Source organism: Phaseolus vulgaris, chromosome 2, assembly GCF_051622355.1.
Source record: "Phaseolus vulgaris cultivar YP4 chromosome 2, ASM5162235v1, whole genome shotgun sequence".
In the NCBI taxonomy this organism is placed as follows: domain Eukaryota; kingdom Viridiplantae; phylum Streptophyta; class Magnoliopsida; order Fabales; family Fabaceae; genus Phaseolus; species Phaseolus vulgaris.
In genome coordinates, this window is record NC_143499.1 from 29,904,736 (window position 1) to 29,976,824 (window position 72,089).

Below are 72,089 nucleotides of genomic sequence, written 5' to 3' on the forward strand. Positions count from 1 at the left end.
TGCATTAGTTTTTTTTTTTAGGATCTTGCATTTAGGGTAGACACTTTAATTGCTACTTTTTGATTTTTTAATATTGAAAGCAATTCAGGGAAGACTCTGGCTAGGAAAGACTTGGTTTCTAAGTTTGTCCACTTGTGACTCACCTCTCTTTCCTGGGAGTTTACTTGGTTTTCTTTTCAATTTAAACAAAAAAAAGAGTTTGCTCTAAGGCGTCTAATAGCTGTTGGTGTCCATAATATACATCCCCTGTTTTCAATTCTAAAATGGAACAGAAATTAGCTGAAGAAATTTACAATTATGATATTTATTATGAGCCATATTTGCAGCAACGTTCACAGTTTTATGAGCAGCCTCAACAACAATGTGAACCATATTTTCAACAACCTCAGCATTTTAATCCATATTGTCAGCCGTCATATGAGCTACCTCAACAGCAACCATATTATCAGCAATATTATTTTGATGAAAGTGAAACACCTTTTCAACCATTTTTTCAAACTGATAATATTACTCATAATCTTGAAGAGCCATCTTTAGAGGAGCTGGTGAGACAATTAATGGTAAATACAATGAAATCTCAGCAAAGCATAGATGCTACTCTATCAAAGTTAGAAGAGAAAGTTGGTCAATTGACTAGACAATTTGAAGATATTTCTAAGCAAAGTTTGAATTCACATCAAGATCCTAATTTAGATATAGAAAATCTTTCCAACTTTGATACATGTTATACTTGTGATCCTGATATATGTGTTGAGATTAATTCTACCATGCCTCCAGTTTCCATTTCATTTGCAGGAATAAAACCTTATCCAGACACTCCCAAAGTGCATATGACTGCTGAAGACACAAAGGATTTTGATGATACATGTGCAACATGTTCTGTGATGACCAAATGCATATCCTCTGATGATATAATTTGCAGTGCAGACACTGTTGATTTGCAGGTTGTTAGGATCTATGAACCATTACCAACTAATGTCCAACCTCCACTGATGGAAGAAAAATCATTGCTTAATCAAGAGGCATTAGACTCTATGACACATGCAGGTCTTAATAAAGAAGTTGTTGATGCTGCTATACTTGCCGAATCTACTGAAAAAGATTGCGCACTAGAAAATGGCTCTAACATAGTTTTGGAGGTAATACAAGAAGAGGAAGAACAGGTGTTACCCATCGTTCAAGTAGACACTGATAGTGGAGAAGAAGATGATATTATTCTTCCATCCTTAAAGCTTCATAGAGTACAACCTCCACTATTTAAGGTGAAACCCATATCACTCATTCCATCATCTTCACTGGCTACACCTTCTATCATAATTGGAACGTTTGAAAGCAGCCTTTACCAGCCACCACCACCTCCTAACTTAGATTTCATTCCATCTCCCACCCCAACTAGACTGTCTACCCTAGCTAGACTGTCTAGCCTTAGATCACTACCCTTAGACGATCCCCAAACAGCTAACCATATCAGATCGTCTATGATGAATAAATTTTTGTCTTCCATCTATACTCTAGAAAGTACCATCATCCATTCATGGAAGAAACTGTACCATTTCACACGCCCTCCAGACCTACCCCAGTTCCATCCACTATTTCAAGGCTTCTTCATCATAATATTTTTGTTACATAGTTTACCAAGGTACTTCATGCTTTGGTTAGATGCTCCAGCTAATAGTGTTTCTACACCACTGTGGATGAAGAGTCTTGGCTTATACTGTAGAGGGGATGGTTGAAACAGCTGCAACTGCCACTTCCCTCAAGCTGAATGAGGGAGTACTTCTTCTCTCACTTTTATTATACACATTTATTTGTTGATTTTACATTAAGGACAATGTATGATTTAAGTGTGGGGGAGGAGAATGATAGTTTAGGATTTATCTTTTGTTGATTTGTTTTTGTGTTTTTTGTTTTTCTTTTATTTATTTGAATTTATTTTTGTTTTTTTTAAAAATAAATAAGTTCTTTAGGATTGACTAATGGCTGACATGTTGTATAATTCTTGAAAATCTTGGTTTCTTGATATTTTTTGTTTGGATTTTCTTAAAAATTGATAAATGAGTTGGTTATGAGAAATTTTGGGTTGAATCTTTTGATAGAATGTCCCTAGTGAGTTTTGAGCCTTAATTGATATATCATTTAATATTCTTTTTAGTGTGTTTTCACTCATGTTTGCTTATACTCTAGAACTTAGCTTGATTCTTTGTTTTACAATTGTGATTTACGTGCATGAATTGATATGATAGAGACGTTCTTTGTTTAAATTAATCCACTGGCCATATTAGCCTACCTTTATGATAATCCATTTGTTAGCCCTTTGAGCCTATAGCCTTTTTCTTATTTTTAACCCTCATTACAAGCCTCAAAACAGAAAAACCATGTTTGTCCCTACCTTAGAAGATGAAGGAGCTTTGAAATCATTTGGGAATAGGTTTTTGAATAAGTGTGGGGGTGTATCTCATTTTCATAGTTTACCTCTTCAGTTTTTTTTTTTTTAAAAATGGATATAAAAAAAATGGATAGAGAAAAAAAAGAATACAACAAGAAAAAGAAAAATAAGAGTGAATCCTCTAATACATTGGATTGACTGTCTATTATATGAAAAAAAAATTATATCTTGAAATAAAAAGAGGAGTTGAATTGTTATAATACTTACACTTGTTTTTAGACCTATGCTCTATTGTTCCTTTGTTTTTCTATGGTTTTTAAGCCTATTTTCCCACTTTTACCTACCTTTACCTTAGCCTCATTACATCCCTTATGAAGACCTCTTGATCTTTGATTGCATGTTTTTTTCGATTGTTATGAATATTAGAGTCTTGCTAAGCATATGGTAGTGTTTGTCTGCATGGGTGTTGAGTGTAAATACAAACCCTACTAAACACTTGAGAGTTGGAGAGTGTCTAGTGAAGTTCTGTCAATTTTGATTCAACCTTCGATTTTAATTACATGCTTGTATATTAAAATATAGGAATTTTCATTCACATTTTTCTTGATTCCTTGATTTCTTGAAATTATATCATATTTGTCATTATGCATTCTTAGAATTTGCTATTTGTTATTTGCACTGTTTTTCTTTTCTTTTTAAACCTTAGAGTGTTTTGCCCGGGAGTGCAAAAGGATAAGTGTGGGAGTATTTGATGAGCATATATTTATTCACACTCATTAGTCTTATTCATAGATTATTGGACTATAATAATAAATAAATCCATTGTTTTAATTAATATTCTTATAATTGGGTTTATTTGGGCCTTAACTATTATTATTGTTAATTTTGTGTTTTTAGAGTAAATTATCCGGAGGAAGCATCTACCTTTGTGAATGGGCCAAATATGCAAAAGTCCAAGTTGCTTCTTGAACCAAAACAGAAAACAAATTTTGAGGAGAAGAAAGAGAAAATAAAATCTACAATATCTCAGAAACAAAAATGGAAGCAAATCTTCTGCAAAATACAAGAATTCTGGAAAGATGGAAACTTGGAAACGGTTAACAAAATATAAACTACAATATTCTCTCAAGATCCTTGGAGCAGAAAAGCCTATAAAAGGACACAAGCATCAAGGAGAAAGGAGGGATCTTCATAGGGTTTTCTTAGTTTATTTTCTTCTTAGTAATTCTTTTGTTTTGCCTCCGCATGGAAGGCTAAACCTTTTTGGTTGATTCTTTTGTAATTTCCCATTGAGTTCTGAGGTTTTGTTCCAATAAAAGTTTCGATTTTTAATTCTCTATAGCAGTTGTTTTTATTGTCTAATCTCCTGGAAAACTAGTTTTTGTGAGAGGTTGTACTTGAACGCATGATTGAGAGTCTTCCTTATCTTAAACTTTGGTTTCTTAGTTAGTTCGCATTGTTCTAATTAATTTCTTGGGCGCATGATTCAAGGGAGAGGAGGTAAGCATTCCCATGGAGTATACGCATGGAACAAAGTGGGTATTGATTAAACTAGTAGACGCATGCTTTATTAGTGAGTTTCAGTTGAATCAGATCGGCGCATGTTCAATCTGGTTTAGCTCTGTTGGAGGATTGAGAAAAGATTAATCTTTAGAGAACCTGTGAAGAATTCAATGGTGGAAGAACTTGGGATCAACCACTTTTTATTTGCTATTTTAATCTCTTTTATATTTTTTGCACAACTATCTCAAACCCCCTTTTCATCTTTATTGTTATTGCTAACTTTTATTACTTGCAGATAGATTTTAAACCCTGATAAACTGATTTTACTATTGGTTCGTTGGGAGACGACTTGGGGACATTTGTCCACAATTATACTATCATCTCTCTAGTGTTAGACAAGTCTACGCTAGAATCATATTAATTTGACAGCAAAACGACAGCTATCAAATTTAGTCGGCCGAGAGGGAGTTGGCTCAGAGTGAAGCCGTCGAGGCGAGGCGGCAGCTTGAGGCTGAGAAGAGGAGGGCGGCTACTAAGGTCGCCCAGTTGAAGAAGTGGGTCGACGAGAAGCTTGCAGAGTCGGCCGCTGAGGTACTTGCCCTTCAGACTGCTAAGGCCAAAGTCGAAGCTGAACTCGACGAGAATTATGACGAGGTCGAGGAGTTATTGAAGCAGTGTTTTGAAAGAGTCGTGCGTCAAGCGCATGTGCTATATGGAGGGCCGCCATCTACTGGGGAGTTCGACCTTGATAGTGAAGTTTATCAGGGTCGGATCATGCCGAGTGCCGAAGTGGCGGCCTTGACTGCTCGAGGGGCTGAACCGGCCGGGACCGAAGGATGGGAGCCCGAGGTTCAGGGTAGGGAGGCTGAGGCCGAGGAGGTTGAGTGTGTTGAAGTGCAGGATTAGGCTTATACCTTTGGCCGGGTTGTGGCTTTTTCCTTCTTTTGATATCCTCCTAGGCCGAGGCGTGGCCTTCTTATCTTAGTTTTTTGATGTATCGCCCAGTCTTTATGTTTGTTAATATATCGTCCATCTTTCCTTTTATCAGTTTGGCATGAAATTTGACAAGTTAAACAATCGGTCTCCCATTGATTCGGGCAGTCGGCCATAATTGCGAACGCTAAATTTGAGCAAGTAAAATATGGGCGATCGGCCATTTAATTGCGAACGTTAAATTCGGGCATTCGGCCTTAATTTGCGATGTTAATCGAGCAAGTTTGGTTGGCGATTGGCCGGCACTTGCGATGTTAATCGAGCAAGTGGGCGATCGGTTGGCCGGCACTTGCGATGTTAATCGAGCAAGTGGGCGTTCGGTCACTACTTGCGATGTTAATCGAGCAAGTGGGCGTTCGGTCACTACTTGCGATGTTAATCGAGCAAGTTTGGTTGGCGATTGGCCGGCACTTGCGATGTTAATCGAGCAAGTGTAGGTGGCGGTCGGCCATTGCTTGTTCGGTAGAATATTTCCAGCACTTTGATGAAAATGCCTCGGTAAAACCTCCCTGGTTGGGTGAGGAAAGAGTGCGTGATTTTATTGATTTTAGCTGTAATAGAACTTGAGGTGCGTGGTATTCCACGTCCTCGGTATATTTTTTCCTGAAAGCCATTCTAGATGATAGGCTCCTCCTTGTGCGACTTCTCGGACTCGGAAAGGCCCCTCCTAGTATGAGTCTCTACACCTCGGACGACGCCGTCTTGTGCCGAGTGTTCCCCACATCCTTGAAGGGTGCAACCCTTAGTTGGTTCACCAAGCTCTCAGGTAGGTGAACAGTAATAAATGACATACCTTACTCCTTGGAATGCGTGCTATTTATATTATTCTAATGGGCCTACCTTGTTGGGCCCGTTTATCGAGGTGGATACCGCTTAGGGTTGCATTACCTAATTCTTGATGATGGATTAGCTTTGCTGATCTTGGTTTGAGCGTTAATTGTAATGGGGTTCGGCCATCGACCAGATTCTCATGGTGAGGGTCGGCCATCGGCCAAATACCTGTGGTCTTCGACCGTCTCAGTTAAGTCTTCTAAGGTCTCGGTCTCTCGGCCAAGTCTCCAAAGGCCTTGGCCTCTCGGTCTCTCGGCCAAATCTCTAAAGGCCTTGGCCTCTCGGTCGCTCGGCCAAGTTTCTAAAGGTCTTGACCTCTCGGTCTCTCGGCTAAGTTGACTGGACATCGGGCAGCCAGGCGGGTTCCAGCCTCGCCCAATACCGGTACAATATATATATAACATTTTGAATCTAAATTAAGAAAATCACATTTTCATAAATAAGAGCTGCCAACTTGAATATTAACACAGGAGACAACTTCTTTAATCTTAACGTTATTCAAGATCCTCCAAAATCAACTTTTATTTGAAGGTATATGAAAAGGTAAAAAAATAATATATTATTTATTAAATAATGGATTGATAGAAACAACAGTCCACTTAAAATCCCAAATTTTATTTAATTATCTTTGATTTTTTAAGACATAAGCTTGATAAATGCTATGATTCAAAAAAATTTGAACCACTAATTAAATTTTTGTTTTTAGTATTTATTTATTTATATATTAATATAATTAATTATTTTGAATGTAAAGATAAAAAAAATATTTAAGAATAACATTGATATAATTAAAATAACACTGAATATTTTATTATTAAAGTATATATAAATAAAAAAAATTGTTATTCAAGATCTATTTCAATATAATCACAATCTCTTTGAAAGTTATTTTTTTTCTCTTTTATTTTTACTTTAAGATTCTACTACTTCCTTCATGAAACTAACGATCAGAGGTCATCAATAGACTTTTGACACTAAAGCAAAATTATGAATTTTAGTTAGAATAAGTTCATTTTTGCTCTTTTTTCTTTCGAGTCACTTTTGGTTTTAGTATTTGTATGAGTTTTGTTTGCATGTGGTGGTTATAGTTGTAGAATTAGTCTCTCTTAGTTCAGATTCCTAATGATATGTTTAGATAATTAATCAGGACTTTATGATGTAGGTCAAGCTATATTTGTTTTGTCTTTAGGAGTTAGAGCTCTTTGTGAGCATACTTACTTCTACAATCAAGTAAGGAAAACTAGTTTTACTTTTCAATAGAATCTTATGTTAGAAAATCTGGATGTGAAGGTGACGTGGTCACAAGTTTTAAATTTTCTTACGAAGTTTGTTGTCAATTAAATTATAGTGTTTTGATTGAAATTAAATGAGAAAGTATAGAGATGATAGATTTGGTAGATAACATGTTAATGGTGATGGGAATAAATGCTTAAAAGTGTTTGAATTGTAGTGTGAATAAATTGAAGTATATGCATTGATGAATGTTAGTTGTTTGAATTTGAATTTAAATGAATCTAGTTTAAAAATCATGAATTTATAGTTATATAGGTTGATATAGGAGTTTAATAAGAGTGTCAGTCCATCTCTAATCAAGGTAATATCATTCTGATTTTATATGTTTTATAAAATACAAGTTTGAGTATTGGTTTTGAGATGAAATTTTGAAAAATCTCAGTTTTATGAATTTTTATTCTAATAGTTTTGCTCAAGTGAAAAATTCTCGCTCAAGTTAGAATATGATAATACAATTACCTTTTTTCGGGTTCATTTTCGCTCAAACAGGAGGATTCTCGCTTAAACAAAATGGAGTGAAATTTTGGGTTGCTCTAGGTCTATTTTCTCTCAAACGAGGGGATTCTCGTTCAAGTGAGGCCAAATTTCACTTAAACTAAACAAAACTTCTTTTCGTTTTTTGTTTGTTTAGCTATTGTACAATGGTTTTGTGTGTGCTAATTTTAATGAATATTTATTCATATATTTACAAGTTAAATATTTGACCTTTCATGAATGTATGACGTGTAAAATGATTGGTGAATCAAGCGAAAATGTGATCAAGATCTAGTATTTTTAGGAAAGAAAATACTGTGTCGAGATTGTTAGGAGAGTGTATTGCTTTTGTGAGACTATATGAAATGGACGATCTTGACTCTACTAGTATATTGAAATCATATAGATAAAGAGTATTAGGTAATGAGGGTCGAATGAGGTTCATATGACTGAGTTTGAGATTTGAAAGAACTGAATAAGAGCAAATCATGTGGATTTACCTGTGTCATATGAGGACGAATTTCTTAAATGGGAGATTGTGTTGTGATAAGAACATGATAATATGATAGGTGCGGGTCTTTGAGTCTAATTTTAATATACTGGTTTTTCAAAAGTAAAGTCAAGTTGTCTATATGTTGGTGTTAGTAGATTTCTTGCATGACTGATGTGAAACCTGAGATCATTGTAGACACTTGGCTATATAGTACCGTGTGAATTAAGGATGTATAATGATGATTGATATGCTTGTAATTACACTCTTTTAAATTCAAAGTTTTATTAAAATTTTTAAAAATGTTAATTTACCCTAATTTCTATTTTGTGTTGGTTTTAAAATTTGTGATGATCATATATGTTATACGAGAGTTTAAATTAATCTTGAAAGAGTTTTTTTTTTTGATATTTTATTTTGCTATATATGTATATATTTTAAATTTCATATATATATATATATTTATTGTATGTAACTAGAAAGAGGTTAATCTAAATATCTTTTAAAATTAGCATTTTCATAAAATCATATTTCTCTTAAATACTTTTAGTTATGTTTCCGACTTTTTTATTTTTTTTATTGTGATAAAAATGTCATGCAACTTTTATTAAATAAATTAATATGTTAAATGATCAATTATTTTCTTTAATTTTTAGAAAACTTGTGTAAAAGTCCCAAAATAATTTATTTATAGACCAATTTTTTTAATCATTTATAGAATTATATCATGATTTATAAACAAGAAAAACTTCTCTAATAGAAAATATTTTTTAAGATTAACTTTTAGAAAAGTTAATTCGTAAATTCAACATAAATCTTTTCTTAATTTAACTGATAAGGGTCAGTTACTTAAATCATTTAATTAAAATATCATGAAGGTAACTCTTCTAAAATTATACTTTAAGTAATTATCCATTTTCATTAATAATATACAAATAATTAATTTAATTCATAATTATATAATTAAGATTTATATTAATGATTTAATTAATATGATAAATAGAGTGTACAAGTATTTGCATAATTTAATACAATAAGAAGAAAAATTACACTCTTACAACAAAAAATTTAATTTTATTAGTTTTATTTAACTAGCACATGTTTGGTTTTTAATAACTATGATGTGTTTATTAATAAAAAATTAACATTAAATGTAATTAACCTTTAATTTTTATACTAAGATTAGATTTTTTTTTAATTGTATTAAAGATGAGATAAATCAATATTTTTTTTTGTATAAATCAATAATTAAGAATTAAATATGTTTTTTTTTCTATAATTTTACACGAAAATGGTTTTCATTCCTAGTTCAAACTTTATATATCTTGGATATTTGTAGTAAGTAAACTATTGAGATAATTTTAACTGATTTCTTTACTACAAATATTCGGGAGGTATAAATAGAGATGAAAACCAATTTTACGTATTTAACCCTTTAATTTAAAGAAAATGTAGCTAATTCTTATAAAATATAAAATATACATTAAATATCTATCCATTTTCATTAATTAAAATATACAAACAGTTAATTTAATTCATAATTATGTAATTACCGTTTATATTAATTATTTAATTAATTGAATCGTGCAAACATGTATCTAATAAAGTGATTTAGAAATTAGTAAAACTTGATATATTTTTTAATCAATTACTTCAATACACAAACTAAACTTTAACTAAACCAATTACCACCTTGGTGTAGTAACTGCCTCTCACATTACTCCAACACATTCTATTTTAAATTGTTAATTGTCACCAAATATTGAATTACAATCGTTAAATAAAACATTCAAAATATACTAATATATCTATTTAGTCAAATTAGAATTATAAATATTAAAATTATTTAAACAACATAAGTAAAAAAAGGTAACTTTTTTAACAATCCATTCAACATAATTTGGCTATTAAACACTTATTTTTTTCATACCGAATTCCCTTAATGAAATTTAATCCTCTGAAAAATCTTTTGTAAATTTCATACCGAATTCCCTTAATGAATTTCAGAAACTTTATTTACGAATGAGCTCAGAGTGTCAAATAAGCATTAATAACAACATTCATCATTCACTAGTAGACCTAATGCCCATATTTACAACATGACCAGTAAATGTTTTGGGCAATAACCCTTTTGGTAAAGGGTCAGCAATCATAAGATCAGTGTTAATATGTTCTATTGACACTCTATGTTTCTGAACTTCTTCTTTAACGACAAAGTATTTCAATTCCATATGTTTAGCACCTTTGGAATACTTGTCGTTTTTAGAAAAGAAGACGGCTACGGAGTTATCACAATAAATTCTCAGCGGCTTGGCAATACTGTCAACAATTCCAAGTCCTGAAACAAAATTCTGCAACCAATTAGCCTGAACTGTGGCCTCAAAGCATGCCACAAATTCAGCCTCCATGGTGGATGCAAAAATGACTGTCTGCTTCGTACTTTTCCATGAAATCGCTCCTCCGGCTAAAAGATACACATAACCAAATGTAGACTTTCCTGTATCCACGCAGCCAACAAAATCTGAATCTGTATATCCAATCACCTCAAGATGATTAGATCTTTTATAAGTAAGCATGTGATCCTTCGTTCCTTGCAAGTATCTTAAAACTTTCTTTGCAGCTTTTCAATGATCCAATCCTGGATTACTCTGGTATCTACCTAGCATACCAACTGCAAAACTAATATCTAGTCATGTACAAGTTTGAACATACATTAAACTCCCAACAATAGATGCACAAGGTATATTCTCCATCTGTTTCCGTTCCAAATCATTCTTTGGACATTGGATGAGACTAAATTTGTCTCCTTTCTGTATTGGAACAAGAGATGTTGAACATTTATCCATTCTGAATCTCTCTAAAACTTTATTTATATATGCTTTCTGAGACAAACCTAACAGTCCTTGTTATCTATCACAAAAATATTTCTATTCTTATCACATAGTATGCGTCACCCATATCTTTCATCTCAAAGTTATTAGAGAGAAACCTCTTAGTCTCACTTAATAGACCAAGATCATTAGTTGCAAGCAAGATATCATCAACATACAGAATCAGGAATATAAACGATCACAAGGACACAATAGTATCATTGAACTTAAGATACCATTGTCTAGAAGCTTGTTTAAGCCCGTATATTGATTTCTTAAGTTTACACACCATGTGTTCCTTTCCTTCTTCAATGAACCCCACTAGTTGGTCCATATAAACATCCTCTTCTAAGTCCCCATTCAAAAAGGCAGTTTTGACATCCATCTGATGCAACTCAAGATCATAATGAGCTACTAATGCCATGATAATTCTAAAGGAATCTTTCTTAGAAACAGGTGAAAATGTTTCCTTATAATCAATGCCATCCTTTTGAGTAAAACCTTTGGCAACAAGTCGGGCCTTGTAACGTTCGATATTGCCATGAGAGTCACGTTTAGTCTTAAAGACCTATTTACACCCGACTTTCTTGCATCCTTCTGGCAATTCTATAAGGTCCCATACATCATTTTGTGCCATTGATTTAAGCTCATCTTTCATGGCATCTAACCACTTATCAGAATTATCATCATTGATGGCCTCTGAAAATGAAACTGGATCATTATCAATACCTAAGTCATTTTCTGATTCTTGTAGATAAACCACATAATCATTCGAAATAGCAGACTTTCTTTCTCTTTAAGATCTTCTTAATACTATTTCTTGTGGTTGTTCTACTACAGGTTCATTGTTAACTTCATGATCATTAATTTGTTGTTCTTCTTCATCGTTGAGTGATTCAACTACATTAGGAACAACAATACTTGAAGTAGAGGTACTAGTTAAAGGAACTTGTACTCTAACTTCCTTAATCTCCACATTTTGTGAAGTATCACTCCCACTGGTTTCACCATTTTCAATAAACCGTGCATTTCTAGATTCAACAATTCTTGTGCTGTGGGTAGGACAATAAAACATATACCCTTTTGACTTTGTTGGATAACCAATGAAATATCCACTGATTGTTCTTGCATCCAATTTCTTTTCTTACGGATTGTATATTATAACTTCTGCCTGACATCCCCAAACATGCAGGTGTCTTAAACTAGGTTTCCTTCTTGTCCACATTGCAAAAGGTGTCTTTTGAACTGCCTTACTAGGGACCCTGTTCAACAGATACATGGCAGTTTTTAAAGCATACATCCACAATGAAACAGGTACAGTTGACTTACTTAACATGCTCCTAACCATATCCATTAAGGTTCGATTACACCTTTTTGAAACACCATTTTGTTGTGGTGTACCTGGCATTGTGTATTGAGCACAAATACCACGTCTCTCAAGGAACTTAGCAAACAGACCAGGGTGTTGTCCACTTTCATCATACTTTCCATAATATTCACCACCTCTATCTGACTTGACAATTTTCACCTTTCTGTCTAATTGTCTTTCCACTTCATTTATATAAACTTCTAAGGCATTCACTGCTTGCGATTTTTCATGTAGTAAATAGACATAACCATAACGTGAAAAATAATCAATAAAGGTGATAAAATACCTTTCTTTATTGAAATAACTTGCATCAAAAGGTCCACATATATCAATGTGTATAATTTCAAGAAGTTGAGTACTTCTTGTGGCTCCATTCTTTGTGTGTTTTGTTTGTTTGCCTTTAATACAATCCACACATACACTCAGATCAGTAAAATCCAAACTTGGAAGTATTTCATTCTTTACTAATCTTTCCATCCTTTCTTTGAAAATATGTCCCAAACGTTTGTGCCACAAGAAAACAGAACATTCATTCACCAAACTACGTTTAGTGCCAACATTATGATGTGAGGTCATAAGAGTTTCAGCATATAGATTATCGAGATTCAATCTATATAATTCATCATAAAGAGTACCAGATCCAATCAAATAGGTACGCTGATATAAACTGAAACATCCATTCCCAAATTTAAAAGAGTATCCTGCAACATCAAGTTTAGACAATGAAACTAAATTCCTAGATATACTAGGTACATAAAAAGTATCCATCAAGTCTAAATAAAATCCAGTGTCGAGGATTAAACGATAAGTCCCGACTGCTTCCACTGGAACCTTCTCTCTATTCCCCATGAAGACAAACTTTTCATTTGGCTTTATGGTTCGGGTTGAAAGGAATCCTTGCATCATGTTAGAAACATGAGTTGTGCATCCAGAATCAATCCACCAAGAATTATGTGGAACTTCAGTTAAGTTTGATTCAAAACATACATAATAAGTATTCATGGTGGTTGGTGTACTCATTAATATCTCAGCAAGAGACTTATCATCTTTTTGGGAGCGCTCTTCCACAAATTTCATAAATTCTTTTGCATTCTCGATTTTGGGAAGAGCAGACTTAATATTGTTTGCTATGCTCATTCGCATAAACATCAGGCTAAGTCTATTTGACTTTTCCCAAGCGTTATAATGAGCTTTCTCCTCATTGCTACTATCATTAGTAATAGTAGCAGGTTTCTCGATTTGAATGGCCAAATCAAGATCCAATACACCTAAGTGAAATTGGACTTTTTCACTCCAGTCAGAAAAATTTAGACCATTAAAAACTGGAACAGACGTAGCTTGCGAATGTAAGGCTACAGAAACAGATATTGCAATCACACATGCTTAACGTTAATACTTCGAGTCATAAACTAAACATACAATACATATTCAGAAAACATTGTATGTATACTAATGTTCTCCTTTGGGAGATTCATTAATACACAAAACATAATGATGCTAATAGTATTAACTTTATTTGGCAAGATATATGCATTAACTAGAAACACTTGTTATCTTTGGATATACAAGCAAAACTAATAACACATATACTCACTACCAACAATCATATCCATTAATTATAAGGACAACTAATCAACCTTTGGTTGATCCAAAAATTTCTTATAATAATGAATTTTCATTTACCCATATTTAAATAATTTAGCATCCATTCTATAGATAATTGAAATAAAATTTATCAGTAATCTGGAATTTAAATAAAACTTAAAGATTTGATCACTTTGGTGATTAACAAATCTATCATACAAATAATTCCAGAAATTATATCATTAATTGAAATAAAATTCATCCATAACCTGAAATTAAATAAAACTTAAAGATTTGATCACTTTGGTGATTAACAAATCTATCCTACAAATAATTCCAGAAATTATATCATTAATTGAAATAAAATTAATCTATAATCTAAAATTAAATAAAACATAAAGATTTGATCACTTTAGTGATTAAAAATCTATCATACAAATAATTCCAAAATTTCAATTTAAAATTGAATCCTTAAAGCGGAAAAATTAATTTTTTTTATTCTTCACTTTCAATCAATTAATTAAACTTTAATATAATGCAAATTAAATTACATTATAACATAATAAAACTTTAATTAAAATTTGATAAAATCAATAATAAAATAAATGACGTAAAGAGCAGGAATGAATTCATGCGTTTCATTAATTGAATTCTTTTCATACATGCATTTCATTATTTTGTATTATAATATAATAAAATTTGAAAAAGACTTTAATTAAACTTTAACAAAAATAGTAATAAAATTGATAACGTAAAGTTGAGGGAATTAATAACGTAAGGTGCAGATAATTCATATATGGATTTTATTATATTATATTATAATATTTTGAATCCAACATTTGGTCACATTCCAGACGTGGACTTCCAAAAAAAAAAAAAACCTGATGACATAAGGTGCGGCGAATTAATTCATACATGCATGAGCCAAGCGCACCATCATTCACCGTATTGCAAACCTAGAACCATTCTTTTGGAAGACAATCATGCAACCAAAGGTACAAGTTTCTGCATTAGCATAAAGGGTTCACTTTCCCTCTTCAACCCCAACGCTGCACCAGGCCGTTCAGGGAGACCGCCACCGCGCCTCCAACCACAAACCATCGCGCCGGCCACTGCACAAACAATCGCGCGAACCACCGCGTCGCACCAGACTTGAACCCCAATGCTGTCGCGTCCTAAGCCATGTTCACCGCACCATGGGCTCAATTCGATCCTTACAGATCCACGATCACCGCATGAAGAGGTGCGCAAATATGGGTGGTGACGGAGAGGTGCACACCGAAAACGAGAGAGGCTGCGCGAGCGACGGTGGCTTGCGGTTCCGCGCCGACAGCGACTCCGATAATGGGTTCGGATACAGGGTGTTAACGTCGTTAATGGCGTTGGGTGCATATTAGGTTCTGTTATTGAGGAATAGAAACTTTGATCCATAAACCCTAATTTTAAAATTAGGGTTTTTCCATTGGGATTAATTAAATTGGGAACCGAATTAGGGTTCTTAAAATTATGGAAAAACATTAATGGAGAATCACAAAAATGAGCAATAAGGCTCTGATGCCACATGTAAATTAAAACATGAATAAACGTAAATTGAACACATACAATAATGTTCTTATATAGATCTTATCATATCATGATTCTCACATATATCCATACAATCAAGAAGGAATAGACAGTTACCTTGATCCATGAGTGATCCTACTTGAGCAATTACTTTATCTCCTTTGTCCCAATCTATCTCTTAGCAATTCCGTTCTTGTCACACACTTTCGTGATGGTTATCAGTGAGACAACTATTATTTGCAGAGACAGAACCCTATGACCTTTAGTTCCCAATCTCCATCAGATGTTAGTTTTCATTAAGTATATCATTAGATATATATTTCTCACGTTAACCAATGAACCCTTTATTCTATTATTATTATTAAATCATATTTGGGCCCAAAGCCCAAACTCTAAGTCATGTGAGTCACTTTATAGAAATTAATTTACATAATTTTTTACAATGTAACACACTAATTCAAAGTTCAAAACAACTATCAAATATTAATATATCACATTCCTAACAAACTTAAAAGATTATACAAAATATTGTTAGGTACTATGTGCTCGTTTCAACCCAATTCAACCAAAAGTTTATACATAAAAAAAATATTCTTATTTTTTAAAATTATTATCTCTCTAAAACTCAAAATCTTAATTCTGTTTATTTAGTTATTTTTTAGTTATTTTTCTATCTCTTTTTATCTATGATTAGTTGATAAAAAGAGAATCTCTATTAATTTAAGTATACATTAATTAATATATTTATTAGTTACATCTGACTTTTGAATATTAACTTAGTGGAGTACCACTTGAACATGTTTTTTTACTTGACATTTATTTTGAAAAGAGGGAATTGTTCTAACTCTTCATTCCTTATGTTTGAGCAATATAGATCACTTAAGATACCAATTCTTATGACGACTTCTTGCTAATTGTTATTGTACTGTTAGGCTGAAAGTTTAAGCCAAAAAGTATGTATAAAAAATTAAATATAATATATATATATATATATATATATATATATATAAAATAAATATGGTCAATGTAGCAAAGTCCATTATGATAGGGTTCAAACTAATAGGTGTGTATTTAAAAAGATATTAGGTACAAAAAGAAAAACTCAAATAGGTTATGAGTGTAATAAGAAAATACTATAAATAAGACATCGGTCTAAGAGGTACGTAAAGTGATTTTTATCTGATAACTATATCAAACTGATCTTCAAGTATTGCAGATACACACATCCAACCGTGAGAGGAGTTTGAGAGAAGAAACTGAAATGTCCAGTTGATCCAATCTAACTTAGGAAAATTGTCAACCTTAGGTCCAACATGAAGCAGGAGAACCCAATTCGAGAGTCCAATCCGAAAAGTCAACACATTCTACTTAAAGATAAATAATTTTTAAACCCTTTATTTTTTTCTTACTCAAACTATCACCTGATTTCTTGAATTTTAAGAACCATTACTTGAATTACTAGTTCAACATTTAAATAATAAATCTCTACCACAACATTAAGTAAAATTCGTTTACTTATCATTTGAACGAGATATGCTAAAGATAATTAATATTTTAAATTATAAAGTAATTATAATTTTTTTATTATAAATAATAAATAAAAATTATAAGTACAATTAATAATTTTGTATCTTTAAGCAAAATTGGTAATTATAATTATTTTTCTTATTGATATTTTATTTTGAACAAAATCTCCTTTAATGCATCAATAATTTTATGAATAAGCCAATGAAAATTAGAACATTTTTATCTTATATATTTTCATTAAGTAACTTTATAATAAGACTATACGTAGATATATGAAAATTTATTGTTGTTGTTACTGTAATAAAAAATTTAAATGTTTAAATTATATTATAATTAAAATTAGTACAATATTATACGCAAATGCATAAAAAATTACTTTAAAACTGTAACATTTTTTAAAAAGTTCAATAAAGTATAAATTTCTTCTCATAAAATCCATTAGGAGAATAATTTAAAACTACAGCTCTATTAATATTTGATTAAAAAGAGTTGCTATAGTATATAATTGCAATACTATATACTTATTATTACTAAATATAGTATAGTATAATATACTTACTAGTTAAATTAATTTAATATATAGTTTACGTATGTATGGTAGTGACTTGTTAGCTTTTTATATATTGAAGATACAATAAGCCAAAGACATAATAAATGGATAATAAATCCATCTGAAAAAGAAGACAATCTATTATTATATTATATTTTCTCCACGGTGCCCGAAACCTAATCTTTTTTCGTGTTTATTATTATTTTTCACGTGGGACTTTACAATTCTCTAACAAAAAGGACATTCTAAACATGTGGCTTTTGGAAGGGGCAATCAAACACTATGTAGGTGATGCAATTGCATAATGCATGTAGGATAAGATGCTACGCCACCAGCATTACAGCTACGAAAGATATACTCTACTTTTATTATTAACATATCATAGCTCAAATTTTTCCTTGTTTATTATTATTATTATTGATTAGTTACATATAGCTTTCAAGGTAATAGAATGATTAATTAACAGAATGGTAAACTAATAGAACGATATAGTTACATATTAGCTATAACACCTCACTAGTTGAAGTGGGAATATTAATATGTTGTTATGAAAATATTTAATTAGAATTAAAAGAAATATTTTTTTTTCTGAAAGATAGTGCCACAGAATGCATACATACTTATTTATGAGTAACCATTTTATAAAATAAATATTTATTTTAATATATTTAATTTCACTACAAGAAAATCATGAAATACAAACTAATTTTTAGAAACAAAAAATAATTAGTTGCTATAGTGACTAAATTAGAGATTAAAAAGAATTTGATTTCTAAATTAGTTTATATTATTGTTAAATGGTTTCTAAATTGATATCTAATTAGCAACCAAGGTTTTTGCTACTAAATTTAGAATATAAATAATTGGTAGTTAAAACATTGATAGCTAATTAGATATCAATTTAGAAACTATTTAACAATAATAAAAACTAATTTTTTTTAGTCTCTAAAATAATATCTAATTTAGTCACTATAGCAACTAATTATTTTTTGTTTCTAAAAATTAGTTTCTATTTCATGATTTTTTTTGTAGTGTTCGTTCATGTTAAGAAAGAGTTTTAGAGAGATATTTTTTTAATGTTATTATAATAAACTAATGTAACTTTTCGAATAGGATAATGAAGTTCTAGAAGAAGGTTGTGTAACCAACAATACTCACATATTGCTTTGGTGGCCCTCAACTCTCAACATTTGTATTAGATCACGACACAATAATCAAATGTCTAGTGTGTGGACGTTCTTCTCAATTTACTAAGAAATAAGATTTTTGTTGAGAATGAATATAGATGTAAGCTTGGTGAAATAACAATGTGCTTGAGGGCATGCATGCATTACTCCATTAGGTTATGCATGAATAAGAAAATCTGCTAAACAACGTAGGAAATTTCTTTTTTCTTTTTTATCAATAAAACAACGTAAGAAATGTCATGTCTTGTGAAAGTAAGATACTACAGGGAGGTGTCTGCAAGATTGTGATAATAAGAAGGATCATCATAAGATGTGTTAGAATGAGCACTTAGTTTTGGTTTTGTATCAACTAGTGTGAGATTGGGCTTGAATGATGACATGTCAATCTTGTTCTACGATCTCTTTAACGTACTTTCTTTGAGATAAAAACAAAGCATCAACATAATCAGAATGTGTAGGATCTCGAAATATGATATGCTTGCTTGAACATGTACAACAACTATTTATTTAACAAATAAGCATAGCAAGAATGTGAGGTCTCAAAAACTCATAGGTTGATGCATGTATGCAATTTCTTTGGGTTTCCATGCAAAAATGCATTCTTAACATTAAGCAAGTGGATAAGTCAACAATAGAGAGAGCTAAGTTGTGAATAGTGTGAATAATTACTAGATTAACCACAAGGTTATAAATGTTTGACCACAATCCATTCTGACTTGTTGAATGTGACCTTTACCTACAAGACGAGCTTTAGGTCTTTATGTTAAAAAATTGACATAAAATGAATCACATTAGCATTAGGTGGATGAGGCACCCACTCCCATATTTTATTATTAATAAGGGCATTATACTCATCCTCCATGCTCAATTTCCAATTCAAGTAATTTGATCAAACAAAGGATATGAGGAAGAGGTAATTTGACAACACAAGTAAAAATATTATATTTTTTGTTGGGCCTAGTAATTGGATGTTAGGCTTGAATTGGAGGTGGCGAGAGATGTGTTTAGGCCTGGAATCGACAACCTAGTAACAATAGGATTAAAGGAGTGTGATGGATTAGACATAGGGTTGTTATATGTTGTGTTTTGAAAATGTTATGTGAAGATGTGTGAGGACAAAAGATAATATAATGAATGACCGTGAGACCGTGTGTGTGCATTTTGAAGAGTTCAACGCATGTCACATATTGAACGCTCTCTAATTTTAGGATGACAAAGTTATGGTTCTTGATATTAGAAACTACAAGAGTTGTGTGAAAGGTTTTAGAGACAAGCATGATGGTTGTCAAGAGAAGAGAAATAAATATAAAAGATGTGACGAAAGAGGGGGAGGATTATACACTATCTCATAGCATGAAAAATGTTTTTCCTTATTTATTTTTGAGTTATATATAACTTATATAAAACAAAATAATAAACTATAATAAAAATAAACTAATATAATCATAATAATAAACTATAATAATGACAAACTAATATAATCATAATAATAAACTGATATAATGATATACAAACACTAACAATAATATATAGTATACTGCTAATATTAAGGCAACAATATATTGCATATTAACTATGTTGGATATCTTATATCGACTAAAATTGAAGATATTTCATAGTGTATAAGTGGGTGCAAACCTCACCTTATAAGTCGATTTTGTAAGATTGCGTTAGACTTAAAGTTTAATTTTTAATATGATGTTAGAGTAATTTAAAATCTATCATAATGAGAGTGTGTTGAGTTTATGAGATCACCCTTTCATCAGATCACCTATAAATATATTCTCACGCACGAGTTGGTAAATGTCGACATGAGGGAATGTGTTCGAGGATCTCACAACAACTAAAAATAAAAATATATTAACTAGAAATAAAAATATTAATATAAATGCAAACCTAAGCTATTAATAACCCTCTTTACAATCATACACCATATTTGCCACTTCAAATAGAAATGAAACTTTATGGGTACAATTTCTGCCACACCCTCCCCAATATAAAAACCAAAAAGATAGAGTTGGACACATCCATTCGGGAGGAAAAAAAATTAGGTACAACGTACACATGTTTATTGAATATAAAAATCGCGAGTTGATAAACACGAATAAAAATTGACAATTTATTGAAATATTTTAAATTCCATTGTTATTACATGTTTATTGCTCTTTCATTTCACAAGCATGACTTTTGACGGAGAATTTGGAATTATTTAAGTTGTTTAAGCATTGGAAGTGGCAACACTCCGAGAGCTAGAATATAAATTGGTGGCTATTATTCGTTATTTCATTTTCACCTCATGAAATTAACAAAGATGAGTAAAGTATTCTGGGGTTGGAATAGTAAGTTATTGTGATTCCATATACTAAAATTTTTTGGATGGAAGAGTTTGGTATTATAGTGGTTAAGGCAATATAGCTGAAAAAAGTTAAAAGCAATAATTGATCACGAATCAACACTATAATTGGAGCAAGTTCTGCAGACACTTCCAAATTGTCTGCCAGTTAGGAAAAAAAGTCCCAGAGTAAACCCATAATGAACAGGAATATTTTCAGTATATATTCATATTCACCTGGGACCATAACTAATCTGGTCCCTGTAAGGTGGATTTACTAGTTATTGAAAATCCCACTCAACACCAAAACCTTAGAAAGGGAGTGTGCGTGCACCTAGTTATTCCAGTTTCACCGCTCTAGATTACGTACTCAAATAAGAAAGTGGTTCTAAAGTTACAATTGAGTATGCTTTTTGCATTCTGCACTCTTCTATGGACACTAAAAAACACCATACCCTATTACCCATACTCAATAATGGACCTATAATATAGTATTTACGTGTAACATCTCTTTAAACAGATTACAAAATCCTATTATTCCCACATTCCATGCTGTTTATCATCTACTTTACATATTTCCAACATCTCTCAAAAAAAACTATCCTTTTCTTTATAATTGTCTTCAACAAGGAATTCTTCCTTAATTTAATGGAAACTATCACCAATTAATCTTGATAATTGATTCATTGAATATATTCAATGTACATTTTAATGTCTTAAAATTATATATTTTTTTTTGAAGATTATAGAATTTAACTTAGAAAGTTGAAGATAATCTTTTCAAGATATCTTGAAAATGTAACAAGTATTAATTATCCATTATCTTTTTAAGATGAAGTATTTTTCTCATTCTCTATGTGTTGGTGTTTTACAAATAATGCAGACCAAAGTTTGTTGGTGTTTTACAAATAATGCAGACCAAAGTTTGTTGTTTTTTTTGAAAGTATTAAAAAGAAAGAAAGTTTTACGAGTAAAAGACTTGAACGATGGAAAAAAAAACAATTTATTTTAAAACACTTCAAAACTTAAATACTAATATCCATGATCCTTAATCATAGTTGAAACAAAGATTGGATCTCAAAAAATAAGCAAAGAAACTCACGGTTAAAAGAAAGAAAATAACTAACTCCCGAAATCAAGAAACACTACTTTGACTCAATCGAACATTAACAAAACATAAAAGGAATAAGTGACAAAATTCTTAAACACGTGACTTAACACTATATAAAGTATATAAAAGAAATTTGTGAGGAAGAGAAAAACAAGCAAACGAAAAGAACAATATAGAGTAATAGAGAGTTGATATCTACCATAAACATAGAGAGTAATGAGAAAGTTGATATCCACCATAGTGAAATTAAAAATCTTAGTGAGATGCTAGAAAGATATTGTATTTCATCCTTGTTGGATGATATTAAGTGTTACTTTTAAAGTGAGAGAAACAAATATTATAATCTTACTTTCATAGTAAAAACATTTTTGGACGGTGAATTTTTATTTCTCAAATTTAGAAAATTTTGAAGATTTTTCTACTTTAATTTTTTTTTTTTTGGTTATTAGTTAGATAAATGTCCATTTTGTTTCGTATTAAATTTGATATATCTATGAAGATATTCGTGCTTTGGTCAATCACCTAATGGTAATTAACCTATTCATTCTACTAGAACCAAACTAGGCTGGTTCATATCTGCATGAAGGCTTTAAGAGACATAATCTATATAATTTCTAACTCTATCTCAAAAAAGTATACTATATTCCACAGAAAAAAAGACCATGAGACTGAACATTTCTGCACATATTTTGGGTGTTAAGAGTGTCACTCAACGGATTTAGAAATCATACGAAGAAAAATGTCAGAGAAATTTGGTAATTACTTATTTTTGCGTGCTAGGACTAATGGAGCTGAAACATTTTAGAGTCAATTAGGAGTATATTCTTGTGCATTAACTAGTATTTTCCCCAAGTTTAACCACTCTGCTAAAACACAAGTAAAGAGAATGAAGCCAACAACATATTATATTCAACAGTCCAATAAAAAGAGAATTGTTCAATGGTTATGTCCTCTCCATATATGTTATGCATCATTCCAGCCGTTCACAAAGCTTATATTGTATCTAAATTCTCATATATCAGGTTGATATCAACTCCACCTTAGACTCAACTAAGAAGTAATACAAAATAAGAGCACATTATATCGTTGAGCAGTGAGCACATAAACTGCATCAAGATTAAAGGAAGTCTTGTGCAGGTACAATGGAGAGGATGGAATTATGATCCTTATGAGATTTACCAAATAACAAAAAATGTTGAAAATATAATAAAATATCAGTGTTTGAAGTCATTATACAAGAACAGATAGCAATATATTTGTAAAAAAGCTTATATATAGCAGTATATTTGTAAGAATTATAGCCTTAAATTTATACGTACTTTATGGCTTCTCTTGAATTCTGAAAATCTAGCATAGAATTATTTACAACTATATGAAACTAATTCACCGCCTTTAGTACACTTATAAAACGGACTTAATTTTAAAAGTAGTTGAATCTTATTAAATTAGTTTATAAAATAAGTTTTTTCACATTTAAATCAATATGAAATCTTCAACAATATCAAATTATAAAATCTTTGTAACTCTTCTGTTTTAACTACATTTTCTAATACAATTCCTATATCGTGATTTTGTTCCAAAGAAACTTATAAATATATCTTCTGGTAGTGAGTCAAAAGAGTTACACGGTTCATCAGCTTGCCATCAGAAACATATCTGTTTCTTACTACTGTCTTTTTTCTTCACCTATTCTGTTTGATAAACTACAAGTAGGGGTCATTTACACAACATATCATCCTCTACATGTAAATCTATTTATTATAAAAACACACACAGAAATCAGATTGGATCAAATTCATTTGTTTAACTTTATGGATAATTAATAGTTTGTGTATTATTTTTTAAAATATAATGAATACGGTTATTAACATGAAACAAATTAAAATTAATTTAATAATGTCTCAGAAGTCAGAACTTTACAGATTGTGCAAAAGATTATATAACAGAGACGAGTAATCCTGCCGCTGGTTCATGTATATAGTAATTTGTAATTCTAAAGAGTGAAAGACAGAAGCAAACAACTGGAGAACTTGATTCTCAATCTTTTTCAACACACCCTCCCTAGCCTAAGATTAATACTTCATTTCAATTCCCAGTCAAGAAATCTAAACTAGTACTATAGCTAGCTACCATGCATTGCTGGATGTTTGTACACAACACACAAACATTTTTATAGTCAGAAATTTTTACAGATGAATTGGGAACACCAGTAATCCTGCAGGAAATTAATAGAGGAACAATGCACACTATAAAGATAGGGGGGAAAACAATCACAGGAATAATACGATTTTTTTCTGTGAAATTGAGCAGTTCTGGTTTTCACAACAAAATTAATTCTTCATTTCTTGTTATTCCGTACAAATAATTCTTAGGATAAAACTTAGATCACATGTTAAACGACTTGAATCACCTCCATTCAACCTAACAAAAATCCTAACACATTTTAGTATACGTATTTAAAATTGGTTTATTTTAAGAACATAATTTTTTACATTATGAACCTCATGGTTCTGGAAGTTAAGGATGTTCCTCTCAAGCTTGGGCAAGATCTTGATGTACTTTTAGGTAGGGAAAATGTTAGTTGAGGCAAGGTTTGGCCAAAGGTTTAAAGATTCTTGTGTTGATTCTTTCAGGGCTCTTCAAGCTTTCTTGGAGGATTCTTGGAGATATAGTTGACAGAAGCTAGTTTAGGCTAGGTAAGGTTTTTCTTGGTTGAAAACTTGTTACCCAGTCACTCCGCAGCTTACCTCTCTGTGGTCGATTTTGGAAGAGCACTTGGAAGAAGGGAAAGTGAAGAAGGGGTATGGGAAAACGATGAACCTGACTTCCACTGGGGCGTTTGCCTTGATGGCTTTGAGCTTGTCGAGACAACTCCAACTTGGATTCGAAGTTGGTGTGAGTAACTTCTTGGTTGGATGTTTGTTGGTGACATTGATGAAGATGAGCATAAAGCTAGCTCCAATTGCCGCATTATTCTGCTATCTGCTTCTGAATGTTCGTTCCATTTCTGATTTCTTGTTTGGAATGCGTGCACGTAGCGCCGCACAACATGCAGATGACGACGATACTGAATCTCACGACCAAGATAAGGACGATACTGATGATGATGATTATCTTGGTGGCTATTTTGAAGACTACGCTGAACCTATGGAAGACTTCTTTATCGATTTCACAGACTTGGAGTGATTAAAGATGGAAACATGATACTAGAAATGTTTATTCACGTTTGATTTCAAATATCGATGATACAGTGATGATTAAAACTTATTTAAACTTTAATTCAAATGAAATTATATATTTATAAAATAATTCATTTTAATTCTTATTTTTGGTAAAAAAAATTTAAAGCTTTTAAAAAATATATAAATAATAATATAATATTTAATATTACTACTTAAAAAATTATCAAAATAAGACTTAAAAATTATAAATAAAAACGGTATATTATTTCTCAATTTTAATATTATCAAAATTGTGTAGTATTGAACAGTATTAATGTGAATAACTAGTTCTTTATTAAATCCAAATACATTCTATATTTTTATAATATTGAAGTTCTTTCTCTCATTATCCCTGTTTTGTTGTTGTCCTCAGTGTAAGGAAATGGGCATTTTAAAATATTTGTATGATTAATAAACTTAAGAAGATTTTTTCTGTAAAACTTGACAAAAGCATAATTAAAACAAAAACGTGTACAAAATTAATAAATAAAAAAGGGTTTTTAAGAAGATGATAACATTTTTATACTAATTTGACTAATAACATTATTCTATTATTTTGAATATTATATTATTGAAAATGTGTGAGACAAAGATAAATGATTATTTAATTAGTTTGTTTGACGGTTTAAACAATTTAGAAAATCTTTAATGAATCTTTAACTAAATATGCATACTTAGTAAATTTTTGTTAAACTTTTCAACACATCTTATAATGTTTATTATCATCAAAATCCATAGACTCTCGTATTAAGAGAGATCATTTAAAGGGTGATAGACAGTTTAAAGAGAGATAAATCGTATAACGTTTTAATAATGGCATTGACAACGAATGAGGCTTAACATAAACATTTGACTTTGTGTTTGAACACCAATAAATATTACTTACGGGTTCATCAAGGTAGTTGTCATAGGTGTCATTGCAGTTGGGACAGTTGTAGTTAGGTTGATGTAGAGGTTGAAGCTACATGCAAACTCCCTCTGAAGATCAACCAAGATGTCCTTGTAACGGCAAAAGCGCCCATGTAAGCGCCCATGTTAGCTCAAAGCTTCTTGCAATCAAAGTCTTTCCCATGAATTCTTCATAGAAACAAGACTAAGCCAAAAATAAAAGTGTTAAGCAAGAAAAAGCTAAAAATATGAGTCTTAACCAAGAAAAGGGCAACAAGGTCCTCAACAAGGAGCACATTAAAAAGACCTTTGTTGCTTAGGAATCTTGGGAGATTCTTTAAGATCTTGATGTTTATCTTATCTTTGGCATTAAGAAGATACTTGATCCTTAACTTTTAGCATATCTTTGTTGTATAAGGAGAATTGAGAGGAAGAATAGAAAACAATTTTTTTCTAGTATGCTTAAAAACAAATTCTTAAATTTTTTATTATAAATTGTGAACAAAGAACCATATTGAGCACCATTCATAGAACACCCAACTGACTTTTGAATAATGTTTTAATAGATAAAGATACATAAATTTATTAATAGTGAAATTAGTATTTACAAAGTATTTGACTTCATGGTCCTCAGCATTCAACTCTCTCGAAGGGAGAAAGGAAATAAAAATATCAAAATAGTTGTAGAAAAAATCATATACAAATGTAAAATCTTCCACATTGATTTTGAGTTTCACATAGACTCTCTCTCTAGGTTCATAGGCCTCCACCATGATAAACTCACTCATTTTATCAAATTCAACATTAAAGGAAGAAACAAACTTTTCTACAACTTCATAAAGGTAAACAGAAAATGAAGAAGATGAAGTCATGATAATGTTGATTTTGGCTTAATCCCAAGTCCCACATCGGTGGGTTCATTGTTTGGGAAGGAGGTTTGAGGGTTATAAATTAAACTCTTCTCCTTCACTGTAATATCTTCTCTCATAATAATAAAAGTGAGTTGTTTTTGTTGTGCTCGGAGATTAGGCTAAACAGGCCGAACTCCGTTAACAATTTTCGGGTGTGTTTTTTCCTCTTTATCTCTTTTATTATTCCGCTTTATTTATTCAATATTATTTGTCGGGTAGCTCTGTTAGGGTTTTATTTTAGTGGGAAAATTTCCCGTTTTTCCCAACAAGTGGTATCAAGAGCCGAAGGTTCGCCTTGGGTTGTTTGAAATTATTTGTAATATTGAATATTATATTTTGAGTTTGTAATGGCAAATCAAGAAGAAGAAGCCAAGGATGTATCCAGAGTGTCGGGCTCCTCTTCATCATGGTCGAGGTTCCTGGTGTCCACCTTGAAATTGGCGGTGGAAATATTTGATGGCACTGGACATTTTGGCATGTGGCAAGGAGAGGTCTTGGACTCTCTTTTTCAGCAGGGTCTTGATATTGCTATTGAAGGAGAGAAACCAAAAGAGGTAGAGGAGAAAGATTGGAGCATCATCAACCGGTTGGCATGCGGAACTATTCGATCCTGCCTGTCCAGAGAGCAGAAGTACTCTGTAAAAAACGAGACTTCTGCACACAAACTGTGGAAGGCATTGGAGGACAAGTTTCTGAAGAAGAGTGGTCAGAACAAGCTCCTGATGAAGAAAAGGTTGTTCCGATTTGACTACCAACAAGGTACTACTATGAATGCACACATCACTATGTTTAATCAATTAGTAACAGACCTGTTGAATTTAGATGTGAAGTTTGAGGATGAGGATGTGGCTTTGATGTTGTTATCATCTCTTCCTGATGAATTTGAACATTTGGAGACTACGCTCCTTCACGGGAAGGAGAATGTGTCGTTAGATGCTGTTTGTTCTGCTTTATATAGTCATGAATTGAGAAAGCAGGATAAGATGAAAACCAAATCAACGACATCAGAAGAAGCATTGGTGGCAAGAGGTCGTCAGCAAAGCCAAACAAAGGAGAGAAGAGGGATGTCTAAGTCTAAAGGTCGAGCCGTTGCCAAAGATGAGTGTGCTTTCTGTCATGAGAAAGGACACTGAAAGAAAGACTGTCCAAAACTGCAGAAGAAAGAGAAGGTTCCGCAAGATGCAAATGTTGCAGAATGCAAAAGTGATGTGGAATCAGATATCTCTTTAATTGTCTCGCTTTCAGCATCATCGTATCCAGATGAGTGGATATTGGATTCAGGTTGTACCTATCATATGTGTCCAATTCGGGATTGGTTCTTTGAATTTCAAGAACTTGATGGCGGGGTTGTTTACATGGGTAATGATAATCCATGTAAGACAGCTGGGATAGGTTCAATCAAGCTGCAGAATCATGATGGATCCACCAGAATTTTGCGGGATGTACGGTACGTGCCAAAGTTGAAGAAGAATCTCATCTCATTGGGGGCTTTAGAATCTAAAGGCCTAGTCGTGACGATGCGAGATGGAATTCTTAAAGCAACTTCAGGAGCACTGGTGATGTTGAAAGGCGTGATGAAGAACAATTTGTATTACTATCAAGGTAGTACAGTGGTGGGGACAGTAGCGGCAGCAACTTCTAGCTCTAAGAAGGATGCTGAGGCAACAAAGTTGTGGCATATGAGGTTGGGACATGCTGGAGAGAAATCCTTGCAAATTCTTACCAAGCAGGGATTGTTGAAAGGTACGAAGGCTTGCAAACTTGAATTTTGTGAGCATTGTGTTCTGGGAAAACAACGAAGAGTGAAGTTTGGCACTGCAATTCACAATACCAAGGGTATTCTGGATTATGTGCATTCAGATGTGTGGGGACCTGCCAAGACTCCGTCAATCGGAGGTAGGCATTATTTTGTCACTTTTGTGGATGATTTTTCCAGGAGAGTTTGGGTGTTTACTATGAAGAACAAAAATGATGTGCTTGAAATTTTCCTTAAGTGGAAAGATGAAGTTGAAAACCAGACAGGAAGGAAGATTAAGGTTCTCCGAACCGACAATGGAGGAGAATACAAGAGTGATCCGTTCCTGAAGGTATGCCAAGATTGTGGCATAGTTCGGCACTTCACTGTTAGAAAAACACCACAGCAGAATGGGGTGTCAGAGCGTATGAACAAGATACTTGTGGAGAAAGTTCGTTGTATGTTGTCTAATGCTGAGTTAGGCAGAGAGTTTTGGGCAGAGGCTGTGACATACGTTCAACATCTCGTCAATCGTTTGCCATCATCTGCTATAGATGGAAAAACCCCGTTAGAGGTATGGTCTGGAAAACCTGCAACTGATTATGATTCTTTGCATGTTTTTGGTTCTATTGCATATTATCAAGTGATTAAATCAAAGTTGGATCCACGGGCAAAGAAGGCTCTTTTCATGGGCTTTAGTCCTGGAGTGAAGGGATACCGTTTGTGGTGTCTAGAGGCAAAGAAGACGATTATCAGCAGGGATGTTACCTTTGATGAATCTGCCATGTTAAAGAAGGTAAATCCAGAAGGAGCTGATAGTACTCCGCAACAGGTGGAGTGTGCCCGGAAGCAGGTGGAGTTTGAGCCGACAGTGGTGATCCCAACACGAAATACCATAAGTGACTCTCCTATGGCAGAAGAAGAGTCAGATGAGGAAGAGGTTCCTACCCAAGAATCTCAACAACAATCAGCGCCAATTGCAGTTAGAAGACAGAGACGAGATATTCAGAAGCCTGCTCGTTTCATGGATATGGTTGCCTATGCACTTCCAGTTGTTGATGACATTCCATCCACTTACCCAGAAGCCATTCTGAGTTCAGAGAGTGGTAATTGGGCGGGTGCGATGGAAGAGGAGATGCAGTCTTTGAAGAAGAACAAGACGTGGAAGTTGGCACAATTACCAAAAGGTAAGAAGGCAATTGGGTGCAAATGGGTATTTGCAAAGAAAGAATAATTTTCTAATAAAGAAGATGTTCGCTACAAGGCAAGGTGGTTACAAGGGCCAAGTTTGAATATTGTTTAGACTTGGTTAATATTTTTCACATTTGAAGTTGGCGCCCGGAGGCGCAAATTTGAAGCACTGTAAAGTTTGTTTTTGTTATGTTGTGAGAAGATTTGTTTTAGGTGGGACTTGAAATTAAGCCAAGGTGGAGATTTGTTGATTTTGGCTTAATCCCAAGTTCCACATCGGTGGGTTCATTGTTTGGGAAGTATCTCTTTTATTATTCCGCTTTATTTATTCAATATTATTTGTCGGGTAGCTCTGTTAGGGTTTTGTTTTAGTGGGAAAATTTCCCATTTTTCCCAACGGATAACGTACCTAGGCAACAAAGATAACTGAAAATGATATGGGAGGACTTGGAAAAGCTTTAGAAGAACAAGAAGAGACAAGAGAAAAAAAAAACTTGAACTTGAACGCTAAAAAATATTTTACATAAAAGACATATATATAAGACATTATGATAAAAATGTATCAGGTAACTTATATCCTACCCTAAATATATAACCAATAATCAAACAATAAAGATAATGGTTAAATCTTAATATATGTTCTTCTGGTTTATAGTCGCCAACACATCTTCCAGCCATTTTCCTAGCCTGCCCCACACGTATTAACCCTGACTTCGTCCAAGAGTGTCCCTGTCCTAACTGTTAATTCAACTTTAAATTCTACCCCTAATTTCTATCCTAACACTCTCTTCATGTCTTCCGTTTGAACTTAGTATCCTTCCTCACAGTAACAATGATAAATAGTGAGGCCTTCCAAAACTCTGTATCAAAAATCCACCCTTTGCTATGGAGATTCACAGGCTGTGTGTCAAGCATAGTGGGGTTCACTTGTTACGCCCTCAGCCCTTCTTTCAAAGGCTTGTTCGGACAATGGAACACGCTGAAGATCGTGGTGTACAGTGTCGTAAGCTCACTTTTATCTATCTTGATGCTGTTTGTTCCAAGATGCACATGGAGACATGGGAAAAGTTTGTTGTTGAAAGCACATGTGAGTTTTGTGGTCTTAATGCTTACCTCTCTGTTTTCGATTTTGGAAGAGCACTACGAAGAAGAGAAATTGAAGAACGGGTATGGCAAAACGATGAACCTCACTTCCACTGTGGCGTTTGCCTTGATGGCTTTGAGCTTGTCTAGACAACTCCAACTTGAATTCGAAGTTGGTGTGACTAACTTCTTGGTTGGATGTTTCTTGGCGACATTGATTAAGATGAGCCTAAAGTTAGCTCCAATTGCCGCGTTATTCTGCTATTTGCTTCTCAACATACGTTCCATTTCTGATCTCCTGGTTCAAATGCGCACCCGCGGTGCCACACAAGATGCAGATGATGATATTATTCAACCTTTGTACGCAAGGTCATCTCCTTTGTAATAATTTTTGTGGTTTAGATCAATGGATATTTAGATATTTTGTGGACTATTTTTTCTTTTAGACAACTATTTTAGTTTTAATTATTGTAAAATGACTTTTCATTATTTATTGAATATGATCCACCGATGTTCGTATATGATACAGAGGAGATGGAAGAACGCTCAGCAGATGCCATATTTCATTATGAAACGATGACTATTATTACGACGTGTATTTGTTGCAGATGGATGCAGACAACTTGTAAGAACTTATTGCATATTCACTACGAGAAAACTGTGCCATGGCTATATTTTTAATTCTCAACCAATACTAATTATAGAGGAAAGGCTCAGTACGGGGCAGACTAATATCAGATTCCCTTAACTAAACCAGAAGTAACTGTTACTGTACAGTCATGTTTAAGTGGCAATACAAATGTTTCATCCGTTCGGGAAAATCAATTATATTCTGAACCAAAAATTTGCTCCTTGAGCTCCTCTATTTTAGTAGCCAGTTCATCTCTATTTTGCTGCACGTTAACAAATTTAATTAATCTGGGAAGAACCAAGATGCACATATCAATCAAACTTAGTGAAATTAGTACCTTGAAAAGCAGATAACGGGAAGTGAACCATACGGTATATGCGAGCCCGACAACTTCCAGCAACTTGGGAAACTGTGCCATAATAATGAACAAAAAATGTCAGGCATTTGAAAGAGTTGGCTTTGGGTTTGTGAAAAAGTTTACATGAACATTGAATGATACACACCAATGGGATAGAATCAATTGCACCAACAACGGCGGATGTTAGCCACAGAGTCGCCAAGACACCACCTCCATACAGGAAAATGGAACCAGTGTCATTTCTGTCAAACTGTTAGAGGCAACAAGGAGGGCAGTTAGATTTATAATACACATTAAAACCAAGTCTTAATAATTTTAATGGCAAATCAGTAATGCAGACAGCAAGATTTACTGTCGACCTTCTTTCCATGAGTGGTAAACGAAAGCAATCCGTTATCAGAAGCACCAGACAATAATGATGCTATATAGTTGATTTTAAAATCAATATCCGAAGAAACCCACATATTGATGGTCCCTTCAGACAAATAATTTTCAAACAGTTCTTAGGTAAGGATGTGAATTCGATGTGTAATAAAATATTTGAACTAAAAAAAACTGAAGAAGTAGAAACAGACTCTTGATAGCAGGGAAAAAAACACAACACCTACTCAGAAATTCATTTTCCAAATTTGATGTAAAACCAAAAGACCAATGAATAAAAATAAAAAAGGTAAACGTATAGAGTTGCTCAGCTAACCGCTCAGATTCGACAAGATTGCCGAAGAATCATCAAGCATTTTGTAAATGCCATCAATAAACTGGATTATCATCATAGCAACTCCATGTTAGAAAAAGAAACAAATCTAATCAGGGGGAACATGTGCCCTAAACCCCCAAATTAAGTATTTGAATTGCAAACAAATCTAAACAGGCATACAAAATAAAACATGCGCCTTGAACAATCAAATACATAGCTAAAAAGATAATAAAAGCTTAATAGAAAAGGTGGTTAAAGTGACACTTACATTGAACTTATCCAGCAAATCAAAAGACAAACCCAGTCCTTCGTCAGGTAACTCTTCCTTTCTGTCTTCGTTCACCGTTTTATCAAACTCATTTTTATCATCGGCTTTAACATCCTCCACGGTTATCAAACCATCGCGTTTCTCACTGAAAAAGTCACTAGCCCCACTGGATCTTTCTTCAGAAGGCGTAGCCCTCGGCGACAAATTTCTCAACAAAATCGATCCTGCCATGTCACAAAATCCAACAAGAACAAAAATCAGAAATATGCAGTTGCAGTACTAAAACAGATTCACACCAATGGCTCCACAAAAGTGACACAAATAACGCCATAAAACAAACGAAGAGAACAATTTAATCAAAACTAAAACAGAACTATTAAAGAACACACACACAAAAAATACAACGGTAGGGTTTTGTTCATTGAATAAGAAATTGAAAGGAAAAAAAAAAACGTACGAGATAATAGTGCGGCGGTGGGAGGGAGAGGGGTTAGTCTGTGAGAAAGAAGAGAGGGTTTAGGAAGAAAAGGGGAGGCGTTAGGAAGTTTCGAGAGAGGGATAGACTGAACTGTACAAAACCCCATTGTTATTCTTCTGATTTGAAGAATGCGATGAGGTTTTAGGGATACAATGCTTCCTTTTATACAAAATGTTGCCTCTAGGGTTTTCGTTTCTCTTTTCCATTTCTCTGTTTCTTTTTATTTTATTTTATGATTTTCCTTTATCTAATTATGCTTTTACTTTTTAAACTTTGGAATAATTCTGATTTTATTCCTTTACATTTAAAACAATTTATTTTAATCCTTTGAAATGAAAAAATATATATAATTACAGTACATGTTTCTAAAAGTGATTTAGTATTAAATTTCAATAACTAAATTTAATTTTTTCTTTAAATGATAAAAAAATCATATAAACTAAAAACATAATTAAATTATACTTAGAAAAAATTAACAGTAGCGACTCCCCAATTTTTTTTCATCTATATAAATTAATATCTAGATAAATTTTTTTTTTTAAATTATCATATTTTATATTTTTCTTGTTTAAACAAATATATTTATTTTCACATTTTGCAAAATATTTTCTGAAGATATTTTTTATTTACTCTCTCTATTTTCGGTCACATACTCATTATCTATTTTAATCTTTTATTTCATAAATGAGTATTTCCCTCGACTATTTTATGGACAGTTTAAATTATTTTTCCACTTTTTTTTATTTTTGTACCCCGTCAAAAGAAAAACCTAAATAACTATTTGGGATTGGGTAAGTGAAGGGTGGTTGAAAATCAAAATAATTTATATTTGAATCCATATATATGCCATGTGTAGTAACGGGATTATAATTTTAAAAAAAAAAGCCTTTTAAAAGTTTGTTGCAAATTAGCAATGCTGAAAAAATATTTTCATTAAAAATAATTAATGATTTTTTTTATTTCTGCTTGCATATTTTTTTAATTACTTATTATATTTTTAATCGATTATATTCTGTATCATAATCCAATACCCATACTTCTTTTTATCAGTACTATCCACAGTTGTAACAATGTAAAATATTCAAGTTAATTTTTCATGTACACTTCAACTACTGAATATTTATTATTGTATTAATAATTGTCACCTAAATTAGGAAAATCCATCAATTTTATACCTACTAAATGTTAATTTTTCATCATTTTTATTTATTATTTACACACAGAATTAAAAAATAATATTTGAACTAATAAATTACTGCTAATAATTGAATTTCCTACTTATAAGTATAAAGTTCAATTAGACAAAATTGGATACCAAAAAGCGAATTAGAAACTAAAGGGAACCAAGCTGTAATATAGTAAAAAGTACTAAAGGAAATAGTTCCTTATTTTATTTTAATCTCCATTTTTAAGCCTTAAAAAAAGTTTGAGTACTCTTAATTCCTAACAAAATTGTTTGTGTTTTTAGTTCAACGACAACTTAGACTCTTAATCCGTATAGTTAACTAAAATTATTTTCACATAATTAGGATTATTATACACAAATTACATTGGTCTTTCTCATTAGTGTAAATAAGTTTCTAGAAAAAAAAATTGTTATTTTTTCATGATTGTTAGATGGCTTTCAATTTTACTAAGGAGATTGTTGCATTAGAGAATGAAATTTTGAACCAGTAATGATGAGAATCAAATAAAGGAGGCTTTTATTAATGAAGGGAGAGGTCATTCACCTACACATTTGAAGTTCTTCCTTCTAGTCTAAATTTGTAAATAATATAGAATGTTTAAATACATAGTTTTTAGGAAAGGTGCTTAGAGGAAAACCTTAGATACCTCTCTTGTAAAAGCATCTTTAGGCATTAGTTTAGAATTTTCTAGAAGAGTACTCTTCATGCTTCATTTAGGCGTTATTAGTAAGTAACATATGAAGAGTCTTTTGGTTAGCTTATGTTGTAAGCTTCATGACCATACCTTGCTCCTATAAAAGGAGGGCTTAGGTCATTCACAATTCAGATTTGGAATTTGTAGTAAAGAAACTCTCCCAATTTGGTGATTGAGTGAGTGAGTGAGATTTGATTTCTCCTCTTCCTAGTCTCATCTTGAGAGCCTTGGTTCCCTCAAGTGGCGGCAATTCACACTTATCTTGGAGCAATCACACTTCAAGTGGCGTGTTCATCAATCAAGTTCTTCATCCACATAAGTTTCCTCTCTTCTCCATTTAGTTCTTCCATTTCCATGTCCATATGAACTCTAAAACAAGTGTAGTTTCTTTTATTCGGTTCATCTTCCTTTTCTTGCATTTTGGTTCGGTTCTTTTCAATTTCTTATTGTTTTAATTCAGTTCAGTAGCTCCCTTTCATGTTTTGTTCGGTTCAATTGCTTTCTTTAGAGTTTCAATCGGTTCATTTACTTTCTTGTTCAATTTAATCGGTTCAATTGGCAAGAAATGGGTCTTCCATGTGAGTTTGGTGTTTGGTGCAAGTTTTGGTGAGTTCTTGAAACATAGAACATTGATCCATTTCTATTAAAAGTGCCTATTCATTCTCCAACTCAAGTTGATTCCATAAAATGTCAAAGAATCATCTATATCTTGCTATTGGAATCATATCATGTGGTATCATGAGTTTAGGTGTGTTCTTGTTTAATTTTTGAGTTGTGTTGCACTTTAATTCAAGAGCTCTATCTTCTTGTTGTTTCTTTTCTGTTTTTAGGATTATAATTGAGTATTCTTGCTGTTTTCTTAATTGTGCCTACCAAGTGTTTGTGTTTTTTCCTTTTTTGAATCCATACAAGTTTTGTCATAGTCTTGTTTTTCCATGAATGTCATCACTTCTTGTAGTACTTTTATTGCATTTTTTGTTTCTTGCTTTGGTGTAATACAGTTTTCTGCATTTGTATCTTGATCCTTTGTACATTTTCTGTTTAGAATTGAGTTCATACTTGTATTTTAGACCTATACAAGTTCCTATACATCATTTTCCATTATGTCTTTGCTAGTTCTTAATTCTGTTTTTCATTCCTGTTAGGATTCCTCTGTTTTATGAAAACGTGCTTACTGTTTTTCCTTATTGCAATTGATTTACTCACTGGAAAATTCTGAAATTCTGGATTTGTGTTCTTCAAAGTGTTATAAAAGCATAGAAAAAAGAAGTACTCGAAAATTCAAAGTACACAAAAACTGATAAATAAAATACAAAAAGTGTACAATTCTGCCGAAAAAAATACGGTAATCTGGCAGCGATTTTGAAAAATTTATCTCAATTAATTGGCTTACTGTTTTTAAGTAATTCCAGTGCCATTATTGAGCTAACATCTTGAAGTTTCTGTGGTTTAAATTTCATAATCCAGTTCGCTCTATATCATTCCAGTTAAATCAGTGAACATCAAGCACAGTTTGCATAAAAAATATTTTCCAGTAGCTTGTTTTTGTTTTCTTCATCTACTCTAGTGCTTTTCTTTAGGTATTTTTTTGTGTGCCTACTTTTTCATTGAGTTCCTTATTTTCTTGCTTGTCTTTTATTCATTAATCTTTGAGTTTGTCATACATCTAGTTTTCCTTTTGTTATAGCCTTTCATTGCTTATACCTTTTCTTGTTTGTCTTTATTGCTTCATTGGTTTTGTTGTGGTTGGCTTTGAGATTGGTGTGCCTTGCTTTGACATCTTTCATTTGAGGATTCCAAGACCTCAAGATCAGATTGGTGCAGGGACATTATTTCTTTGAGAGTGACTTCTTAAGCCAAATTCACTTCGACAGTTTGCTACCAAATTACTTTTTGCTAACTTTGTTTTCTTAACTTTGTTTGTTGTTTTGTTGTTTGCTGTTTTCTTTTATACATGGCTTCATATTACAGCAGTGGTTCTTCCAAACAGCATTCTTCTAGCAAAGCTGCTGCTCTTGATGAATTAAAAAAGGCAAAACGAACCATTAATCTCAATGATGAAGTATTTTTAAGAATCTTTATCATTATTATGGTAGGAAAGTAATAAAGGTATTTAATAAACCATTTTACTCCGAAATATTAAAATTAAAAAGAAATTGTCCAAAATTAATCAATAACAACACCGAAATTATTAAGTTGTTAAAAATTAAAGCTATTGGAAAACATATTCATAACTGGAGATTTGTTTGTATTATATATATATATATATAATTTGTAAGAATTTTTATATAGTTTAATATTTTTATTAAAATATGTTTTTTCGAAACTAATCAATGGATTTGAATATTTTTATCTTTTATACAGAATTTTATATTAATTTTATATTTTTTATATTTCATTTATATAAATAAAAAATGATGTAATATGTATTTTTAAAATACACTAAAATATAAAAAATGATATTTTATTATTATTTAAATTTTTGTTTAAAATGAATTTTATATATAAAATTATCAGTGATATAATATTTTAAAAAATAGTTCCATTCCTCCTATATAATATAACATGTATTAAAAGAAGGACGAAAAAAGTTAAATTTAAGTCCACTTTAATCCAAATCCAATTTTTTTTCATAAATTTCTTAAAAAAGTAGTTTGAATCTAAGACCAAATTTGCTTTTATTAACAAGTGGTTTAATTTTAAATTAGATTTGGTTCGATATAAAATTGAAAGTTACATTCCCACAAGTCTCTTAAAATGCTAGCACTTTCTAGTTTGGACTAAATATTAGTAATGAGAGGTAATTTAAAGTTTATTTATTACAACAAAATCCATTTATCATGAAGTAGGTGCCAAATTTAAAGGCTACTAAAATGTTAAATCTACTGTAAATATATAAAAAAAATATTAGAGAAAATATCAACTATCTCTTGGTCATTGAATTTTCTTTTCTTTGTCATTAATTCTTTCATAAATTTAGTATATGTAGGCATCTGCTCTAAAGCTTTAGTAAACAGAATGTTAATTTGTAATCTTTTGAGAATATCCACAAAATTTGCAAATTGTCATTCCTTGTCTTTTTTTGTAGGAGCATGTAGATAAGGTACATCTGTATAGACTGTCAACATGTGATGCATAACCACATAAGGACTCAGGTTTCAGATGCTCATAACTACCTTTCTGAACATATCGATGAACTTTCTTAGCGACTCTTCCTTCTCCTGGCGAATACCAACCAGAGCGATGGAGGTCAGGTGGTGCCACCGACTGGTGGCAAACTATGTCTCGAAAATAGACACTAGTGTTGCGAAGCTATCAACAAAATTAGGAGGGAGCTTTGTGAACCAACTCAAGGCTCCTCCCTTCAACGACGTTGAGAACACTCGGCATAGGACCACGTCCTCTGAGGTGTAAAGGCTCTTGTGCGTGGAGTACACATCCATGTACTCGTTCGAGTCGGTTGTGCCATCATATAGCTGCATGTTGAAGTTCTTCCACTTGTCTGGCAATAGTACCTTGATTATGGAATCGGTAAAAGGATGTCGACAGACCGAATCGAGGGTTCCGATCATTGGGGCCGACTTGTTCAGGTAGGACTCACCATCCACCTCTTGAGTGTGGACCTTGTCCTTTGGCCCCTCAACAGTCTTCGGGTAGCTATTCCTTGTGTTACACCTTTTCTTGCTTGTCTTTTCTTGTTTCTTAAAGTTTTGTGGTGATTTGGTTTTGAGTAAGTGTGGTTTGCTTTGGCATCTTTCACTGAGAATTATCCAAGCCAAAAGAGAGACTTTGGTTAAGGAAAGAAACCTTTTCTTTGAGTGCTTCATTCCTTTTCTTTCCTTTGGCCGTGAGCAATTTTTTCATTCAAGCTTGATTTCCCTAATTGTTTGTTCATTGTGTTTTGTGTTTGTTTGATAATATGGATCATATTTCTAGTGGTGAATCCTCTAAACAACATTCTCCTAAAAAAGCTTTCCTAATTGGAGAATTGACGGAAGCTAAAAGGACAATTGCACAAAAAAAGGAAGCAATGAGACAAATGGAAGAAAGACTTCAAAGATTAGAAATGATGAATGATAGGTCTCCAAGAAAAAGAAGGCATCATCATAGATATGATTCAAGGAGTTCTCACAATTATGGTGGCTATGATGAAGAAACCGAATGGAGGAGGCACCAACATTATGAAGAAAGGCGCCAAAATGTGGCAAAACCTTATTTTTCATTTGTAAAATTGTCTAGTTTTAATGGAGATGGTGATCCTAATGTGTATTTAGGATAGGAGGCTAAATGTGAACAAATTTTTAATGTACATGAGGTCCAAGATGACCAAAAGGTAAACTTAGCCTCCCTAAAATTTTTAGACTATGCCATGCAATGGTGACATAAACTTGTAATGGACATTGGGCTAAACAAGAGACCTCCCGTGGTTTCTTAGGACGACTTAAAAGAATGCATGCGCGCTAGATTTGTGTCTCCACATTATAGGAAAGACCTTTTGTTGAAACTCCAAAGGTTTCATCAAAGCACGCTTAGTGTGGATGCTTATTTCAAGGAACTTGAAACACTTTTAACTAATATAAACATGCATGAAAGTGAGGAGTCCAAAATGACTCGCTTTGTAAGTGGTCTAAAAATGGAAATCCAAGATGTGGTAGAATTGCATGAATATTCTTCTTTAGAAAATTTGGCTCACCTTGCCATCGAGGTAGAATCACAAATTTCCAAGAAAAAATCTTTTAAAAAATCTCATAATGATGACTTTTACCACACATCTTGGACAAATAAACAAAAATCTACTTCCACTTTTCCCTCCAATTTTAAAAAGGAGTTCACTTACAAACCAAAAGATTCAAAACCTTCACTTTCAAATCCTATATCACCTACCAAGACCTCAAGTAAAAAATGTTTTAAATGTTTAGGTTTTGGTCATATAGCTGCAAATTGTCCAACAAAGAGAACCATGATGGTTAAGGAGGGTCAAGTAGTTAGTGAGCATAGTGATAACTCATCTAGATATAACTCCCTTTCCCCTTCAAAAACCCTTAGTGAATATGAATGTGAAATACCTTGTGAAGGTGACTTATTGATGATAAGGCGAATGTTGGGAACAATTCCAAAACCTTTTGATGATACCCAAAGAGAAAATATTTTCCACACCCGCTGTCTTATCACCAACAAGTTATGTTCCTTGATTATTGATGGGGGTAGTTGTACTAATGTGGCTAGTACAAGAGTTGTGGAGAAGTTAGCCTTACCCACTATCTCTCATACCAAGCCCTATAAATTACAATGGCTTAGTGTCGAAGGTGAAATCATGGTTAACAAACAAGTTCTCATAAAATTTTCAATAGGAAAGTATAAAGATGAGATTTTATGTGATGTTGTGCCCATGGAAGCAACTCATCTTATTTTAGGAAGGCCTTGGCAATATGATAGACATGTTTTACATGATGTCCTATCCAACACAATGTCTTTTTCCTTCCAAGGGTGCAAGGTTACCTTAAAACCCCTCTCTCCCCAAGAGGTTCATGAGGACCAAATAAAAATGAAAACTAAAAGAGAAAATGAGAAAGCAAAAGAAGGAAATGATAAACCGAGTCACACTACCTTATCTACTAAATCACTATTATTGACACGTGTTATGCCTCAACTTGAACCTCCAAGGTATTCTTCTTCTTTGTCTTTTTCATTACCCAAGGTTCCTACTTCCACACCAACTTGGTTAAAGAATGTTAGGGATGATTTTTACATACCTCCTAATGGTTTTCACCATTTAAGAGGACTTTTTCCATAAAATATCATCATTCCCAAATAATCTTTTCCAACATGGTCTGTCTATAGGACCTCTTTTTCTGAACTCCCAACGCTTACAAATGCTAAATCAAGTTTGCCTATCTCTTCTTGCATTCTCTTATCTAATTGCAAACAGAATTTGTCTTATGCAGGAGTACTAAATTCGTGGTCGAATTTTCTCCAACTTGGAAGGCATGAGCCAAAAATACATGAAGATGACCAAGGATGCTATACTTGAAGGGTCATCTCAACAAGAAAATAAAGACTTCATCAATAAAAGAAATGAACAAGGCCCAAAGCATTTAAAGTCTTTCTTATTAGTCTTCTCAAAAGATGAGACCCAAGCCCAATTAATATCTCTTTGTAATATCTTTAGAATAGATTCAAGATAGAACATTAAAAGGGAAGTAGTAGGAAAAGTCACTTTTCTAGAACAAGGAAGTGACTTGGATAGGGGTAGCATTTACATTGTCTTTTCATATACCTTGTGTTGAATCAAGTGTGTTCAAGCTTTGAAGAATCCAAACCCTTTGAAGGTTGATGAAAGGCTGGATGTACTTGTTGTTGCTGAGCTGTCTTTATATAGGATCTGGGGTAGATTTTATGTGTTAAATCCACTCTTGATTGAATCCAAAGCTTAAACATTCTCAAACCTTTTAAAAGAAAAGTGTTTTTCAAACTAAGTGAAAAAAAACCTATTGTTTTGTCGAAACAACCGATTGTTTTATACTTAGGTGTTTTTAGAAAGGTTGAAAACTGTTTTTGATTGTTGACTTGCTGTCAAACCAAAACAACCGATTGATTCGAGCATTCAACCGATTGTTTGTTTTGGGACCATAACAGAAAACTGTTTTGTGCTTTGACTGAGCATTAAATGATTTTATAACTGAATACGCTCCAGTTTTAAATGCTTTGACCAGTCTTTGAATGCAATAAATAGTTTGTTCAGATTATGTAACAAACAACAACTAGGTTTTAATCAAAGAAAAACAGATTTGAGTTTTTCACTGATTTTGCTTTTGAGATTGCTTGGATCAAAGAGAGTGTGATATAGGATTTTCATCTTGTATTGATTTCAGATCTTTTCTGTAACAAGTGTAATCCTTTGTACTTTGAAGAAACTCTGTGTGTGAAGCTGAGAAGTGCTATGTGTTCTTGAGGTTGTCAAGATCAACATTCTTAGTGGTGTTGTGCTGAGCCAAAGGAAGTGTGTGTCTTGAGGGGATCAAGGTCATTTCTTTTGTGGTGTTGTAAGTAATCTAGGGTTGATTGCTTAGTGGATTCCCCAATGGTGTATGGGAAGACTGAATGTAGCTCTTGGTTTAAGAGTGAACCAGTATAAACCTCTGTGTGCATTCTCTCTATCTTTAAACTCTTTAATTTCAGTTTTATATTTGTGAACTGGTACAAACAACCGATTGTTTCTGTGAAACAACCGATTGTTTTTCTGGTGCTGTGCTTATTTGTTTTGTGTTTTTGGCAAACTGAATTCTGATTCAAGTTTTCTTGAAGTAATTTCATTATAGACTTAAAAGTTTGCGAAAACCCTCTTTAAATCATCCACCCCCCCTCTAGTTTAAAGCCATACATTCTAACAATTGGCATCAAGAGCTTGGTTCTTGAAATTTATTCAAGTGTGATCCTAAAACTGTTTTTAAATGGCTGATAGACTACCTTTTGGGGAAGGTGCTTCAATCAACAGATCACCTCTGTTTTGTGGTTTGAACTACCAATTTTGGAAAGTCAGAATGAAAATCTTTGTAGAATCACTTGACAAAGGTATTTGGGATGCCATTGAAAATGGCCCCTTTGTTCCAAAATTTGAAAAAGATGGATCTTCCATTGAAAAACCTTGGTCTCAATGGACTGATTCCGAAAGCAAGAAGGCCAAATTTGATTGCATTGCTAAAAACATAATAACTTTTGCCTTGAATTCAGATTAATTTTCCAGGGTCTTTCAATGCAAATCAGCAAAGGAAATGTGGGACACCTTGGAGGTAACTCATGAAGGTACCAATGAGGTGAAAAGAGCTAGAAAGCATAATCTAATCCAAGAGTATGAAATGTTCAGAATGCTGAAGAGTGAGACAATTGCTGAAGTTCAGAAAAGGTTCACGCACATCATCAATCATCTCATGAGCCTTGACAAAACCTTTGAAAAAGAAGAGCTAAACGTCAAGATCCTCAAATGTTTTGAATGGTCTTGGCAACCTAAGGTAACTACTATATCTAAATTTAAAGATCTAACATCATTGAGTATGGCTTCTTTGTTTGGCAAGCTTAGGGAACATGAGTTAGAAATGAATCGACTCAATGTTCAAGAAAGCGAAGACAAGCATGTAAGGAGTGTTGCCTTAAAAGCTGTCAAGCACAAAAGCAAGCAAGAATCCAATGATGAAAGTGATGAAGAGAACCTTAGTTTTCTATTTAGAAAGTTTAGCAAATTCTTGAAAAGGAACCGCAACAAAGACACCAACAAAGAAAGGTATGGAAACAAAAAATCCAATGATTTTAATTCCAATAACTATACCTGTTTTGGTTGTGGTGAGCAAGGGCACATAAAGGCAAATTTCCCAAACAAAGAAAGCAAGGAGAAAAAGTCAAGCTACAAAGAAAAGAAGGGAAAGTCAAAAAGGGCCTACATAGCTTGGGATGAGAATGAAGTCTCCTCATCAAGTTCATCATCAAGTGAAGAAGAAAGGGCAAACATATGCTTGATTGCTGAAGAAGATGATGAATCAAGTAGCTCAAGTGAAGTAAGTTCATGTGCTTCTTTAAATGAAGAAAATTATAGTGAATTGCTTGAAGCTTTTCAAGAAACACATGATGAAGCTAATCGATTGGTTCTTTCAAACAACCGATTGAAAGATTTTAACAGCTGGCTTGAAAAGAGAGTTAAGGCACTTGAAGAAGAGCTGGAAAAATCAAAAAGGGATTTTAAAAATCTTGAAACACATTGCAACAACTCTTCTTGCAAGTGTGACACTCTCATTTGCGAAAATTGTGAAAATCTTGAAAGGAAAGTGCATTATCTTGTAAGTACTGTGGATAAGTTTTCAAAAGGAAAATCCAACTTTGAGAATGTCTTGGCATCTCAAAACTGTGTTTTTGGAAGAGCTGGATTAGGTTTTAATCCACAAAACAAGCAAGATAAGTTTTCAAAGAATTTTCCAAAACAACCAGTAAAACAACCGATTGTTAAGTCGAAACAATCGGTTGTTACATGCTTTTATTGCATGAAGAAAGGCCATTCTGTTAGATTCTGCAAAATAAGAAAATTTTCCGTTCCCATAGGCTTTATGAAATGGATTCCTAAAGGTTGTGAGGTTTCAAACAATAAAAGTAAACCATGTGGACCCACATTTGTAAGGGGACCAAACCTTGTTGCTTAAATTTATGCTTATGTAGGGAATCTAGAGGAATATGTGGAACTGAGTCATCTGATCAGGTTCTTGGAAGAAAAAGACTAACATTGAAGTTGAATCAATGTTATGTATCAGTCCAAGGTTCTCAATAGTCAAAAGAGGCTTCTTGATCAAAAGGCACATGACTTATTGAAGGAACATCATAAAGGATAAAACCTTCCTTATCTCTTTCTTAAATTCCTTCTTAAATTCATATTCATGCTTAAATATCTCTTTTGAAATGTTCAAATACATATGGTTTTAATCCTTTCTGCTCATGATTAAAAATTCAAAATCTGTTTTGTTGAAGATGGTTGCTGCCCCTTCAAGACATGTGTTTGATGAAGCCATTTGTGTACATTTCATGTATAGTTGTATTTGCTTTAAGAATGTTTTAGGTATAGTTTAGAGGTTGTTTAAGAGTAGGCTTTTTGCTGGGTAACTCACCTCTTAATCCCTGACCATGTGATAAGAAGAATCACAAATTTTCTGAAACTGTTTTTCACATGTTTTGCAAAAAACATCTTTACTGCATAAAAATAAATCTGTTTTTTTTCTAAATAAACAAATTCTTTTTTAAACTGATGCATTAACTAAGTCTTTTGAAAATCAGGTTTTGTGCATCAAGTATTTTGAATAAGTCTTCACTCTTTCAAAGCGACTGTGTTTCGATAGTTAAGTCTTTTCTGTTATCGTTTTTGAAAAATAAATTTGTTCATCTGTAAATGAATAAATTTTTTTTAGTCTGGTGCCATGTTTATCTTAAACGGTTTTTTCGTTTTATCCCTGCACCAGAATGGTTGACTGAGTCTCCTTCACATAACAAATTCTCTAACTGCTTTTGAAAATAAATCTGTTCTTTTTATTTTCAATATGTTCTTTTTATAACAACTTTAACTGTTTTTTGAAAATCTGTTATAGGTTGTTTTTCTATAAAAAGAAAACTTGTTCCTACGTTTAAGAGTGAATCATACATTTGAGAAAACAAGTTTTACATAAGAGAATTAAGGATTTACAGAGAATTAGCATGTGTTCTTGAAAGATTTCAAAAATAAAAAATGTGCTTGTTCTTGTTTGGTTCTAAGGCTTGGTGAGAGGTGCTGCTACTGTGTGAACAATCTGTTCTACTGGTCTAAGGCAGATTTTTGCATCCTCTATCAGGTGTATTCGTTTCATATTTCTTTTCTTGTAAAAGTGTGATTGTAAACTCTTCTTGATAGGGTTTCTTGAAGAGTGTGTGTGCTGAAATAGTGTTTTTCAGCAAGTGTGCCAAGTTTCTTGTAGGGTTCAAGAACAGTGGCTGTGTAAGTGTGTTTGGTACGTTTTGTTTATTGGATTTCACCTTGGATTAGGTGAGACCGGATGTAGCTCATTTGAGTGAACCAATATAATTGTTGTGTGTTCATTTCTCTTCATCCCTGCACTCGAATTCTTGTTTATCTGCTAATCTGCCACAAATTGAATCTGTTCAATTAAAAATAAATTTGTTCTTTCTGGGCTTGTTCATAAAGTTCTTATTTTCTGGAAAATCAGTTTGGTTCTGTGAAGAAGATATTTGATCTGTGAAATACAACTGGAACAGGTTGATTGTGATAGGTTACCCAATTGATTATCAAGCTAATAATTGAACCTTAATCACTTGCTTAAAAAATTAAAGGTCACTGTTTTTTGCTATTCACTGGTTTCTCTTTAATATCAGTGTGTGTGTGACTTGCAAATTAATCTGTATAATCTCAAGATTAACTTGGTTGATCTAAACGTTTTCAAACATAAACAGTGTCAAAATAAATTTGTTCATTGCCAAATAAATCGATTTATTTTCTGTGTACTTTGATAAAATCTGATTTTGCGCGAAACTTTTAAAAGGTCAATTCACCCCCCCCCCCCTTGAACTTTGACACTATTGAACCCAACATGTTTAACTGTTGCAAAAAAACAACCGATTGTTTCCTCGAAACAACCGATTGTTTTGTATCTGGCAGCACTGTGAAAGAATGGATTTAATTTCTTTTTAATTTTTGTCTCTTGCAGATATCAATTACGAAAGGATTTGGGTCAATAAAGCTGTGTTGAAAGCCTGTTTATGTTCTGAAGGAAGTTACAACATGTCATAAAGGAATATATTCCAAAATCTTGAAAATTTAAGAGCTTTTATGACTAGTCAAAGATCACATGTGATGACCATGTGATTTTCTGCTTTTTCTGACGTTTTCTGTGCAAGTCTTGGTCAAGTCTTTTCTCTCTGAAAAACTGAAACCCACTCACGTCATTGAATGCAGTTTGGTTCTGTGTTTTCTTTAAATTCTGTTGCAGCTGTTCACTCTCACAAGAACAACCAATTGAGCCATCTCTTGCAACAACTCTTGTTCTCCTTGTGTGAGTATTCTTTGTCCCTTTTTCTGCTGTCATGGAATCAACTCCTCCTACATCAAAGAGGGTTAAAACCAGAGCAGTGAGGTCTGGAGGGAGATTAGAGGGCTGGTTTTCTGGAGACAATGAGCTCATTGAAAGGTATAGGTTTGAAACTAGCACAAAGGTGATAAACAACCCCAAAGTTGTTTCCTTTGATTGGCTAAAAAGCCAAAAGCTAGATAATGTGAGGAAGTTGCTCAAAGATCAATCTCTAAGAAGGTTCTTGGAGATGAAGGGGAACATCTACCCTGACTTGATTCGGGTGTTCTACACCAATCTCAAGTTTGAGGGAAACAACCTTGTTTCTCATGTGAAGGGAGTTGACATGGAGATCACTTATGATGTGTGGACTGCTATTGCTGGTTTGAAATATGCTGGCCTAAGAATCAACAAGGGAAATCTTGGAATAGTGGAGGATTTCAACAAAGTCCAATACTACAAGAGTTGCTTGAAGAATCAAAATGCCCAAGTGAGAACTTGTTCGGTTGGAGGCTTAAAGCTATATGAAAGGTTGTTTGCTCTTATTATAACTTGGATTCTTACTCCAAGGGGGAGCAATCATTCTGTCCTAACAGAAGAAGACCTAGTGTACATCTACTGCATCATGAAGAAGATCAGAATCAATTGGATCCACATCATCAAAGAGCACATGCAAAAAACCATGAGGTGAAGTGATTATCACTATCCCTATGCTGTTTTGATCTCTAAATTTATACTTTATTTTGAAGTGAATCTGGAAGATGAGACATCTGAGTTGGTTAAGTCAACTCAAGAGATGAACAATGGCTCTCTTAGCAAGCTGGGATTCACAAAAATAGGTGGCAAATGGGTGAGCAAAGATGGTGATCATGGTGCCTCATCAAGTGTTGCAGCTGCCGATTTTGATGAAGAAGATCAAGCTGCTGACATGGATTTTCATCAAGAAGAGCAACCTGAAACCAATCTAGGTGCTGGAACCAGTGCAGGGAATCAAGGAGATGAAATGCCATCCATGTCTTCGTTTGAAAGATATATGGTCAATAGGCTTGATGGATTTGCCAAGAATCAAAGAAATCTTCATGATTTGTGTGTAAGCAACTTCTAGAATATAGACAACAAGTTCAACAACATGGATACACGGTTCATGACCTTGGATGAACATATAGAAGTTGTTCAGAATCAGATCTTTGAACTCCAGTATGACAAGGAAAATTAGAGGAAACCAACCGGTTGAATTCACGAAACAACCGATTGTTTTTTGTCTTGTATCAATTTTATTGCTTTTGTTCTCTTTTTCTGTATGATCTAGAACAATTATCTTTTTATCTCTTCTTTTTGTCTATTTGTGAAGACAAATAGGGGGAGATTTATGTTGTGTTGTCTTTCGTTATCTTTTAATTTATGCAAAACTCTATGTGGTTTATGGATGTTTAAGTAAGCCTTATTTCTGCTGGATTTAGAACTGCTGATATACTTTCTGTTTTTACTCTAATCCTATATCAGAGATATGGTGCTTTGCTTAAACTTTGTCTTGCAGGAACTGCTTCAGATTCAATCAAATCCAACACAAGCAACCAGAGATTTGTCTTCATCAAATAGGGGGAGATTGTTGAATCAAGTGTGTTCAAACTTTGAAGAATACAAACCCTTTGAAGGTTGATGAAAGGCTGGATGTGCTTGTTGTTGCTGACCTGTCTTTAGATAGGATATGGGGTAGATTTTATGTGTTAAATCCATTCTTGATTGAATCCAAAGCTTAAGCATTTTCAAACCTTTTAAAAGAAAAGTGTTTTTCAAACTAAGTGAAAAACAACCTGTTGTTTTGTCGAAACAACCGATTGTTTTATACTTAGGTGTTTTTAGAAAGGTTGAAAACTGTTTTTGATGGTTGACTTGCTGTCAAACCAAAACAACTGATTGATTTGAGCATTCAACCAATTGTTTGTTTTGGGACCATAACAGAAAACTGTTTTGTGCTTTAACTGAGCATTAAATGATTTTATAACTGAATACGCTCCAGTTTTAAATGCTTTGACCAGTCTTTGAATGCAATAAATAGTTTGTTCAGATTATGTAACAAACAACAACTGAGTTTTAATCAAAGAAAAACATATTTGAGTTTTTCACTGATTTTGCTTTTAAGATTGCTTGGATAAAAAAAGAGTGTGATATAGGATTTTCATCTTGTATTGATTTCAGATCTTTTCTGTAACAAGGGTAATCCTTTGTACTTTGAAGAAACTCTCTGTGTGAAGTTGAGAAGTGTTGTGTGTTCTTGAGGTTGTCAAGATCAGCATTCTTAGTGGTGTTGTGCTGAGCCAAAAGAAAGTGTGTGTCTTGAGGGGATCAAGGTCACTTCTTTGGTGGTGTTGTAAGTAATCTAGGGTTGATTGCTTAGTGGATTCCACAGTGGTTTCTGGGAAGCCTGGATGTAGCTTTTGGTTTAAGAGTGAACCAGTATAAACCTCTGTGTGCATTCTCTCTATCCTTAAACTCTTTAAATTCAGTTTTATATTTGTGAACTGGTATAAACAACCGATTGTTTTTCTGGTGATGTGCTTATTTGCTTTTTGTTTTTGGCAAACTGAATTCTGATTCAAGTTTTCTCGAAGTAATTTCATTCTAGACTTAAAAGTTTGCGAAAACCCTCTTTAAACCATTCATCCCCCCTCTAGTTTAAAGCCATACATTCTAACACCTTGCCTCTTCATTTACAATGACTTTTCATGTATCTTACCTTTCATGACCGGTCCTCTATTCCTATATAAAGAGGAGCCTTGCTTTTGTAAACACAAGTTGAATATTGAAATTGAAAATGAGGTTACTCTCTAGAATTTGAGTGGTTTCTTTGAGAGACTTGCTCTCCTTCTTTTTGTCTCATCTTGTGGGTATTGGGAATCCTCAAGTGGCGGCACTCCCACTTATCTTGGAACCTTCCACCATCCAAGTGGCGTGGTCACTCCCAATGTCTTCAACCACATAAGTCTTCTTCAACTTTTCATCTTCTTCTTCCATGTTCATCCATATCAAAAACTCTAAAATATGTTTTGTTTCTTGTTCTTGATTTTCAATCGGTCAAATGTTGCTATTAAATGTTTCTAATCAATAGTTTGTCATTGGTTCTTGTTTTAATCGGTTGGAATTACTTGTTGATGTTCTATTCGATTCATGTTCTTGAAATGGGTTTTCCATGGGTTTCTTGATTTTTGTTCTTGAAATGGGTTTCTTGATTTGTGTTCTTGAATTGCTTGTTGAATCTTGATCCTAATTCCTAAAAGTGTCTATTAATGCTTCATTTCCTAATCAACTCACATCAACTTTGAACTCCATTGATGTTTCCTTAAGTTCCTCCACTTGGACCGAATTGTTTGCCTTTGTTTACAACTCCTAATTGCCATCATTCTTCACCTTTAATTGTATTTTACCTTGGACCTTTGGAAATGAGTCTTCACATCTACTTAACACTTGTTAAGTTAATGTCCAGTGGAGATTTTCCTTAGGTGACTCACCTTAAATTGCTAAGAATCTTGATCCTAATTCTTAAAAAGTGTCACAATATTAATGAATCTAAAATCAACTCAAATCATGTGGTATCTAGAGCTATGGTGATATTTTTGTGTGGTTGAGTTAAAGTGACACTTTACTTTGAAGCAATTTAAATTCTAGCACATTTACATTCAAGTTCCTTTCAATTCTTTGTTGTTCTTTAATTTTTCAGCACCTTATATTCAATGCTTATTTCGTTTTGAATATGTCTTTAGTATATGCCTTTCTTTGATCTTGCTTTTTACTCTGAGTTTTATGTTCAATAGTGTTCTAGGTTTCCTTGTTTTGCTTCTACTTGTTTTTAATTTTGAAAGTTTGCTTTGTCTTTAGATATTTGTTTAGTAGAAGTTGATTTAGAGTTCCAAACATTTGATTTCAAGTGTTATCTTGAATCCATTAAAAAAAAAAATTGTGCAAATTGAATGTTGTTAAAAAAATTTATGATGCAAACTATGGTGTGTTTCTTCGATAATGTCATGTAGTATAAAAAAAACAGTACCGAATTCTTCAAAACAGTTTGGGATTTGCATCTAGACATTACATTTGCACATCAATTTTATTTTCAAGGTTGGATTCATTTTGATTGGCAAATTGTTATCTACATTGTGGAATTTTTTATCCTTTTACTTTGACATCTTTTAAAGCAATTCATTTCTTTCTTTATTAAAAGTTTAGTAGGTTTCTTTGAGTTCTCTTTTGTGCCTTTTTATTTGCTTGTCTTCTTTCCTCAAAGTTTTGTCAACATCTCTTTTCACACTTTGGTTTAGCTTTCTTGCTTATACCTTTTCTTAATTGTCTTTTCCTTCTTTCTCAAGTTTTGTGGTGTATTGTTCTTTGAGTAAGTGTATTTTGCTTTGACATCACTTGAGGCTCATCCAATCCACAAGAGAGGCTTAGTTAAGGAAAGAAATATTTTCTTGGAGTGGTTTGAGTGATATTTTTTTCCTATTGCCGCAAGCTTTCTTTTGCTTTATTTGCTAACAAGTTTTCTTTCATTGTTTTCTCTTTGTGTTTTGTGTTTCTTTGTTATCATGGCTAATATTTCTAATGGAGAATCCTCTAAGCCTCATTCACCTAAAAAAACATACCTAATTGGTGAATTAAAGGATGCACAAAAGGATGAGGTGATAAGACAAATGGAGGCAAGGCTCCAAAGATTGGAGATGGACCGTGAAGATACTCATCAATACCGAGAGAGAAGACATCATCATCCTAGGCATACCTCACAGAGTTCTCAAAGTTCTTCTGGACATCATGAAAAAAATGAATGGAGGAGGCACCAACATTATGAAGATAGGTGCCAAAATGTGGCTAAGCCTTATTTGCCTTATGTAAAATTACCTAGTTTTAGTGGTGAAGGGGATCCTAATGTGTATTTGGGATGGGAGGTCAAAGTTGAGTAAATCTTTCATGTACATGAGGTCCTAGAAGACCAAAGGGTTAGGCTAGCTTCTTTAGAATTCATGGACTATGCCATGCAATGGTGGCACAAAACTCTTATGGACATTGGGCTAAACAAAAGGCCGCCTATGGTTTCTTGGGATGATTTAAAAGCATGTATACGCACTAGATTTTGTTGAATCAAGTGTGATCAAAAGCTTGGAAGAATCCAAATCCTAGCGTTTGATGGAAGGCTGAAGTTGCTTGAAGTTGCTGCTATGTTTTAGAGTAGGATCTGGGTAGTTTATCTTTGTAATCCACTCTTTGTTGAATCTAAAACTTAAGTGTTTTCAAATCTTTTAAGGTTAAAGTATTTTTCAAACTAAGTGAAAAACAACCTGTATTGTTTTACACTTAGGTGTTTTTGAAAAGGTTGAAAATTGTTTTGGTTGGTTGACTTGCTGTCAAACCAAAACAACCGATTGATTCCCACTTTCAATCGATCGTTAGTTTGAAAATCCTAACAGAAATTGTTTTGTTAGTTAAGTGAGCTTTAAATGATTTTATAACTGAATACGCTCCTGCTTTAAATGTTTTGACCATTCTTTGAATGTTATAAATAGTTTGTTTAAGTTTTATAACAATCATTAAGAAAGAAAAACATATTTGAGTTTTTCACAGATTGCTTTCAAAGACTTGAGTTTTCACCTTTGAGCTTTCGTTTATCAAGAGAGGGTGGAATATGATTACATTTGTATTGATTTCAGTTCATTCTATAACAAGTGTAATTCGTTCTGAATACTTTGTACATTCTGGTGTTGTAAAGCCAAGAAGGGTTGTCTGCTCTTGAGGTTGTCAAGATCAACATTTTTCGTGTGTGCTGAGCCAAAGGAAGTGTGTTTCTTGAGGGCATCAAGGTCACTTCTTTGGTGGTGTGTGTATGTAATCTGGTTTTGATTACTTAGTGGATTCCCCAGTGGTTTCTGGGAAACTGGATGTAGCTCTTGGTTTAAGAGTGAACCAGTATAAACTGTTTGTGCATCTTTTTCTTCCTTAAACTCTTTAAATTCAGTTGCTGTTGTTTTTACTGGTATAAACAATCGATTGTTTCTTCAAAACAACCAATTGTTTTTCTGGTGCTTTGCTGTTTTGAGCTTTGTTTCTTGGCTAACTGAATTCCTAATATGGTTTCTTGCAAAAATTTCATTCTGGCTTAAAATTTTTTCGAAAACCCCCTTAAACAATTCACCCCCCTCCCCCCCCCCCCCCCCCCCCTCTCGTTTAAGGCCATACATTCTAACAATTGGCATCAAGAGCTTGGTACTTGAAAAATACTCGAGTTTGATCCCAAAACCTTTTTTCAATGGCTGAAAAACTACCTTTTGGAGAGGGTGCTTCAATCAACAGACCACCTTTATTCTATGGTTTGAATTATCAATTCTAGAAAGTTAGAATGAAAATCTTTGTTGAATCTCTTGACAAGGAAATTTGGGATGCAATTGAAAATGACCATTTTATTCCAAAATTTGAAAAAGATGGATCTTCCATTGAAAAACCTTGGTCTCAATGGACTGATTCTGAAAACAAGAAGGCCAAATTTGATTGTATTGCTAAGAACGTCATAACATCTGCCTTGAATTCGGATGAATTTTTCAGGATTTCTCAATGCTCATCGGCCAAGGAGATGTGGGACACTTTGGAGGTGACTCATGACGGAACCAATGATGTGAAGAGAGCTAGAAAGCATACTTTAATTCAGGAATATGAAATATTTAGAATGCTTAAGGGTGAGTCAATCGTTGAAGTACAAAAGAGGTTCACCCACATCATCAACCACCTTATGAGCCTTGGGAAAACCTTTGATAAAGAAGAACTAAACATCAAGATTCTCAAGTGTCTTGATAGATCATGGCAACCTAAGGTGACAACAATTTCTGAATCAAAAGATTTGACATCTTTGACAACGGCTTCAATGTTTGGTAAGCTTAGAGAACATGAGTTATAAATGAATAGACTCAATGTTAAAAAAAGTGACAAGCATTTTAGAAGCATTGCTTTGAAAGCTATCAAGCACAAAAGCAAGCAAGAGTCAAGTGACGAAAGTGAAAAAGAAAACCTTAGTTTGCTGTCCAAGAAGTTTAGTATATTTTTGAAGAGAAATCGTAACAAAGAAGCCAACAAAGAAATGTATGGCAACAAGAAAACTAGTGATTTCAATTCTAACAATTATACTTGTTTGGTTGTGGTGAACAAGGGCACATAAAAGATGATTGCCCAAACAAAGAATGCAATGAAAAGAAATCAAGCTACAAGGAGAAAAAGGGAAAATCAAGAAGAGCATATATTGCTTGGGATGAAAATGAAGTCTCCTCATCAAGCTCCTCATCAAGTGAAGATGAAAAAGCAAACATATGCTTGATTACAGAAGGAGATGATGAGTCATGTAGCTCAAGCAATGTAAGTTCATGTGCTTCCCTAAGTGCTGAAAATTATAGTAAATTGCTTAAAGCTTTTCAAGAAACTCATGAAGAAGCTAACCGATTGGTTCTCTCAAACAACCAATTGAAAGGGCTTAACAACTGGCTTGAAAAGAGAGTTAAGACACTTGAAGAAGAGCTGGAAAAATCAAAAATTGATTTTCAAAAGTTTGAAAAACATTGCAAATACTCTTCTCATGTGTGTGAGTCTCTTGTTTGTGAAAATCTTGAAAAGAAAGTTCATTATCTTGTTATAACTGTGGATAAGCTTTTAAAGGGAAAATCCAACTTTGAGAATGTCTTGGCATCTCAAAATTGTGTTATTGGAAGAGCTGGATTAGGTTTTAATCCACAGAATAAGCAAGATAATTTTTCAAAGAAATTAACAAAACTGCCAGTAAAACAACTGATTGTTAAGTCGAAACAACCGGTTGTTACATGCTTTTATTGCATGAAAATAGGCCACTCTGTCAGATTCTGCAAAATAAGGAAATATTCTGTTCCCAGAGGTTTTATGAAATGGATTCCCAAAGGCTGTGAGGTTTCAAATGATAAAAATAAATCAAATGGACTCACATTTGTAAGGGGACCAAATCTTGTCTCTTGAATTCATTTTTATGCAGGGAAACTAGAAGAACATGAGGCTTTGAGTCATCTGATCAGGTTCTTGGAAGGAAATGATTAAGACTGGAACTGAATTAAGGGTGTGTACCAGTCCAAGTCTTTTCAAAAGTCAAAAGAAGCTTCTTGATCATAAACAAATGACTCATTGAAGGGACTTCATAAAAGGATAAGACCTTTCTTATCTTTGCCTTTGTTTTTAATTACTAATTCATGTTTAATTCACTTTTTCAAATGAGCATTTACATCTGTTTTGAACCTTTCTCAGTCTATGCTTAAAAATCACAATTTGTCAACATGTTACAGAAAAACAACCGATTGTTTCCTCAAAACAACCGTGTTTCTTCTCTGACAACACTGTGAAAGAATTGGATTAATTTCTCTATGCATTCTGTCTATTGCAGATCTCAATAATGAAAGGATCTTGAGTCAATAAAGCAGTCTTGAAAGCCTGATTGTGTTCTGGAGGAAGTTACAACATGTCATAAAGGAATATATTCCATATCTTGGAAATTCAAGAGTCTTTATGTCTAGTCAAAGATCACATGTGATGACCATGTGGTTTTCTGCTCTTTTCTGACGTTTTCTGTGCAGGTCTTGGTCCAGTCTTTTCTTCTTGAAGACTGAAACCCACTAATAATAATTGATCAATGTAGGGTTCTGTCATGCTATAAAATCTGGTGCAACAATTCTCATTTACAAAAACAACCAATTGAGCCATCTCTTGCAACATCTCTTTCTCTCTTTGTGTGTGAGCCTTTGCCTCTTTTTTTTGCTATCATGGAGTCCATTCCACCTACATCAAAGAGGATCAAAACAAGGGTTATAAGGTCTGGAGGGAGGCTTGAGGGCTGGTTTTCAGGGGATAATGAACTTATTGAGAGGTATTGCTTTGAGACAAGCACAAAAGTGATTAACAATCCAAAAGTTGTCTCTTTTGATTGGTTGAAAAGCCAAAAGCTGGACAATGTTAGAAAGCTTCTCAAGGATCAGTTGCTGAGAAGATTCTTGGAGATGAAGGGAAACATATATCCAGATTTGATTCGGGTATTCTACACAAACCTAAAGTTTGAAGGAAACAACCTTGTTTCACATGTTAAAGGTGTAGACATGGAGATTACCCATGATGTATGGGCTACTGTAACTGGATTGAAATATGATGGTCTTAGAATCAATAAAGGTAATCTTGGAGTTGTGGAATATTTCAACAAAGTTCAATACTACAAAAGCTGCTTGAAGAATCAACAAGCACAAGTGAGAACTTGTTTTGTTGGAGGGTTAAAGTTAGATGAAAGGGTGTTAGCTCTCATTGTCACTTGGATCCTAACTCCAAGGGGGAGCAACCATTCTGTTTTAATAGAAGAAGATCTTGTTTATATCTACTGCATCATGACGAAGATCAAGATTAATTGGATTCATATCATTAAAGAACATATGCAAAAATCCATGAGGTTAAGTGACTACCATTATCCCTATGTTGTTTTAATCTCTAAATTCTTGCTCTATTTCGAAGTGAATCTTGAAGATGAGACCTCTGAGTTGGTTAAATCAACACAAGAAATGAACAATAGTTCACTAAGCAAGATGGGATTCACCAAGATAAATGGAAGATGGGTGAGCAAAGATGGTGATCATGGTGGTTCATCAAGTGCTGCAGCTGTTGATTTTGATGAAGAAGATCAAGCTGTTGATATGGATATCCACAATGAAGAACAACCTGCAACTAACTTTGATGCTGGAACAAGTGTAGGACATTAAGGGATGAGATTCCTTCTATGTCTTCTTTTGAAAGATACATGATGGATAGGCTTGATGACTTTGCTGAAAAATCAAAGAAATCTCCATGATCTTTGTGTGACCAATTTCCAGAGCATTGACAACAAATTCCAGATCACGGATACTTGCTTTCTGACCCTGGATGAACAAATTGAAGTTGTTAAAAACCAGATCTTTGAGCTGCAATATGGCAAGGATGACTTAAGAAAAACAACTGGTTGAATGCTCGAAACAACCGATTGTTTTTTACTTTGTACCAGTTTAAGTGCTATTTCTTTTAAATTCTGTTTTATCTCTTCTTATAGTCTATTTGTGAAGACAAATAGGGGGAGATTTTATGTTGTGTTGTCTTTAATTCTGCAAACTCTATCTATTTAAGTGATTGATGTTTCTGCTGTTGTTGATGCTTTATGGTGTGCTGGTTTTTCTGCTATTTTGGTTAAGCAAAACACAAGTTATATGTGCTATTCTAACCTGCTGCCATAGATGTTGTATATTGCTTAAACTTTGTTTTGCAGGAACTGCTTCAGATTCAAACAAGTCCAACACAAGCAACCAGGGATTTGTCTTCATCAAATAGGGGGAGAATGTTGAATCAAGTGTGATCAAATGCTTTGAAGAATCCAAATCCTAGCATTTGATGGAAGGCTGAAGTTGCTTGAAGTTGTTGATGTGTTTTAGAGTAGGATCTGGGTAGTTTATCTTTGTAATCCATTCTTTGTTGAATCTAAAGCTTAAGTGCTTTCAAATCTTTTAATGTTAAAATGTTTTTCAAACTAAGTGACAACCTGTTGTTTTGTCGAAACAACCGATTGTTTTACACTTAGGTGTTTTTGAAAAGGTTGAAAACTGTTTTGGTTGGTTGACTTGATGTCAAACCAAAACAACCGATTAATTCGCACTTTCAATCGATTGTTTGTTTGAAAATCCTAACAGAAACTATTTTGTTAGTTAAGTGAGCTTTAAATGATTTTATAACTGAATATGCACCTGCTTTAAATGCTTTGACCATTCTTTGAATGCTATAAACAGTTTGTTTAAGTTTTATAACAAACATTAAGAAGAAAGAAAAATAGATTTGAGTTTTTCACAGATTGATTTCAAAGATTTGAGTTTTCACCTTTGAGCTTTGGTTTATCAAGAGAGAGTGGAATAGGATTGCATCTGTATTGATTTCAGTTCATTCTGTAACAAGTGTAATTCTTTCTAAATACTTTGTACATTCTAGTGTTGTAAAGTCAAGAAGGGTTGTGTGCTCTTGAGGTTGTCAATATCAACATTCTTGGTGTGTGTGCTAACCCAAAGGAAGTGTGTTTCTTGAGGGGATCAAGGTCACTTCTTTGGTGGTGTGTGTGTGTAATCTGGTTTTGATTACTTAGTAGATTCCCCAATGGTTTCTGGGAAACTGGATGTAGCTCTTGGTTTAAGAATGAACCAGTATAAACTGTTTGTGCATCTCTTTCTTCCTTAAACTCTTTAAATTCAGTTGTTCTTGTTTTTACTAATATAAACAACCGATTGTTTCTTCGAAACAACCGATTGTTTTTTTGGTGCTTTGCTGTTTTGAGCTTTGTTTCTTGGCTAACAGAATTCCTAATCTGGTTTCTTGCAAAGAATTTCATTCTAGTTTAAAAAGTTTTCGAAAACCCCCCTTAAACAATTCACCTTCCATCTCGTTTAAGGCCATACATTCTAATAACCTTAAATTGCTAAGAATCTTGATCATAATTCTTAAAAAGTGTCACAATAATAATGAATCTAAAATCAACTCACATCAAGTGTCATCTGCTAAACTTCGGCCATTCTCTCACTTGCCATGCTTTAGATTGATACCATCTACTTGTTGAATCAAGTGTGTTCTATTAGAATGTATGGCTTTAAACTAAAGGGGGGGGGGTGAATGGTTTAAAGATGGTTTTCGCAAACTTTTTAATCTAGAATGAAATTCCTTTGAGAAAACTTGATTCAGAACTCAGTTTGCTAAAAACACAAAGCAATTTAGCACAACACCAGAAAAACAATCGGTTGTTTCGCAGAAACAATCGGTTGTTTATACCAGTTAAAACATACAAACTGAAATTAAAGAGTTTAAGGGAGAGAGAGACTGCACACATTGTTTATACTGGTTCACTCTTAAACCAAGAGTTACATCCAGTCTTCCCAGAAACCACTGGGGAATCCACTAAGTAATCAAACCTAGATTACTTACACACACCACCAAAGAAGTGACCTTGATCCCCCTCAAGACACACACTTCCTTTGGCTCAACACAAACACCACCAAGAATGTTGATCTTGACAACCTCAAGAGCACACAACACTTATCGGCCTAACACACCAGAGTTTACACAAAGTACAGAAGAATTACACTTGTTACATAATGATATGAAATCAATACAAATGAAAATCCCATTCCACTCTCTCTTGATCAAAGCAATTTCAAAGAAATCTTTAACTCTTAAAAGCAAAATCAGTGAAAAACTCAAATCTGTTTTTCTATGATTAAATCTCAATTCTTGTTTGTTACAAAAGCTAAACAAACACTTTATAGCTTTCAAAGACTGGTCAAAACATAGAAAACAGGAGCGCATTCAGTTATAAAATCATTTAAAGCTCAATCAACACACAAAACAGTTTTCTGTTATGATTTGAAAACAAACAATCGATTGAATGTGCGAATCAATCGGTTGTCTAAACCCTAAACTGAAAAACACTTTCAATTCAAAAGGTTTGAGAATACTTAAGCTTTGGATTCAATCAAGAGTGGATTTACACAAATAATCTCCCCAGATCCTATTCTAAAACACCTCAGCAACAGCAAGCACATTCAGCCTTCCATCAAACTCAAAGGATTTGGATTCTTCAAAGCTTGAACACACTTGATTCAACATGTTCAATCTTTGAAGAATCCAAATCCCAAACGTTTGATGGAAGGTTGGAAGTGCTTGATGTTGCTGATGTGCTTTAGAATAAGATATGGGGTAGATTATATTTGTAATCCACTCTTTGTTGAATCTAAAGCTTAAATGTTTCCAAATCTTTTAAGTTTAAAGTGTTTTTCAAACTAAGTGAAAAACAACGTGTTGTTTGTCGAAACAACCGATTGTTTTATACTTAGGTGTTTTTGAAAAAGTTTGAAAACTGTTTTGGATGGTTGACTTGCTGTCAAACCAAAACAACTGAGTGATTCGCTATTTCAACCGATTGTTTCTTTGAAATCTTAACAGAAACAGTTTTTTTTGTTAAAAGAGCTTTAATTGATTTCATAACTGAATACGCTCCTGCTTTAAATGCTTTGACCAAGATTTGAATACTACAAATAGTTTGTTAATGTTTTATAACAAACAACACGAAAGAAAAACATATTTGAGTTTTTCAAAGAGTTTTCAAGCATTTGAGTTTGAACTTTAGCTTTGGTTATTCAAGAGAGAAGTGGAATAGGATTACTCTGTATTGATTTCAGTTGATTCTGTAACAGTGTAATTCGTTCTGTAATTTGTGTACATTCTGGTGTTGTAAAGCCAAGAAGGGTTGTGTGTTCTTGAGGTTGTCAAGATCAACATTCTTGGTGAAGTGTGTGCTGAGCCAAAGGAAGTGTGTGTCTTAAGGGGATCAAGGTCACTTCTTTGGTGGTGTGTGTATGTAATTTGGATTTGATTACCTAGTGGATTCCCCAGTGGTTTCTGGGAAACTGAATGTAGCTCTTAGGTTAAGAGTGAATCAGTATAAACTGTTTGTGCATTTCTCTCTTCCTTAAACTCTTCCCTAAACCCTTTAAACCATTCACCCCCCTCTAGTTTAAAGCCATACATTCTAACAATTGGTATCAGAGCTTGATACTTGAAAAATACTCAAGTTTGATTCGAAAATCTTTTTCAATGGCAGGAAAACTATCTTTTGAGGAAGGTGCTTCAATTAACAAACCACCTTTATTTTGTGGTTTGAATTATAAGTATTGGGAGGCTAGAATGAAAATCTTTGTTGAATCCATTGATCAAGGAATTTGGGATTCAATTGAAAATGGCCCTTTCATTCCAAAGCTTAAAAAGAATGGATCTTTTATTAAAAAACCTTGGTCCCAATGGACCAATGAAGAATGTAAGATGGGCAAGCTTGATTGTATTGCCCACAACATAATAGCTTCTGCAGTGGATTCTAATGAATTTTTCAGGATATCAGAATGCAAATGTGCCAAAGAAATATGGGACACACTCAAAGCTACTCATGGAAACATCACTGAATCAAAGGAAGTAAAGACAAGAAGTCAAGCAAGAAGGAAAAGGAGGCAAAATCGAAAAAGCCTCAACCTCTGCTTCATGGCCAAAAAGGAAGATGATTCAAGCAGTGTAAGTTCCTTTAATTCTTCAAATACTGAAAATTACAGTCAATTGCTTCAAGCTTTTCAAGAAACACATGAAGAAGCTAGCCGATTGACCCTTTTGAACAACCGGTTAAAGGGAATGAACAACTGGCTTGAAAACAGAGTCAAAACACTGGAAGAAGAATTGGAAAATTCAAAAATAGATTTTGAAAACTTTGAAATCGTTTACAAAAACTTTTCTCGCAAGTGTGACACTCTTATTTGTGAAAATTGTGAAAACCTTGAAAAGAAAGTTCATTATCTTGTTAAAACTGTGGATAAGCATTCAAAAGGTCAATCCAACTTTGAGAATGTCTTGGCATCTCAAAATTGTGTTTTTGGAAAAGCAGGATTAGGTTGTAATCCACAGAACAAGCAAGACAAATTTTTAAAGTCATTTTCAAAACTGCCAGAAAAACAACCGATTGATCTGTCGAAACAACCGGTTGTTACATGCTTTTATTGCATGAAAAGAGGTCATCCTGTCAGATTCTGTAAAAGAAGGAAATATGTTGTTCCTAGAGGCTTCATGAAGTGGATTCCCAAATGTTGTGAAGTTTCAAATGATGAATGTAAACCAATTGGACCCACATTCATAAGGGACCAAATCTTTGTACTTGAAAATCTTCTTTGTAGGAAACCTTGAAGGAGAGCATGCAACAATGGTATCTGGACAGTGGGTGCTCAAAGCACATGACTGAGGATAAATCAAAGTTTTTAAGCATCTCCTTTAAACAAGAAGGCCATGTAACTTATGGAGACAACAACAAGGGAAGGATTCTTGGAAGAGGATCCATAGGAGACAAAGATATCTTAATCATCCATGATGTTCTTTATGTAGAAGGCTTAAAGCACAACTTGCTAAGCATTAGCCAACTATGTGACAAAGGATATCAAGTGATCTTCAAGACAAACTCATGTGAAATTTGTCTTCCCAACTCAAAAGAGGTAATGTTGATTGGTAAGAGAATAAATAATGTTTATCTCTTGGATATCTCTTCTCCTTGTTCTATTGGTTGCCTTCTTTTTAAGCATGATGAGTCTTGGTTATGGCATATAAGAATTGCTCACATTCACATGAATCACTTAAACAAATTAATATCAAAAGATCTTGTGATTGGGCTGCCCAAGCTCAAGTTTGAGAAGGATCATATTTATGAAGCATGCCAAAAGGGGAAATAAGTGAAAAACTCTTTTAAAATAAAAAATGTTGTTTCTTCTTTAAAACCCCTTGAGCTACTTCACATGAATCTTTTTGGACCTTAAAGAACCATGAGCCTTGGTGGCAACTATTATGCTCTTGTTATTGTGGATGACTTTTCTAGGTTCACTTGGACTCTCTTCTTGGAATCAAAAAGTGATGTCTTCCCTGCCTTCAAAAAGCTTGCTAGAAGGTTGCAAAACACAAAGAACAACAACATTGGCTCAATAAGGAGTGATCATGGAGGGGAATTTTTCAAAATGAGAAATTCAGCAAATTCTGTGAAAAGATGGAAATTCTACACAATTTCTCAGCTTCAAGAACTCCACAACAGAATGGTGTAGTGGAAAGGAAAAACAGATCCCTTGAAGAATTAACAAGAACAATGCTAAGTGAATCTTCTCTACCCAAGTACTTTTGGGCTGATGTTGTTAGCACCTCTTGCTATGTGATGAATAGAGTGCTAATAAGGTCAATCTTGAAGAAGAATCCCTATGAACTCTTCAATGGAAGGAAAGCAAACATCAATCACCTCAGAGTATTCGATTGCAGTTGTTTTGTTCTAAACAATGAAAGGAAAACCTAGGGAAATTTGATGAAAAAGCTTATCATGGAATCTTTATTGGTTATTCCCTAAATAGTCATGCATATAGGATCTACAACAAAAGGCTAATGACTATAGAAGAGTCTGTTCATGTGGTCTTTGATGAAGTGGATCGCAAAAGCATTCAAATCTCAAAGAACAGTGTTGAAGAGGATGAGCAGAACATCAATTTGGAGAAGCTGGACTACTGTGTAGAAAAACAACCGGTTGATTGCTCGAAACAACCGATTGAAATTCTGTAGCAGAGTGAGTTACCCACCGGGCTTTGAAGATCATCAACACCCTAATCATGTCTTTAAGCTGAAAAAGGTTTTGTATGGGCTTAAGCAAGCTCTAAGGCAGTTGTATGAAAGGCTGAGCAACTTCCTTTTGTCACATGATTATGAAAGAGGAATGATTGACAAGACTTTCTTCATCAAGAAGTCAAATTCTGAAATTATCCTTGTGCAAATCTATGTTGATGACATCATCTTTGGTGCTACACAAGATAGTTTGTGTGAAGAATTTGTGGCAGCTATGAAAGATGAGTTTGAAATGTCTATGATGGGAGAACTTTCTTTCTTTCTTGGATTGCAGGTCAAGCAAACAAAGGATGAAATCTTTCTATGCCAATCAAAGTATTGTAAAGAAATTCTCAAGAAATTTGAAATGGAAAGGTGCAATGAAGCAAGCACACATATGCCCTCAAGCTGCTATATGGATGCAGATGCTGCTAAAAAAGGGATAGATCAAACAAAATATAGAGGTTTGATTGACTCTTTGCTCTATCTCACAACAAGTAGACCGGACATAATGTTTGCGATATGTCTTTGTGCAAGATATCAAGCAAATCCAAAGGAATCCCACTTCAAAGCTGCAAAAAAGATTCTGAAATATCTCAAAGGAACAACAAATGTTGGTTTATGGTACCCTTCTCACTCTCCTATACATTTAATTGGTTATTCAGATTCTAATTTTGCAGGATATAAGCTGGACAGAAAAAGCATAGGTGGTAGTTGCCATCTTCTTGGTTCAAGTCTCATTTCATGGCATAGTAAGAAGCAATCTTGTGTGGCTCTCTCTACTGCAGAGGCTGAATACATTGTTGCTGGAAGCTGTTGTGCACAAATTCTCTGGCTTAAACAGCAACTTGCAGATTTTGGATTGAAGATTAGCACGATTCCCTTAATGTGTGACAACACAAGTGCCAAAAATCTTACCAAAAATCAGATTCAACACTCAAGAACTAAGCACATTGAGATTCGCCATCATTTTATAAGGGATCATGTGAACAATGGAGACTGTGAAGTGAAGTTCATTGAGACAAAACTGCAACTGGCTGATATTTTCACAAAACCACTACCAAAAGAAAGGTTCTTCTTTTTAAGAAATGAGTTAGGCATTCTTGACTCTCTAAATCTTTTCTAAAACTGTTTTATAACTGATATAGTCTATTTGTGAAGACAAATAGGGGGAGAATTGATTGGTTATTGTCTGTCTTTCTCTAAAATAGTGTTTTAAATATGCTAAAATCTTTGATATCCTCATCAAGTGAAGAAGAAAAAGCAAACATGTGCTTGATTGCAGAAGGAGATAAGGAGTCATGTAGCTCAAGCAATGTAAGTTCATGTGCTTCCCTAAGTGCTGAAAATTATAGTAAATTGCTTGAAGCTTTTCAAGAAACTCATGAAGAAGCTAACCGATTGCTTCTCTCAAACAACTGTTTGAAAGAGCTTAACAACTGGCTTGAAAAGAGGGTTAAGACACTTGAAGAAGAATTGGAAAAATCAAAAATTGATTTTGAAAATCTGGAAAATCATTGCAAAAACTTTTCTCATATGTGTGACTCTTGTTTGTGAAAATCTTGAAAGGAAAGTACATTATCTTGTTAATACTGTGGATAAGCTTTCAAAAGGAAAATTCAACTTTTAGAATGTCTTGGCATCTCAAAATTGTGTTTTTGGAAGAGCTGGATTAGGTTTTAATCCACAGAACAAGCAAGATAATTTTTCAAAGAAATTTTCAAAACTGCCAGTAAAACAACCGATTGTTAAGTCGAAACAACCGGTTGTTACATGCTTTTATTGCATGAAAATAGGTCATTCTGTCAGATTCTGCAAAATAAGAAAATATTTTGTTCCTAGAGGCTTTATGAAATGGATTCCCAAACGTTGTGAGGTTTCAAATGATAAAAATAAATCAAATGGACTCACATTTGTAAGGGGACCAAATCTTGTTGCTTGAATTCATTTTTATGCAGGGAATCTAGAAGAACATGAGGCTCTGAGTCATCTGATAAGGTTTTTGGAAGGAAAAGATTAAAACAGGAACTGAATCAATGTTATGTACCAGTCCAAGTCTTTTCAAAAGTCAAAAGAAGCTTCTTGATCACAAATAAATGACTCATTGAAAGGACTTTATAAAAGGATAAGACCTTCCTTAACTCTGCCTTTGATTTGTTAATTACCATTTCATGTTTAAATTCTCTTTTCCTTGAGTATTTACATCTGTTTTTGAATCCTTCTCAGCCATTATTTGAAAAATCTCAATCTGTCTACTTGCTGCAGAAAACCAACCTATTGTTTTCTCGAAACAACCGATTGTTTCCTCTCTGATAGTATTGTGAAAGAATTGATTTAATTTCTTTTTGCATTCTGTCTGTTGCGGATCTCAATTATGAAAAGATCCTGAGTCAATAAAGCTGTATTGAAAGCCTGATCATGTTCTGGAGGAAGTTACAACATGTCATAGAGGAATATATTCCATAATCTTGAAAATTCAAGAGCCTTTATGACTAGTCAAAGATCACATGTGATGACCATGTGGTTTTCTGCTTTTTCTGACGTTTTCTGTGCAGGTCTTGGTCCAGTCTTTTCTCCTTGAAGACTGAAACCCACTCATATCAATTGATTACAATATTGTTCAGTAATTCTATAAATTATGGTGCAACTGTTCTCTCTAAAAAAAACAATCAATTGAGCCATCTTTTGCAACATCTCTTGCTCTCTTTGTGTGAGACCCTTTGCCTATTTTTCTGCTATCATGGAGTTCACTCCTCCTACATCAAAGAGGATCAAAACAAGAGTTGTGAGGTCTGGAGGGAGACTTGAGGGCTGGTTTTCAGGGGATAATGAGCTCATTGAGAGATATCGTTTTGAAACAAGCACAAAGGTGATCAACAACCCAAAAGTTGTCTCCTTTGATTGGCTGAAATTCAAAAGCTTGACAATGTGAGAAAGCTTCTAAAATATCAGTTGCTGAGAAGATTCTTGGAGATGAAGGGAAACATATACCCTGATTTAATTTGGGTATTATACACCAACCTTAAGTTTGAAGGAAACAACCTTGTTTCTCATGTGAAAGGTGTAGACATGGAGATTACCCATGATGTGTGGGCTGAAATAACGGGTTTAAAGTATGTTGGTCTAAGGATTAACAAAGGAAATCTTGGAGTAGTGGAAGATTTCAACAAAGTCCAATACTACAAGAGTTGCTTGAAGAATCAACAAGCCCAAGTGAGAACTTGTTCTGTTGGAGGCTTGAAGTTAGATGAAAGGGTGTTTGCTCTTATTGTTACTTGGATTCTAACTCCAAGGGGGAGCAACCATTCTGTCTTAACAGAAGAAGATCTTGTATACATCTACTGCATCATGAAGAAGATCAAGATCAACTGGATTCATATCATCAAAGAACATATGCAAAAATCCATGAGGTTAAGTGACTACCACTATCCCTATGTTGTTTTAATCTCTAAATTCTTGCTTTATTTTGAAGTGAATCTTGAAGATGAGACCTCTGAGTTGGTTAAATCAACACAAGAAATGAATATGGCTCTCTAAGCAAGATGGGATTCACCAACATAAGTGGAAGATGGGTGAGCAAAGATGGTGATCATGGTGGTTCATCAAGTGGTGCAGCTGCTGATTTTGAAGAAGAAGATCAAGCTGCTAATATGGATATTCACAATGAAAAACATCCTGCAACTAACTTTGAAGTTGGAACAAGTGCAAGACATCAAGGAGATGAGATTCCTTCTATGTCTTCTTTCGAAAGATACATGGTGAATAGGCTTGATGGCTTTGCTGAAAATCAAAGAAATCTCCATGATCTTTGTGTGACCAATTTCCAGAGCATTGACAACAGATTCCAGAGCATGGATACCCTCTTTATGACCCTTGATGAACAAATTGAAGTTGTTCAGAATCATATCTCTGAGCTTCAGTATGGCAAGGATGATTGAAGAAAAACAACTGGTTGAATGCTCGAAACAACCGATTGTTTTTTCTCTGTCTTAGTTTAAGTCCATGTGCTTTTAATTTCTGTTTTAACAGGAACAATTTATGGTTTATCTCTTCTTATAGTCTATTTGTGAAGACAAATAGGGGGAGATTTTTATGTTGTGTTGTCTTTATTTGTGCAAACTCTCTTTTAGTTTAAGTGATTACTGTTTTGCTGCTTTGCTACTGATTTGCTGTTATTTCTGCTAAGTTTTGGCCGTTGTTTTGGTTGAAGCAAAACATAAGTTTTGTTTTACTACTCTAAACTACTGCCATAGATTTTGTACAGCTTAAACTTTGTTTTGCAGGAACTGCTTCAGATTCAATCAAGTCCAACACAAGCAACCAGGGATTTGTCTTCATCAAATAGGGGGAGATTTTTGAATCAAGTGTGTTCAAGCTTTGAAGAATCCAAATCCTAAGCGTTTGATGGAAGGCTGGAAGTGCTTGATGCTGCTGATGTGCTTTAGAATAGGATCTGGGGTAGATTATATTTGTAATCCACTCTTTGTTGAATCTAAAGCTTAAATGTTTTCAAATCTTTTAAGTTTAAAGTGTTTTTCAAACTAAGTGAAAAACAACCTGTTGTTTTGTCGAAACAACCGATTGTTTTATACTTAGGTGTTTTTGAAAAAGTTTGAAAACTATTTTGGATGATTGACTTGCTGTCAAACCAAAACAATCGATTGATTCGCTATTTCAACCGATTGTTTGTTTGAAATCCTAACAGAAACAGTTTTGTTTGTTAAAAGAGCTTTAATTGATTTCATAACTGAATACGCTCCTGCTTTAAATGCTTTGACCAAGATTTGAATACTACAAATAGTTTGTTAATGTTTTATAACAAATAATAAGAAAGAAAAACATATTTGAGTTTTTCAAAGAGTTTTCAAGCATTTGAGTTTGAACTTTGAGCTTTGGTTATTCAAGAGAGAAGTGGAATAGGATTACTCTGTATTGATTTCAGTTGATTCTATAACAGTGTAATTCGTTCTGTAATTTGTGTACATTCTGGTGTTGTAAAGCCAAGAAGGGTTGTGTGCTCTTGAGGTTGTCAAGATCAACATTCTTGGTGAAGTGTGTGCTGAGCCAAAGGAAGTGTGTGTCTTGAGGGGATCAAGGTCACTTCTTTGGTGGTGTGTGTATGTAATCTGAATTTGATTACCTAGTGGATTCCCCAGTGGTTTCTGGGAAACTGAATGTAGCTCTTGGGTTAAGAGTGAATCAGTATAAACTGTTTGTGCATTTCTCTCTTCCTTAAACTCTTTAATTTCAGTTGTTGTTATTTTTACTAGCATAAACAACCGATTGTTTTTCTGGTGCTTTTCTGTTTTGAGCTTTGTTCTTGGCAAACTGAATTCCTAAATCTGGTTTCTTGCAAAGAATTTCATTTTATCTCAAAAAGTTTGCGAAAACCCCCTTTAAACCATTCACCCCCCTCTAGTTTAAAGCCATACATTCTAACACTACTTTCTTCTTAGCATGAATTCTCTCGGCCCCACAGTGGACGCCAATTGTTCTCAAACGGGATTGGGGCTCAGATAACTATTGAGATTGCTCCTCTCCTTCCTTGGTCGGTTGGTTTGGATAACACTTCAACTCCTCTCCAAGCAAGCTCATTCATTCCCTCTACTCGTTCCACCTCTCAGTCTCCTTGTAGCCCAGACTCAAATGGTACCTGCAGAAGGCACTCCGATGCTTAAGTCAGTTTAGTATTCGGTACTCGATAGTCAGAGCACTGTGTGATGACGTACCTGATTCTTAGAATCTGTGCTATTTATATTATTTTAATGGATCTTTCTTATTGGGGCAGATTAAAGGATTTTGGTCACGTTTAGAAATACATTATCTAACTTTTAACTTGATTAGCTCGATTAATTCTGTTTGAGCTAATTGAATTTGTGATTTCGGTCAACCATTAAGAGAACCGAAATATTTCGTATGGAACAACCTCTTAATAAGAAGACGTACGAGTCTCACTAGTAAAGTAAACTAAGGGTTTGCAATTAAATCACGGTAGGTAGAAAGACGCATGAAAATAGAAGGTAAGACCATATTATGCTATTATGAAGTTTGCAGTTAGAGGATGGGAATAATATTTTATAATAATTCTAATATAATGGATTTTGAATAATCATTTTATAATGCTAAACAAAAAAAGAATATTTTAATTACAATGTTTACCTTGAGATGGTTTCACACATAGATTTAACTTTAAGAAATTCCTACAATAAAGAACTTATTCCCCATCATACAAATAATTCTGCAGTTTATTAAGTAGAAAGAATTGTGCAACATAAAATAATGAGTGGTGGGACTTTCAGCATCTCATGGAATATTTTTGGCGCAAGCAACATAAATGGATAAAATAATAATTTAATAATCAAAATGAGAAAAACTAATATAACAAGATTATTGACATAATTAAACAAGAAAAAAATATAAAATTATTAGAAAACAATATGGTGGAAACAACTCCCGATGTTGCGTTCCCAATTGGATGACCAATAAATTTCAATTCCATAATATTGAAAGCTCCACCACATGTTCTTTTACATACAGATTAAATATATATTGAAATAATTCTATAATTATTGAACCTCTCAAATAGATGTCCTAAATTAGAATTTTCTACTCTATAGTAATAATAATAAAAGAAATAAACAAAGAAAATACTATTAAACCAAAAAATCAGTGGTTTTATTAAAGAAATAAGCAAAAGTGTTCATCAGAGAGTACCTTTACCCATTATTTAAGCTGCATTGCCCAGATCCAAACCAATTAGCTTCATAAACAACATAGCCAAGAATCACCAATCATAACACCCAAGAAAATTAAAACTAATATAATTTTAAACCATGCAAATTAACCATAAAACTTATAATTTAAATCCTAAATCATACTTCACATAAACTAATAAAAATACCAAATCTAAGAAAGCATAAAGCAAACAATGAAATAAGTATGTACAATATGAATAAAAAGAGCGAGAACAACTCCTTATTAATCAAATCACATCTGATGTGATGAAGAATCTAACAAAGTACAATTTCTTTAAAGCGGAACAATTAAAGAATCATTATTCAAGCACATCACGTCCAATCTCATTTTTTACAATAAAATCTTGAATATATGGAATTAAATCATGATGATAGATGGGTAACTGAAACCAAAACAGTCAAACAAACAAAATATCTGATAAGAGCAGGTTTTCTTGAGACCACCACGAACTAAATTGAAGTTTCTAAAAAAAAATCACTAAGAGGAATGAACCTGGATGAGTGAGTAGCACCAATACTGGGTATGAGACAGAAAACTTGGCTAAAGGTGGGTGCGCATTGGTTCTGCCTTCTCCCTCGTTGCTTCCCTTTTCGCTTTGCAGAGCTTCTTGATCAAGGCCATGGCCTTTTTTGTTAGGCCTCTCTAGAACCTTCTACGAACCGGCATTGAAAAGCTTGACGAGTTCATCGGTGGACATAACAAGAAGCGCATCGAGATCCACGCCTCTGAAACTAAGCTTCTTGAACGTTCTCTTCTTTGACAGCCCTGTTACCGCCACATCTACCATTCTTGCCGCTTCCTAGGTTTTCAACAACAAAAAATAGACACATCCAGTTTAATTATTTAATTAGAAATTAAATGAGTCTAGGAAAGCATAAATATAATAATAATTTATGAGAAAAAAAAGAAAACGATAAATTTTCATTTCTCACGTACAAGTAGCTTGCATTGCATCCAATCTGGAAAACGAAGAATAAGAACTATGCTTTGTGTGTAGAACCCAGTCTCGTTGTTCGCAGTGGTGATGCCATCGTTTTCTTTGTTTATTGGGTTTGATATTAGACAATAAAAGGAAAGTAGCACACAATAATGGAACATACAAGCCCAACAAAAACGATAACGATGCACACTTTTGACGGAAGGAGAAGTCACGAGGAAGAAGAGCGTGAGAGGGATACTGAAATTTTTTTTTTTTTGACCTTCTTAGAGATTTTCTTTTATGTTATATGTGATTTAAAGCTGACATAATAAGATTTTTTATATTTACAAAATTGTCATAAATGTTATAATAAATACTTAGATCGGCTGACTTTAAAATGGACACAATAAATCTCTTTATATTTATAATTATATCATATATTTTAAAGAACTTAAAAGTGGGTTAATAAGAGTCTCTTTCTCTGAACATAATTTACATTTACATAAATTACAAAATATCTTAAAATGTCATTACTAATAATATGTTAATTATTTAAAGTATGATTAAAACATATTTTACATGCTACATGTAAATCCATAATACTAAGGATCTAATTAAAAGATATAAAATCCAAGAAAAATTGATAACTTTTAATTAACTCTAATATTGTTAATCATACGTTAGAGTATCTTTATCAATGTCTAATCATTGTTAAGAATAGAAAAATCGAAAGATTTAGAATTTAGAGTTTAAAAACTAATTGAATGAAGAAGAAACACTCTTCAATAAATCTGAACTTGTAATAATATAAAAACCTTTATTTCATTTTAATTAATGAAGTTTTAATTTCATAATAAAAAAATAAGTTATTTTAAAAAATAGATAAAATCAAAATAATATTTAAAATCTAAGATAAAATTAGTTTTATTTTGATTTGGTATTATTATAAAGTAAATATAATCGCAAATAGTAGTTAATAGAAGTAATAGTAACTTATATATATTGACTAAGCGATCTATAATTCAAATTTTGGTGATTTACTAATGAATAATAATAATAATTCTTCTAAAATTATTGTATTAATTAATTATATATATATTACAAGAAAATTATTAAATAAAAAATAAGTTTAAAGATAAAAAATAATTAATTGCTATAATAATTAAATTAGAAACT

At 33.4% G+C, this 72,089-nt stretch overlaps 2 protein-coding genes, 1 long non-coding RNA gene and 1 other non-coding gene across 4 annotated transcripts; 1 reads left to right on the plus strand and 3 right to left on the minus strand.

Annotated features, from left to right (window-relative positions):
* The first annotated feature begins 30,509 nt into the window (after positions 1 to 30,509).
* LOC137811329 (uncharacterized) lies at positions 30,510 to 31,613 on the plus strand. The gene has a single exon (XM_090298534.1). It carries the CDS (start codon positions 30,842 to 30,844, stop codon positions 31,475 to 31,477), a length of 636 nt encoding a protein of 211 aa, XP_090154660.1. The 5' UTR covers positions 30,510 to 30,841; the 3' UTR covers positions 31,478 to 31,613.
* A 127-nt stretch (positions 31,614 to 31,740) lies between these two features.
* Positions 31,741 to 33,758, minus strand: LOC137811330 (CURVATURE THYLAKOID 1D-like protein). The gene is made up of 5 exons (XM_068613023.2): positions 33,504 to 33,758; positions 33,047 to 33,270; positions 32,227 to 32,331; positions 32,061 to 32,132; positions 31,741 to 31,985 (listed from the first exon to the last, which is right to left on the minus strand). Exons 1-5 carry the CDS (start codon positions 33,628 to 33,630, stop codon positions 31,914 to 31,916), a joined length of 600 nt encoding a protein of 199 aa, XP_068469124.1. The 5' UTR covers positions 33,631 to 33,758; the 3' UTR covers positions 31,741 to 31,913.
* LOC137813147 (small nucleolar RNA snoR128) lies at positions 32,766 to 32,859 on the minus strand. Its single transcript, XR_011081381.1, has one exon. It is a non-coding gene; the product is annotated as a small nucleolar RNA snoR128 (small nucleolar RNA).
* Positions 33,759 to 69,785: 36,027 nt separating the features above from the next.
* LOC137811331 (uncharacterized) lies at positions 69,786 to 71,185 on the minus strand. The gene is made up of 3 exons (XR_011081051.2): positions 70,931 to 71,185; positions 70,487 to 70,793; positions 69,786 to 69,998 (listed from the first exon to the last, which is right to left on the minus strand). It is a non-coding gene; the product is annotated as an uncharacterized LOC137811331 (long non-coding RNA).
* Positions 71,186 to 72,089: the final 904 nt, after the last annotated feature.

What these genes read in the sequence shown, in the direction of transcription:
- LOC137811330 (XM_068613023.2), bottom strand. Translation starts at nt 33,630, where the DNA reads ATGGGGTTTTGTACAGTTCAGTCTATCCCTCTCTCGAAACTTCCTAAC. An exon ending in ATTTGCTGGATAAGTTCAAT is followed by an intron (nt 32,332 to 33,046) that starts GTAAGTGTCACT and finishes TGCCTCTAACAG; the next exon opens with TTTGACAGAAATGACACTGG. An exon ending in CAATTGATTCTATCCCATTG is followed by an intron (nt 32,133 to 32,226) that starts GTGTGTATCATT and finishes ATTATGGCACAG; the next exon opens with TTTCCCAAGTTGCTGGAAGT.
- LOC137811329 (XM_090298534.1), top strand. Translation starts at nt 30,842, where the DNA reads ATGATAAATAGTGAGGCCTTCCAAAACTCTGTATCAAAAATCCACCCT.